General features: G+C 43.8%; 1 protein-coding gene and 1 long non-coding RNA gene across 2 annotated transcripts; one reads left to right on the top strand and one right to left on the bottom strand.

Annotated features, from left to right (window-relative positions):
* The first annotated feature begins 40307 nt into the window (after positions 1 to 40307).
* On the top strand, positions 40308 to 46966 carry LOC137210890 (uncharacterized). The gene is made up of 2 exons (XR_010936771.1): positions 40308 to 40574; positions 44930 to 46966. It is a non-coding gene; the product is annotated as an uncharacterized lncRNA (long non-coding RNA).
* An 8205-nt stretch (positions 46967 to 55171) lies between these two features.
* On the bottom strand, positions 55172 to 70717 carry CYSLTR2 (cysteinyl leukotriene receptor 2). The gene is made up of 2 exons (XM_067712942.1): positions 70647 to 70717; positions 55172 to 57924 (listed from the first exon to the last, which is right to left on the bottom strand). The coding sequence occupies exon 2, from the start codon at positions 57921 to 57923 to the stop codon at positions 56904 to 56906; it is 1020 nt and encodes a 339-aa protein (XP_067569043.1). The 5' UTR covers position 57924; positions 70647 to 70717; the 3' UTR covers positions 55172 to 56903.
* Between the last annotated feature and the right edge of the window lie 1372 nt (positions 70718 to 72089).

Here is a 72089-nt window from a genome sequence, read left to right as displayed (position 1 = left end):
AAATTTCTTATAAATCACAGTCCTCAAGGTGCTCAAGGAAGAGGCTGGAGACATAAATTCTGGAGATGGTATTTAAGGTCATGAGGTTGGGTGAAATTGCCTAGGGAATAATATAGATTGAAGAGTGGACCAAGCATAGAATCCTGCAGTACATCAACATTTAGAGGTTGAGGAGATGAGAAGGAACTAGAACAGGAGACTGAAAAGAGGGGTCAGTTAAGAAGACAGAGAATCAAGAGGGAGAATTATCTGGACGCCAACTGAAAAAATGTTTCAGGAGAGAGAGAGTGATGAATTGTTTCAGGTGCTGCTGGAAGAGCCCTCTAGTTCAGAGACACTATGATCCATCTAATCCAGAAAGCTTGTGTAGCATCTTCTCCAGGATCAAACCTCCAACCATTTGCAGGGTTGGAGGAAGGATAGTCTCCTGGTTGTGCAGAATAGGAGAGGATAATGGGAAACGGGATATCAAAGTGCTTCTTAGACTGTCAACCCTTGCCCCTTATTTTAGTTGCCCCCTCCCTTCATTCCACTTTTAAGTGGATGCCACCAATTTCTGAGCCTTTAAAGAAGCCTCCAATATAAATTAGATTGATTCATACTTTGACCCCACTGCCCGTTTACGAGTCCACTTTCTCTGATGTGCTAAGTCATTTACTTCTTGATAATCCACTACTTTCAGGCTTTGCAAATAAAATTGCTATTGTCTCCTCTTCTTTTACTCTTGTCCTTGTGGACTTAAGGCTCTTAAAAAGATCCTTTCACTGTCACTTAGGGAAGGAGTAATAGCAGATGCATATATTCAATCCATCTTCTTTATGTGGAAGACAAGACCACCATTTTTAATGGTGTGAGGTTGTCAACTATCTGGACATACATCAATTACTTAACTGTTCCCCAATGTTTGGACATTTGGGTTGCTTCCAGTGACATAAAATACTATGCAATAAATCTTCTTGCATATAACATTGTTCATGATTAGGACTTTTTTTTTTTTTTTTTTGCTCTGGATTGATTCCCAGAAATGTAATAACTGGGTAGAGAGATATTAGAATTTGATACAGTAGAAGGCAGTATAGTGAATAGTTCAGAGCACAGTCTCTGGAGTATGAGTCAGAGTGCTTTTGTTTAGATTCTTGATCTGCCATTTGCTAGCTGTGTGACTTTGGGCAAGTTTTTTAAGCTCTGTGTTCTACTTTCCTCATCTGTCAATAGGAATAATAACAGTAGTACTACTGAGGGGAGTGTGGTAGGTTAATACATGTAAATTACTTGCACAGTGATTAGTACACAATAAATCAACAGTCAATAAATATAATCACTACCATCATCATGATCACCATCATGACACTTGATAAGCATTGCCAAGCTGCTCTTCAAAAGGGGATCAACTTCAATGCCATCAGCAATGTATAAGGGTGTCCATGTAAACACTTCTTTGCCAACCAAACTCAGTAATTATTTTAAAAGACTCTTAAACACGACTCTATTAAATTTCTCTATAGTTTTTGTAATAAAAACATGGACTGAAGGACTTCATCGTTAATGTTCCAGCCCATAAAAGGAAAATCTCAGCAAATTCTGTGCAAATTCTGATAAAAAGGCTTCAGATAGGGGAAGTCATATCATACTTGGATTCGACTTGAGCAAAATCAATTATACCCCTGGACAGGAGGAGGAAAGAGAAAGAGAGAAAAAAATTTTAACCTATAGTGATTTTTTTCTGACCATTCCACTCAACGAATATATGTGAGTTTTAGATGAAAGTTGAACGTGCTTTTCCTCAGTTGATCTGAGTTTTCATGTGCCTCTTCTAGTGTGAGCATCTCATTCATGCAGATTGTGATTCTAGAGTTTTAGAGCGATTTTCATACCATGCGCCAAAAGCCAAGACAACACTGTTGGCCATTTTGAGAGTTGTTGTATCAGTGTATTCCTAAGTGATGTTAAACACTTTGATCATATGCGAGACAGCCTCCATATCCAAAAGTTTGTGCACAAAAAGGATCACATCATTTTTGGTCTGTGACTAAAATAAATGGTATCGTCCAACATTTTTTTCTGTCTGAGGCTTTTGATTTTGCCGCCAGCTAGGTGATTTTCACTAATGTTATGCATACTGCTCCTTTGGATTGGGACAAGCTTCCATTCTTTGTTTGCCTGCCAAATTTAGACCCATCCTTCAAGGCTTAGCTCAAGCTGGAAGACTTCCCAGGTTCCTGTTGGCGCCTCAGGCCACTGTGTCTAGACCACCATGAGTGGACCTCTAGTATGGCAGTTATCGTGTCGAGTCACATTTGTCTGTACGTCTCTCTCCCCACTGGTCTGTGAACTTCTCTAGAATAGAGACTGTGTATTAGTAATTTTTGTAATCCCAGTGCCTAGTAAAATGCCTGGTACATAGTAGACATTTAATAAATATTGTTGAATGAATGAATGAGAAATGGAAATTGAGATAGAAAGAGAACCATGGTATAGAGGTGCCACAATATCCAAGGGAAGAGTTTAAAATGAAAACTCGTCAACAAGGGCAGTAATAACTACTCATTATCAAAGACTATCTGTATTCCAGTAGCTCATATGTGCATAATAATCTTCCTTGTAAATCACCTTACTTATTTTACAGATGAAGAAAAGTTAGTCTCAGAAGTTAAGTAACTTGTCCAGAGTCCCAGGACTAGGAATGCAGGAGTAAGGATTTGAACCCAGTTTGTGTATTTCCATCACTCTCTCCCGCTTCCCTGATTCAATCCTGTCAGAGGTAGAAGAGGAATCAAGTGGGATGATTAGAAAGCACCTACTGAATTTGGTATTAGGAGGAAATGGGGACCTTTACTGATTTCAAGGGGTGCACGCCTACGTGTCCAACTTTATTTCTGAGCATGGTAATGAAGTTCCTGATCACAAAGCACGCTGTCAGAACACATCTCTTCATTAACAGAAGTGCCACTGAGTATCCTCCAAAAGACCATCATGTTCTCAAAAGGAAGCACAAGTTTACTATGGAGATATGGGTCATGATGCTGCTCAGGGGAACCAGACCTGGGACTCAGAGACCATTAGGAGACATGTCCTTGCATCAGGCTGGATGTGAGCCAGGGCCTGAACAGAACTTTCTGGAGAGGAGTGAGGGTGGGAGAGGAGTGTGTGTGTGTGTGTGTGTGTGTGTGTGTGTGTGTGTGTGTGTGTGTGTATTGGTGGAATGTGGGGCAGGGATGTGCGTCATCCTTGAGATGAGCTCCCAAGGATTGATGACAGCAGGAAAAGCTGATCTCTGAGCTAGTGAGAACACATCTATTTACGTAGCACTGGGACAATGACTAAAGTCCACTTGCTTACTGGGTTAAAATGCTGATGCACTGCTAAATGGAAGCTTGCTAAGTGTGAGTCATGATGACAAACCACTGTAACAAGATATATTGAAACTCTCACCCTCCCATACTCAAAGTCACTGTTGGCTATGATGCTTCCAGAATTTAAAATCTCCCCAGTTCCTTTATTTATAACTTTCCTAAATCGAATGTAGCAGGGTGGGCTTGGCCAAACCTGTGGGGAAGTTGGAACTGTGGAAACGAAGAGTGCCTCCCTCTGGACCCCTAGTCAGTCACAGGATATAGGGAGAAAGACTTCCTTTTGGCTGAAGGGAGAAAGGAGAGGTTGGGGGCATGGGCACAGAGTTTTGGATTCAGTAAGTATGGACGGGATCCAAGAATTTGCACTTCTAACTAATAACTTCCCAGGTTGTATTGATGCTACTGATCCAGGGGCACTCTGAGAACCAGTGATCTAATTGCTCTTGAATTCTGAGAACCAATACAGAGAAGCAGACTATAAAGTTACTACTTAATTTGTAAACCCCCCCTCCAAACTCCAAGAATTATGAATAAAGGCTTTACTTTAACCACCACAGAAGAGTCACTCTCTCCCACTCAATTCCCAGGTTGAGTCAGTTTACAGACAAGGGCCATGCAATCATCTGACACGCACTTTATTGTATATCTTCCTTCAGCTTCTCCAGAGGGTCCTGTGGTCACTTACTAGGAGAAGAAGAAATACCTAGTCTATTCCGGACATTAGACACTATCCTTAAGCAACATTAATTTCCAGGGACCCAGAATGCCACTGTCATCTACAGAGTGGAGGTTTATCAGGGTCATGCAATAGACGGAGATTTAACCTGAGTTCACTTCACAGTAGGCTCAGTGAGACCCCATAGTTATTGCCCTAGTTTCTTAGGTATTGATGGCATAGATTTACTTAGCAATCTTCAGAATCCTCTCGCTGGGCCCTGGACCCATGGAATAAAACTATTCTAGTTGAAAAGATCAATTAGAAACCCCTGACTCGGTAAATCAAAAGCACTGCCTCATCCTTGGTAAAATTGACGACATAAATGCCATTATTATGGACCTGAAAAGATACAGGAGTGGGATTATTTTCACATCCTTACTTGATTGCCCTTTTGACAGTATTAAAAATGATAGATTTGGGATAATGACAGCAATTTGTTGTAAGCTTAATCAGGAAATAATGACAATTGTAACTACTCTTCTAGATGTGGTCTCTTTACTAAAGCAAATATATATATCCCACGGTGTAGGAATGCAACTGTTGATCTCTATCCCCCCAAACAGAAAATACGTGAAGTAGTTTGCTTTCACCTAGTGAGGAGAGCAGTATAGCTTAAGTGTATTGCCCCAGGGACACATCAACTTCCTGTCCTTGTGTCACACAAGTCAACCTGCAGGGACCTCGATTATCTTATCATCTCACAGAAGATCATGCTGTTCCACTACATTGATGAGATAGATTCCTGGGAGCAAAAAGTTGCTGGAGCTCGATAAGCATCGCTATGACTTAGGATGCCAGATGTAGGGAGATAGACGCCCATGAAAATCCTAGGCTTGCTACATCAGGGAGGATTTTTGAGGCTCCAGCAGTCTGGAGCATGATGGGATAACATTAAAAGCTGAGAACTTGTTTCTACATCTTGTAACCCCTGCCACTAAAGAAAAAGAAAATGCTTAGTGGAAATGTTTCAATTTTATAGAAAACATATACTACATTTGGGTGTACTGTTTCTTTTGAAAGACAAGCAGCTTTGAGTAGAACCAGGAGCAAGAGAACTCTCTCCAGCTGGTCAAGGTTGCAGTGATAGAGCAACAAGCCTCCAAGGGTTTGTGGCAGATTATGATGTTGAATGAAGCCTGTAGAAGGTCTCAGTGGGATCGTCACAGAGGAGATCCCTAAGGCTTGAGAGCAAGTAAAGGCACTATTCACCTTTGAAAAATACCTCCTGCTTGCTGGTCGACCCTGCTAAATACTGATGGTGGGACAACAGGCAACCAGACAGTCTCGACTCTTCAGAGTTATATTTTCTTCCCTATAGTGTCATGTTCATATTTTTAACTATTTTTCCTCTTTCTCTCTCTTTCCCCCATTATTTTGTATAGAATGAATTGGTAGTAGTTTCCTTAACTACTACCATACCTTCATTCCTTTAATATCGAGTCCGTAGGATATTATAGGTAATACAGAATATCAGTACAGTTATTCCTCTTCTAGAAGTAGAAGAGTCCCACTCAGACTTCCAGGACATGAGCTGGATGCAGCCCGTGATGAGATTCGGTGTTGCTGTCTTTTTGAGGAAGGAGTGAGAAATTGTATGATTGTATGAGGGACGGTTACATTTTGTCAGGCAGGAGCATTTCGGATGAAGAAGAGTGTCTGTTAATGTTGGACAGCCAAAGGGGTGGATGGTGGTGGGCAGTTGTTATTCCCACTAACAATATCTCAAACTCTTAGTGCTTCTCAGTGCAAAGTGCAATACCTAACGCTCAGCGGCTGAAGAGGAATGTCTTCTCCTTACCCGTTCTGAGACATGATCTGGAGCCTTGCTCTTGCCTATGTACCTGAACTTGAGTCTATAGCCAATCACAATTCCAAATGTCCAATATAATTTTAATAAATTCCTGTTGTACTTACATCCATTTACATAGTTATTTTCTACCACATCTGAGAACCCTGTCCAATCTTCTCATTAAAACAACCTTCTGGCCATGATAACAAAGGAGGGGGATTCCTTGGCTAGTAGCTACAAACATTCCTGTCACTGTAAAGGGATATCTCCCATTGTATATTAAATAAATTGACATTGTAATTCAAATATTGATCTCTTGTAAGTCTGGTCTGCATGAGTCCATCCCTCTGAGCCTAGTCTCCGGATACACTGGGTATAAAATCCAGTAGCTTTGTGACAGTCGACTCTGAGGTTCTGTTTTAGTAGTTACCTCTGATGCCCTATGATCTCTATCTCTTTCACCCTCAACTCAAAAATCCTGCCATCATCTGCTTCCTGGAGCTCACATCTCTAGGGTATGTTCAAGTGCATTTCCTCACTTATTCCCCTACAACAAGGCAGGCAGGCACTTTTATCTACAACCTAGAAGCGAACAATTAAAGTTAAGCTTTCAACCAGCTAGAGATAAAAGAACTAAAGTTAAGAGAAGGTACATTCAACAAATTAATAAGAAGCAGATCAGAACCCAAACGTGGGTCTTTGGACTCATAGACTAGCCTACTGCAGAGGGTGCTTTGCTCCATTTATCTAATCCAAAGGGGGCATAGCAACGGAGGGACGCCTGTGTGTGGAGCCAGTGCCATCCGCCTCCATCAGCAAACACCTGTGGAGATTGTGGGCGAGACCTAGGTGAGCATGATTTATTTCCAGGTGGCTTGAGGGTTTCTACACCTTGTGTCCTCTGCTTGTTTTGTTTTGTTTCTGTTTCTGTTGCTCTGAGCTCCTAAGTTGTCTTTGCTCTGGTGTCTGGTACCTTTAATTCTCATTTTCATGTAACCTGAAGGTTGTCCTTGCTGTAGCCAGATTCATACAAAGTGAATGCCATGTTCACCAGTGCCCTGGGATTGACACACTGAGCCCATGTAAGATGTGGGAGATTTCACTCTTTCCAGAATATAGATTAGTGAAGCACAGAGGCAAACTGGTGCAAAGAGGTTCTGTGTCAGCTAGTGAGAGACTTTTTCATCTCTTCACAAATGATTTATTGCCAAGTAGATAGTAGCAAAGTCACCACAGGAACAAACGTCTCATGAAAATAAACCTCTCATTGGAAGGCTCCTTTTCTGAAAGTCCGCAGAAAGGGAGCCTAAACTTTCTAGGCTGTTCAGTTGCATGCTGTGAACGTACATGGTTTTATCCCTTTGAAGTTTGCTTTTAACTCCCACTGTATGACTTTATTCTAGTACCCACCTCAGTCTTCTAAACTGAAATTGCCACTTAATTTACATTGCCACCTAATCTGAAATTTACCAACAGACCATACTGCTTACATTACCCTTTCAGAAACTTAGAAGCCCCAAATATTTCTTTTCTTATTTTGCTCTTTGCGTAGCAAATCATTGCCAGAGTTTTTTTATATTGTTAATACTTTAAAACCAAAATCAGTAGGCTTCTATGGTGCATAAGCTATATTGTTCATCCTCTAAAGAGAACCAAGCAAGGTATTTTAGCAGCTCTTTACTCTTGCTGCTTCCTCTCAATGGCAGTGTTTTTCTTTCATTCATTCATTCATTCACTCTTTCAATCAACTGGCATATTTTAATCTGCTGTTAAGGATTCAACCCTATATAAACGCCATTAATTGTGTTTAAAAAGTAGGCAAAAATGATCCCTTCTAATCAGGAGCTTACCACCTACTTGGGTTACGAGACACAACTAGAGCTCACACAGAATATACTGTAATCATATAAACACGTCCCTATGTGTTCAGAGAATATAAATTGTCTGTGCATGCTGTTACATAATCTACAGGACACACCTTTTAATTTGGGGGAAGATGAAGAATTTCCTCACTTTGCAGAACGCTTGAAGATCTAGAACAGGCTCAGTTGTTCGAAGGGCTCACTAATCACTGACAACACTTGTTATCCTGTATTGGCTGTGAGTTCTCTGTCAACAACCTGGGGGGCCCAGGACTTCCTGACTCAGCTGGTGGTCTCCCTACATTCCTGAAAACTGCTCTGACTCTCTTCCTTTCAGCTAGCGCTAGGAAGGCAAACTTCCCAATCACGTGGCAGAAGATGGCAGAAGGTGAGCCAGCCACAGGAGCGCATCTCCATGAAACACAGTATGACCACATGCTGTCTCTTTTCCAATCAGAGGGAGTAACTTTCTTCTTTCCAAGGGGGAAGGAATCATCTTTGTGGGGGAATCTATTAAGGATCTTTTCGGGTTTTTTGGTATCTTCTGGATGAATTTTGTTTCTGGTTTTACTTTAAATACTAGCATTTCTCTTTGCAAAATTACAGCCTGCAATTTAAATAAACTTGCTTCTGGGCCACACTAATAATTTGAGTTCTCTGAAATTGATGTGGTGGAAGTGGAAAGATTATATATTCACATTTGAGGATTTTAACCACAAGCTGTAGACAGAAAACTTATTAGTTTAAATAAAGTTTTGGGGACTGTTCTGTGGTCCAGTGGTAAAGAATCCAACTTCCAAGGCAGGGGACGTGGGTTCGATCCCTGGTCAGGGAACTAAGATCCCACATACCGCGGGGCAATTAAGCCCATGTGCCACAACTACTGAGCTTACGCACCTCAACTAGAGAGCCCACGTGTAGCAAACTACAGAGCCCATGCGCTCTGGAACCCGGGCTCCACAACTGAAGAGAAGCCTGCATGCTACAATGAAGAGCCCAAGTGCCGCAACAAAAGATCCTGCATGCCTCAACAAAGATCCCACGTGCTGCAACTAAGACCTGATGCAGCCAAAAATAAATAAGTAAATCTTTAAAAAATAAATGAATAAATAGAGTTTTGATGGGCCCTCGTACAGTCTCCTCCAATATTACAGGTCATATGTTACTTTTATTTCTGACCTCATCAACCCATCTTCTTTCCTCTCCTCAAAGTTCAAGTCAAACCAAGGGGTGTGTAAATGGACTGTGGTTGACCACTTGAACCCGTGTTTCTTTCCTAGGGCTGACTCATCTAGCAAGACTAAATCATCTCAGATCTGGAATCTATTTTTTTTTCATACAAGAAAGTCTGTTCATTTCTATCGTCTCCCTGATAATGCCGATCAAATTCAGATAGGGCCCTCTGCTGTTAGGCTTCCCTTGCAAATGGCCCCAGCTGTTGGAGGCTGGCATATTCCACCTCAGAGAATCCACAGCACATGCCATAATTCCAATAAAGTTGCAGTCTGTCTTTCTATCTATCTAATGTATCTGTCCATCCTCTGCTCAAATATGTATCAATCACAAAGCCATGCCAAGCATAGTGCTGGGCATATAGATACACAGATGAATAACGTGAAAACAGAGGTACTAGTGTAGTAGGGGAGAGATATAGGAGAACAGACTGATTATAGTACAGTGTAGGCCTCTGTTTTTAACTATGATTTCTGGCTTATATTTTGGTTCTAAGACAGAGTAGGCACTCAAGTCCTTATTGACCAAATTGGATGATACATCACAGAAGCAAAGTGAGCGAGAGGGAGAGCTGTGGATGACAGCAGAGAGCATTCAGGGTGGGACTGGGTGGGTGGGGTGTGGACGGCGTGAGGCTCTGTAAGTACTATGTGGCTTTTACTCCGAGAAAGATGGGAAGCCATACACGTGTTTGGGCGGAGGAGTGTCACACTCTGACTTAAATTTGAAAAGGGTCCCTCTGGCTACTGTGGGGAGAACAGACTGCAGGGGCCATAGGCAGAAGCAGCGAGAACGATTAGGATGCTACGGCAATAATCCAGAGGAGACATGATGAGGCTTGAACCAGAGGTGCAGGCAGTCACTTAAATCTGGATGTATTTTGAAGGCATAGCCAATGGGATTTGCTGATGGATTTGATGTGGACTGTAGAGGAAGAGAAGAAAGAGTCAGGATGTCTCTAAGCTGTTTGGCCTGAGAACCCAGAAGGATGAAGTCCTCCGCCCCGAATATCTACCAGCTAGCTCTTACTTTCTTGAGTTTTCTGCCTAAGTGTCCCTTTATCATCAGAGAGGCCTTCCTCGACCACGTGTAGCAATCATTAGGGCTGTTCACACAAGCTCAGTTCTGTCTTCTTAGGAAGATGGTAGGATTGCCCTTCCACGTCCTGTTTAACTCAGGTGTGACCATGTGACTCATTTGGGCCAATGAAACGTGAGCAGATAGGACTTGCACCATTTTCAGGTGAAACCCTTAATGCTGGTGCATGCTTCCCCTCCTTTTCTCTAGCTTCTGTCAGAGCAATCAGAAATGTTTGCTTGGGAACTCTGCTCAATATTCTAAAATAACCTAAATGGGAAAAGAATTTGAAAAAGAATAGATACATGTACATGTATAACTGAATCATTTTGCTGTATACCTGGAACTGTCACAACGTTGTTAATCAACTATGCTCCAATATAAGATAAAAATTTTTAACAAAAGAAAAAAGAAACGTTCGCTTGGGCTTATCTTCAGAGTGAGGAACGTGGAGCTAAGTCCCAGCTGACCTTCTGTGATCATGTAGCATCAGCTGGAAGCAAATCTTTGTTATAAAACTAAGATTTTAGGGGGTTATTTGTTATTGCAACATAACCCAGCCTATCCTGACTGATACATCACCCTAAATACAATAGAATTCTCAAGCCCTTCCTCAGTGCCCCATCCCCCTCACTTTTACTACATGCTAACATAGTATACATTGATTTTCTTTCTTTCTTTTTTAATTTCCACCCCCCTCTTATTTGAATGAATGCTCCATGAGGACGGACACCTGGTCTGATGTGTTCACTGCTACGTCCAGCACTTAGAACAATATCTGGTTCACAGCAGGTTGTTAGGCTGCACCCTGCAGGCCTGCAATCCCTGTACTTGCCCAACCACAAGACCAAAGAAAGAGCCCAGAGTCAGTGACAGAGACATCAGTGGTTTAATGGATGGGGGATCTTACATGTCTGAAGCAAGGTCCTGGAGTGACATCCCACTGCGTGTGGCAGACGGTGGGCAGGACATGGCTGTGGTCTTTGCTACCAGGGGAAGAGGGAGATGACCAGTTACAGGGGGAACTGATGTCAGGTTGGCTCATGGGTTGCCAGGGAAACCAGCAGAGGGGTGCACCTCACTGCCTCTTTGATAAACTATCATAATGGAGATAGTTCTGATCTAAAGATTAGGACAATCACTAGCTGGGCCGGGGGCAAGTACATAGGCACTTACTGATTAGGCTCTGCGATTTAGAGGGAAGGTTGGTCAGGTGAGTAGGGTGTAGGTGAAGAAGATACTGGTCGAGTAGGGGATGTACAGAGAGCAAGAGAACAGCCATCTTGTGTGGCCTGCTCATACACAGATGCTAAGAAAACACTAGTTCTGTGAATGAATAAATGCCTGGGATATCAGGGATCACCTTCCAAAACAGAGAGCATTGAAGCTGTATCTCCGCGGGTGCATAGGAGTTTGCCAATGGGAGGAAATAGCCTATGCAAAGATCTGGCACGTCCAGGGAACCCTAAGGAGTTCAGCATTGTTAGCATGTCGGCTGAGTCAAGACAGCTGTGGAAGGAATTAGGATTTGGCGAGATGCAGCGATAGAAGGAAGATGAGGCTAGAGGGATAGGTTGGATCCAGTTTCGGAAGGACCTTCTATGCCCTCCTAATACGTTTGGACTTTGTTTTTTGAGCAGTGAAGAGCCAGTGAAGTTTTTAAATCAGGAAGTGACAAGATCAGTTTTGATTCTGCCTGAACAAATTACTTTCAGGGAGCAATCTCTGCCCAGCTAATATTTTCATTTCTCTTTGCCTACTGTAGCTATGTCACCCTTCATCAAATCATTCATTCACTATTTTTTCCCAACAAATGTTTACTGCTTGTTATGAGCAAAGTACTATGTAAGGGGCATGGAGAAGTAGCAGGAGCAAAAGACACTCCTTGCCTTAACTGAGCTTCCCCAATCTGGGGTTCAAAACTAACAAACGTAAAGGGTGACTATACAAGCCCATGTGAGCAAAATCCTGCATTGGGTTCTCTGGCTTCTGTGAACCTTTCTTTCCATCAATACATCCACTCCTGTTCCATGTATGGAATACTCGAAAGCTCACTTCGCCATTTCACATCCTCTTCCAAAAGAAACCATCATCGTGACCGTCATTGCTATCACCAGCCTCACAGTCATCATATCATCCTCACAAAAGAGCAAACGTTGACATTTATCTAACACTTCACAGTTTACAAATCACTTTGATATACATGACCTCATTTAACCCTTACAAGAACCCTATGAAGTCTTATTATCTCCACCTTACAAATGAGAAACCAAACCAAAACAAAGCACCAGATCTGAGAAGCTGTAACTTGTCCAAAGTCACAGACTCAGAAAGGCCTGGAATCCAGGTCCTGTGAACAGAGAGGAGTACGAAATGGGCCACCCTCCACGTGCAGATTTCCTAGCCTCTAGGTTCCCACTTTGTTTGTTTCTCCCTCTGGACAACAAATATTTTCTGAGCATCTATGATGTTTCAGACACAGCCTTGGGACTGCAGACGGAATGTGCTTTCTTGGAACTTAGCAGAGCTTACAGTCTGGCTTTCAGGGGGGGCTTTCCCTTGTACTGTCACTCCTGATAAATTGGTGAGGGAGACCTTCATCTCAGTTGGTCCAAGGACAGAACGGGCACCCTGCCACGGTTTCTCCACCTCTGCAGCGGCCCCCTCTTTAGCTGGTGTGTTTGTCTCCTCCCGATTCAACACAAACGTGTTGGGTCCTGCTGTCCCTGCCCTTGTCCTGCCTCACTAGCTACTAGACAGTAGCCCTGTCTCGCTGGCAGGGGACGTTAAGCTGCCTGACCCTCAGATGTCCTAACTGTCCTAAGTAACAGGCAGAAGTTCCTCAGAAAGTCTGTGTCACTTGTCCCTTTCCTCACCACACCTTCCTCTCGGTCGCCTGAGCTGCTGGAGTCTTGATCACCTCCCAGGGCTATTGCGCACGCACGCAGCCAAGGGGCAGAGCTCGGTCACCAAGGGGCGGAGCTCGGTCACCAAGGGGCGGAGCTTGGTCACCAAGGGGTGGAGCTCGGTCACCAAGGGGTGGAGTTCAGGCTGGAAGTACCACCGTCACTAGGCTTATCATTCTGCCCTGAAAGCATTTTGCAATTTTTTCCAGATGCCTCCTGGTCAGCAAGCCTAGTTCTCTGATCAGAAATGTCCCCATTTCTGACCCTGCTATCTCTTGGTCCTTAGTGCCTGTCCTCCTGCTTTTCCTTCAGGGCTGGGCTGCCCAGAGGGCACTACATTCTGTAGGTACCCAGTAATAATTCCTTATCACTGACATTCCTCATGCCCCTGGAGATGTCTGCAGGTGACAGCACAGCCTTCTGACTCCAGCCTGTAGGAGGCTTCCTCCCCTGCTATGAAGATACTATCTAAAACAGGAAAAAAGAATTTCTAGCCAGGGACTAGACCTTTGATCTGAAAGGTGAAATTAAGGATGGCCAATGAGGCCTGAATTACCAGACCGTGGTAGGTAATTAAATGACAATAGCAGAGGGGATCTGTGGGTGTTCTTCCTTGCAGGGTTCTCATAGTCATCACAGCTCATGCTATCTCACTTTCTGTTTGATCCATTTACTGACTTGGGTGGCTTCAGAAGCTGGGAACTGAGAACTCAACTGGATGGCACTGGACAGCTCCTGTCAGGGGAGGTGACACGGGCATCTGTGGGGTTCAGGTTGTGCCTCGGTGTAGTTCTGCACCAAATAGTCTCTCCCTTCACCTATCGGTGGCCTTTGCCAGTGGGATTAACCTTGAGCACCTGAAAATTCTCCATCCCTAAATCCTAAAAGCCTAATCTTCCCCTGGTGCAGGGGTGAGGAGTAGGAAGGGCGCTGCTCTCAACAGAAACAAAACGATTTCAGACATGGAAAGTGAGATGGAAGCAGGCAGAGCAGAGCATAACTTCTTGTCTGGAAAATGAACATGATGAAGAGATGAAACTCCATGCCACAGGCAGCAAGAGTGGTGGAAGATAGGACGGTTATATGTGTTTCTTTTTTAAAAATACAAATGACTGTATTTCTGATTATCATTACAAACTCACTGTGGAAAATTTGGAAAATAAAAAAAGAACTACAAAGAAAATACCCATGGGACTTCCCTGGTGGCGCAGTGGTTAAGAATCCGCCTGCCAATGCAGGGGACACAGGTTCGATCCCTGCTCCGGTAAGATCCCACATGCCGTGGAGCAACTAAGCCTATGTGCGACAACCACTGAGCCCGTGTGCCACAACTACTGAGCCGCATGCTGCAACTACTGAAGCCCACATGCCTAGAGCCCATGCTCTGCAACAGGAGAAGCCACTGCGATGAGAAGCCCGTGCACTGCAACAAAGAGTAGACTCCGCTCGCCGCAACTAGAGAAAAGCCCAACCACGCAGCCAAAAATAATAATAAAAATAAATAAATAAATAACACTAAAAAACAAAAAGAAAATACCCATAATAATTGTATGTAACATTTCGAAATGCTGCTTTTCACTTTTTCCTCAGTCCGTAAATACATAAATAAAACTACTCTCCTGTTTTTGAATATATAAAATATTTTCAGTTTTATCATGATAAGTAACTTGGTGATGAACATCTTTGTTCCTAAATATTTCTCTAAATTACTTCATCATGGTGCGTTTCTTCATAACAGAGAATGAAAACATCCCAAGAGGAGGTGAGAGTGGGTCTTTCAGGAAGTTGGGTGGAGGGGGGACCCCCTGGGAGGAGGGCAGAAATGTCAGGGTTCATAGAGGTCAAAAGTTTGTGTGCACTTCTTTCTCTTGTGTGCTTATACTATTACAGTTTCAGACTATAGTTGACTTTGTGGAATAAGAAATCATACAAAAATCCACGTGATTCACACTTCCATTCTTTTCTCTTTAGCTTGATTTTATTTGGCAATTGGCCGAAGGCTTCGTTGCCTGGAATATTACTGTGTGTATTGATAAGCTCCACAATCTGCCCGGCCCTTTTCTATCACAGCAGGGGAAGATGGGAAGCTAAAATCGACATTTCCCAGGCCTCCAAGTACTTAGGCTTCAGGATGTGGTTTGGAGGCTGCCAATCAGACGCGCTCCTGGTAGAACGGGGTTTGGAATGAACCAGGAGACAGAGGGAGAGAAAAGGAGGAAGCAGGCGTCCATTTTGCATTACAAATAAGGCTTAAGTTCCATCTGCCCCCCCTCCCCAATCCTGGTTCCCATCGCACCCCAACCCTGGAGGGAACCAGTGTTATCGGTCTGCTGTGCATCCTTCCCTCCCCATTTCCGTCCTTTTTCCAAATATACCTATATACATACATATACTCTACTTTTGTTTTGATTCTCCATTTTTTTAATGTGATAAAATATGCATATCATAACATTTACCATCGTTAACTATTTTTAAGTGTACTGTTCAGCGGCATTAAATACATGCATAGTGCGTATCCATCATCACCCTCCATCTCCAGAACTCTTTCCTTCTTCACAAACCGGAACTCCGTATCTATTAAACATTAACTCCCCACTCCCCAAGTCCCTGGCAACCACCATTCTACTCTCCATCTCTGTGATTTGGACTATTCTAAGTACCTCACGTAAGAGGAACCATACGGTGTTTGTCTTCTTTTAGCTGACTTATTTCACTTAGCATAATGTGCTGAAGGTTCATCCACGTTGTAGCACATGTCAGAATTTCCTTCCTTTTTTTTTCCTGATAAATTTATTTATTTATTTATTTTTGGCTGCGTTGGGTCTTCGTTGCTGTGCGAGCTTTCTCTAGTTGTGGCGAGCGGGGGCTACTCTTTGTTGTGGTGTGCAGGCTTCTCATTGCGGTGGCTTCTCTTATTGCAGAGCACGGGCTCTAGGTGCGTGGGCTTCAGTAGTTGTGGCACGTGAGCTCAGTAGTTGTGGCACACGGGCTTAGCTGCTCTGCGGCACGTGGGATCTTCCCAGACCAGGGCGCAAACCTGTGTCTCCTGCATTGGCAGGCGGATTCTTAACCATTCTGAGCCACCAGGGAAGCCCTCCTTCCTTTTTGAGGTTGAATAATATTCCTTTGTATTTATATACCACAGTTTGCTTCTCCATTGCTTGGGTTGCTTCCATGTTTTAGCTATTGTGAATAATGCCGCTAGGAACATGGGTGTACAAAACTCTTCAAGACCCTGCTTGCTGGTGTCAATGGGCTGAGGCCTGTAATGCTTATCACGGTCTCTGGCATATTGTCAGTAATGTATGGTGGCCCTTACTACTCCTACTCTACCACTCTAAGCTCATCTATAGATGGGGTCATTCCAGTACAGTCCTGTGGGATTGAGATCATTCTGTTACTACGGCACGTTGTGTCCGCGTTTCAGAGATGCCCACACACTCTGTGCTGCATTTCTAAATGGCCTTTTGAAAGAAGCCCATCGTACTGTGGGTTCCTATCTCATAAGACCACTTGAGGCTTTTAATTTAACATACTGAATATGTGCATGAGTCATGCTAAATGTTTCCTGAAAAAAACGCTTCTCCCTGTATCTGCAGATACCTACGCTTTTCAACGTTTTTGCATGTAAGAGAATAAAATTAAGTTAATATCGTCAAAATGGCCATTTTCAAATGAAGTGAATTGTGCTCGTCAGCATGTTCTGTTTAAGGAAAAGGAGTATCTGAAGGAATATCTGGTTCCGTTTTAAAAGAGGCTTTTTGAGGAACTCAGGCTATCATGGAATGGAGAGCAAATGTGACTGGGAGTCGGGAGCCCCACTCACCCTTGCCCATTATTAGCAGTGAAAGACCCTTAATATTTCTTATATTTATATTTACCTCAGAAGGTTGTGAAGAAGATTTAACAAGATGATGTACGGAAGTACTGCGCACACAGTCATCCTTAAATACTGTTCATTCTTGTCTTCCTTCTAGTGGTATTCTGAATTCACCATCCATTTCTTGAGTATCAGCTCTGCGATAGCGGGCACTTTTATAGGCTGCGGGGTAAAGGGACACATCAGAGAGCCAGTCCCATCTTCAGAGGGTTTTTATTTATTTATTTATTTATTGGCCTTGCCATGCAGCATACGGGATCTTAGTTCCCCAACCAGAGATCTAACCCATGCCTCCTGGACCACCAGGGAATTTTCCAGAGCGTTTTTAAACTAATGAGAAAGGCCATGGCTAAGTGAACTGAAGAGAATGATAAGTGCAATAATAATATTACAGCTAGGATCCACATGTCCCAGCAGAGGAAATAAGAGGGGCCTTCACAGAGGTGCTGCTTTAGCTGGGTCTCGAAGGATGAGAATGAGTTCATCAGGCAGGTAAGAAGGACAGGTGTTAAAAAAGCAAAGACAGAAAGAGCATGGAGTGTTCTAAAACTGCTGAGTACTTTTCTTTCTTCTAGAGAATGCCTGGCCCAGAATTCTCACAGTCTCCCCTTTGTCTGGCATCTGTTCAAATCCCTGGGCATTGCATTCAATAGAAAAGCCAAGAAATATTAATGCCCATCACAGGCTGGAGCTTGGAGCTCCATACATGAGCCCAGGCCTTCATGTCTACCTGGAAAAGGCTTAGCTCGTCCTTTTCTTTTACCTTTTCACGAAGAGAACTAAGTAAATCACCATGGTGGTGTCTGGCAGTCCTGCCTGTCACTAGTGATCATGAGATATTTTTCTCTCTGGAATCAGATCATTTAATCTCATTTCTAAAAGTGGTGTTCAGGTGTTGGATGGGTGGATGCTGCTAATAATAACAAATGATCAATGATTCTTCCAGCAAATATAGGAGGAAATCACTCAGTGGACAGAAAAGTCTGTTCCTCCAGGTCCATTTAATAAAGAAAATTCCAGAGCATGAATCAGGTTGTCATTCAAAGTGGCCATTCCCAAATATAGTTATGTCCCTAACTTATGTCCCTATACTCTTGTATAAACCTCTGGCATCTGCCAGCTGCTGCTACTGAGACAGGAATGTTTATATCCAGGCCGAAGGACAAAAACATGATAGAAAATGAACAGGCTGAAACCAGTAAGAAATACTGGAAGAAAAAAAAAGCACAATCAAGGTCTGCTGTATATTTTAAAAGAAATCCCAGTCCAGTTGTAGCTGAGAGATGACTCATCCTGTCCACAGAAGCACCAAGAGGAATGAAGCAGGAGGCATGAACAAAAACAAGATTCTGTTTTACATAATTCTCATTTTCATGCAAAGAGCTCTTCAAACAGCTCATGAAATTAGCAAGCAATTTAACTACCTCATTATTTAGAGTGTCAGGCAAAGTGCACGAGATTTTTCTAGATAAGGATTATGACAGCTGGTCAGTAAGAAGACTGTCATAGACCATATCCTGCTATCCAGAACACCAGGGAAGTGTCAAAGCTCCTTAAAAATATTGGGACGAGCGACGCATACAAATCCTTCGGCTGCAACAGACACCGTTCAAATGACCTCGGAGAAGGGGGACTAGGGAGTTATCAGTGATTCTCAAACTTGGCTACACGTTCACCTCACCTGAAGAGTTTTTAAAACTACTGAGATCTGGCTCTCACTCAAGTGATTTTCATTTATTCAGTGTGGGGTGTGACTTAGGCATCAGGATTTTTTAAACTCCCCAGGTAATTCTAATACACAGCAGTGTTTGAGAACCACTGATAGAAATATATAATAACCGGAACTGTAACAGAAATGCCAGGAAGCAAAACAATCAAGGCTACCGCATTGCACAGCTTCAGGGAGCATCAGTCACCAGGCGTTCTGTGTGAATGGCGCCCCCTAGAGCGCAACTCCAGATGCGTAAGCCTGCGGTGTATTGACAGTCCCTCCATCCCTTTCCTTGGGGGACAAACAGATTGTTACTCAAGTCTTGAACGCTGCCTCGTGCTCTTTCACTATAGCTATGTTCGTAATCACCCAAGTCTCTCCATTTCCCAATCTCAAATCCCTAAGAAAGGAATTTAATATATCCAGCTCAGTTTTTTTTTTTACATCTTTATTGGAGTATAATTGCTTTACAATGGTGTGTTAGTTTCTGCTTTATAACAAAGTGAATCAGTTATACATATACATATGTTCCCATATCTCTTCCCTCTTGTGTCTCCCTCCCTCCCACCCTCCCTATCCCACCCCTCCAGGCGGTCACAAAGCACCAAGCTGATCTCCCTGTCCTACGCGGCTGCTTCCCACTAGCTATCTACCTTACGTTTGGTAGTGTATATATGTCCATGCCTCTCTCGCTTTGTCACAGCTACCTTTCCCCTCCCCATATCCTCAAGTCCATTCACTAGTAAGTCTGTGTCTTTATTCCTGTCTTACCCCTAGGTTCTTCATGACATTTTTTTTTCTTAAATTCCATATATATATATGTTAGCATACGGCATATGTCTTTCTCTTTCTGACTTACTTCACTCTGTATGACAGACTCTAGGTCTATCCACCTCATTACAAATAGCTCTATTTAGTTTCTTTTTATGGCTGAGTAATAATCTTTTGTATATATGTGCCACATCTTCTTTATCCATTCATCCGATGATGAACACTTAGGTTGTTTCCATCTCCTGGCTATTGTAAATAGAGCTGCAATGAACATTTTGGTACATGACTCTTTTTGAATTATGGTTTTCTCAGGGTATATGCCCAGTAGTGGGATTGCTGGGTCATATGGCAGTTCTATTTGTAGTTTTTTAAGGAACCTCCATACTGTTCTCCATAGTGGCTGTACCAATTCACATTCCCACCAGCAGTGCAAGAGGGTTCCCTTTTCTCCACCCTCTCTCCAGCATTTATTGTTTCTAGATTTTTTGATGATGGCCATTCTGACTGGTGTGAGATGATACCTCATTGTAGTTTTGATTTGCATTTCTCTAATGATTAATGATGTTGAGCATTCTTTCATGTGTTTGTTGGCAGTCTGTATGTCTTCTTTGGAGAAATGTCTATTTAGGTCTTCTGCCCATTTTTGGATTGGGTTGTTTGTTTTTTTGTTATTGAGCTGCATGAGCTGCTTGTAAATTTTGGAGATTAATCCTTTGTCAGTTGCTTCATTTGCAAATATTTTCTCCCATTCTGAGGGTTGTCTTTTGGTCTTGTTCATGGTTTCCTTTGCTGTGCAAAAGCTTTGAAGTTTCATTAGGTCCCATTTGTTTATTTTTGTTTTTATTTCCATTTCTCTAGGAGGTGGGTCAAAAAGGATCTTGCTGTGATGTATGTCATAGAGTGTTCTGTCTACGTTTTCCTCTAAGAGTTTGATAGTTTCTGGCCTTACATTTAGGTCTTTAATCCATTTTGAGCTTATTTTTGTGTATGGTGTTAGGGAGTGATCTAATCTCATACTTTTACATGTACCTGTCCAGTTTTCCCAGCACCACTTATTGAAGAGGCTGCCCTTTCTCCACTGTACATTCCTGCCTTCTTTACAAAAGATAATGTGACCATATGTGCGTGGGTTTATCTCTGGGCTTTCTATCCTGTTCCATTGATCTATATTTCTGTTTCTGTTCCAGTACCATACTGACTTCATTACTGTAGCTCTGTAGTATAGTCTGAAGTCAGGAAGCCTGATTCCTCCAGCTCCATTTTTCGTTCTCAAGATTGCTTTGGCTATTCGGGGTCTTTTGTGTTTCCATACAAATTGTGAAATTTTTTGTTCTAGTTCTGTGAAAAATGCCAGTGGTATTTTGATAGGGATTGCACTGAATCTGTAGATTGCTTTGGGTAATAGAGTCATTTTCACAATGTTGATTCTTCCAATCCAAGAACATGATATATCTTTCCATCTATTCGTATCACCTTTAATTTCTTTCATCAGTGTCTTATAATTTTCTGCATACAGGTCTTTTGTCTTCATAGGTAGGTTTATTCCTAGATATTTTATTCTTTTTGTTGCAATGGTAAATGGGAGTGTTTTCTTGATTTCACTTTCAGATTTTTCATCATTAGTGTACAGGAATGCCAGAGATTTCTGTGTATTAATTTTGTATCCTGCTACTTTACCAAATTCATTGATTAGCCCTAGTAGTTTTCTGCTAGCATCTTTAGGATTCTCTATGTATAGTATCATGTCATCTGCAAACAGTGACAGCTTTACTTCTTCTTTTCCAATCTGGATTCCTTTTATTTCCTTTTGGATTCCTTTTATTTCCTTTTCTTCTCTGATTGCTGTGGCTAAAACTTCCAAAACTATGTTGAATAAGAGTGGTGAGAGTGGGCAACCTGTCTTGTTCCTGATCTTAGTGGAAATGCTTTCAGTTTTTCACCATTGACGACGATGTTGGCTGTGGGTTTGCCATATATGGCCTTTCTTATGTTGAGGAAAGTTCCCTCTATGCCTACTTTCTGCAGGGTTTTTATCATAAATTGGTGTTGAATTTTGTCAAAAGCTTTCTTTGCATCTATTGAGATGATCATATGGTTTTCCTCCTTCAATTAGTTAATATGGCTTATCACATTGATTGATTTGCATATATTGAAGAATCCTTGCATTCCTGGGATAAACCCTACTTGATCATGGTGTATGATCCTTTTAATGTGCTGTTGTATTCTGTTTGCTAGTATTTTGTTGAGGATTTTTGCATCTATGTTCAGCAGTGATATTGGCCTGTAGTTTTCTTTCTTTGTGACATCCTTGTCTGGTTTTGGTATCAAGGTGATGGTGGCCTCGTAGAATGAGTTTGGGAGCGTTCCTCCCTCTGCTATATTTTGGAAGAGTTTGAGAAGGACAGGTGTTAGCTCTTCTCTAAATGTTTGATAGAATTCGCCTGTGAAGCCATCTGGTCCTGGGCTTTTGTTTGTTGGAAGATTTTTAATCACAGTTTCAATTTCAGTGCTTGTGATTGGTCTGTTCATATTTTCCATTTCTTCCTGATTCAGTCTTGGCAGGTTGTGCATTTCTAAGAATTTGTCCATTTCTTCCAGGTTGTCCATTTTATTGGCATAGTGTTGCTTGTAGTAATCTCTCATGACCTTTTGTATTTCTGCAGTGTCAGTTGTTACTTCTCCTTTTTCATTTCTAATTCTATTGATTTGAGTCTTCTCCCTTTTTTTCTTGATGAGTCTGGCTAATGGTTTATCAATTTTGTTTATCTTCTCAAAGAACCAGCTTTTAGTTTTATTGATCTTTGCTGTCATTTCCTTCATTTCTTTTTCATTTATTTCTGATCTGATTTTTATGATTTCTTTCCTTTTGCTAACTTTGGAGTTTTTTTGTTCTTCTTTCTCTAATTGCTTTAGGTGCAAGGTTAGGTTGTTTATTCGAGATGTTTCCTGTTTCTTGAGGTAGGATTGTATTGCTATAAACTTCCCTCTTAGAACTGCTTTTGCTGCATCCCATAGGTTTTGGGTTGTCGTGTCTCCATTGTCATTTGTTTCTAGGTATATTTTGATTTCCTCTTTGATTTCTTCAGTGATTACTTCGTTATTAAGTAGTGTATTGTTTAGCCTCCATGTGTTTGTATTTTTTACAGATCTTTTCCTGTAATTGATATCTAGTCTCATAGCATTGTGGTCAGAAAAGATACTTGATACAATTTCATTTTTCTTAAATTTACCAAGGCTTGATTTGTGACCCAAGATATGATCTATCCTGGAGAATGTTCCATGAGCACTTGAGAAAAATGTGTATTCTGTTGTTTTTGTCTGGAATGTCCTATAAATATCAATTAAGTCCATCTTGTTTAATGTATCATTTAAAGCTTGTGTTTCCTTATTTATTTTCGTTTTGGATGATCTGTCCATTGGTGAAAATGGGGTGTTAAAGTCCCCTACTATGAATGTGTTACTGTTGACTTCCCCTTTTATGGCTGTTAGTATTTGCCTTAGGTATTGAGGTGCTCCTATATTGGGTGCATAAATATTTACAATTGTTATATCTTCTTCTTGGATCAATCCCTTGATCATTATGTAGTGCCCTTCTTTGTCTCTTCTAATAGTCTTTAAAGTCTATTTTGTCTGATATGAGAATTGCTACTCCAGCTTTCTTTTGGCTTCCATTTGCATGGAATATCTTTTTCCATCCTCTTACTTTCAATCTGTATGTGTCTCTAGGTCTGAAGTGGGTCTCTTGTAGACAGCATATATATGGGTCTTGTTTTTGCATCCATTCAGCCAATCTGTGTCTTTTGGTGGGAGCATTTAGTCCATTTACATTTAAGGTAATTATCGCTATGTATGTTCCTATTCCCATTTTCTTAATTGTTTTGGGTTCGTTATTGTAGGTCTTTTCCTTCTCTTGTGTTTCTTGCCTAGAGAAGTTCCTTTAGCATTTGCTGTAAAGCTGGTTTGGTGGTGCTGAACTCTCTCAGCTTTTGCTTGTCTGTAAAGGTTCTAATTTCTCCATCAAATCTGAATGAGATCCTTGCTGGGTAGAGTAATCTTGGTTGCAGGTTTTTCTCCTTTATCACTTTAAATATGTCCTGCCAGTCCCTTCTGGCTTGCAGAGTTTCTGCTGAAAGATCAGCTGTTAACCTTATGGGGATTCCCTTGTGTGTTATTTGTTGTTTTTCCCTTGCTGCTTTTAATATGTTTTCTTTGTTTTTAATTTTTGACAGTTTGATTAGTATGTGTCTTGGCGTATTTCTCCTTGGATTTATCCTGTATGGGACTCTCTGTGCTTCCTGGACTTGATTAACTATTTCCTTTCCCATATTAGGGAAGTTTTCAACTATAATCTCTTCAAATATTTTCTCAGTCCCTTTCTTTTTCTCTTCTTCTTCTGGAACCCCTATAATTCGAATGTTGGTGCGTTTAACGTTGTCCCAGAGGTCTCTGAGACTGTTCTGAGTTCTTTTCATTCTTTTTTCTTTATTCTGCTCTGCAGTAGTTATTTCCACCATTTTATCTTCCAGGTCACTTATCCATTCTTCTGCCTCAGTTAATCTGCTATTGATCCCATCTAGAGTATTTTTCATTTCATTTATTGTGTTGTTCATCATTGTTTGTTTCATCTTTAGTTCTTCTTGGTTCTTGTTAAATGTTTCTTGCATTTTGTCTATTCTGTTTCCAAGATTTTGGGTCATCTTTACTATCATTATTCTGAATTCTTTTTCAGGTAGACTGCCTATTTCCTCTTCATTTGTTAGGTCTGGTGGGTTTTTATCTTGCTCCTTCATCTGCTGTGTGTTTTTCTGTCTTCTCATTTTGCTTATCTTACTGTGTTTGGGGGTCTCCTTTTTGCAGGCTGCAGGTTCGTAGTTCCTGTTGTCTTTGGTGTCTGTCCCCAGTGGCTAAGGTTGGTTCAGTGGGTTGTGTAGGCTTCCTGGTGGAGGGGACTAGTGCCTGTGTTCTGGTGGATGAGGCTGGATCTTGTCTTTCTGGTGGGCAGGTCCACGTCTGGTGGGGCTTTTTGGGGTGTCTGTGGACTTATTATGATTTTAGGCAGCCTTTCTGCTAATGGGTGGGGTTGTGTTCCTGTCTTGCTAGTTGTTTGGCATAGGGTGTCCAGCACTGTAGCTTGCTGGTCGTTGAGTGAAGCTGGGTGCTGGTGTTGAGATGGAGATCTCCAGGAGATTTTCGCCATTTGATATTATGTGGAGCTGGGAGGTCTCTTGTGGACCAGTGTCCTGAAGTTGTCTCTCCCACCACAGAGGCACAGCACTGACGCCTGGCTGCAGCACCAAGAGCCTTTCATCCACATGGCTCAGAATAAAAGGGAGAAAAAGTAGAAAGAAAGAATTAGTAGAAGTAGAACGAATAAAGAAAGAAAGAAAGAAGGAAGGAAACAAGGAAAAAAGAAAGAACATAAAGTAAAATAAAATAAGATAAAATATAATAAACTTATTAAAATAAAAATTAATTATTAAGAAAAAAAATTTTTTTTAAAAATCGGACAGATAGAACCCTAGGACAAATGGTGGAAGCAAAGCTATACAGACAAAATCTCACACAGAAGCATACACATACACACTCACAAAAAGAGGAAAAGGGAAAAAATCATAAATCTTGCTCTCAAAGTCCACCTCCTCAATTTGGGATGATTCGTTGTCTATTCATGTATTCCACAGATGCAGGTACATCAAGTTGATTGTGGAGCTTTAATCCGCTGCTTCTGAGGCTGATGGGAGAGATTTCCCTTTCTCTTCTTTGTTCTCACAGCTCCCAAGGGCTCAGTTTTGGATTTGGCCCTGCCTCTGTGTGTCGGTCGCCGGAGGGCGTCTGTTCTTCACTCAGACAGGACGGGGTTAAAGGAGCCGCTGATTCGGGGGCTCTAGCTCACTCAGGCCGGGGGGAGGGAGGGGCACGGAGTGCGGGGCGAGTCTGCGGCGGCAGAGGCCGGCATGACGTTGCACCAGCCTGAGGCGCGCGGTGCGTTCTCCCGCAGAAGTTGTCCCTGGATCCTGGGACCCTGGCAGTGGCGGGCTGCACAGGCTCCCCGGCAGGGGGGTGTGGATAGTGACCTGTGCTCGCACACAGGCTTCTTGGTGGCGGCAGCAGCAGCCTTAGCGTCTCATGCCCGTCTCTGGGGTCCGCGCTGTTAGCCGCGGCTCGCGCCTGTCTCTGGAGCTCCTTTAAGCAGCGCTTTTAATCCCCTCTCCTCGCGCACCAGGAAACAAAGAGGGAAGAAAAAGTCTCTTGCCTCGGGGTTTCCTTGGTGCAGTGGTTGGGCCTCCCCCTGCTGATGCACAGAACGCGGGTTCGTGCCCCGGTCTGGAGGAGCCCACGTGCCGCGGAGCGGCTGGTCCAGTGAGCCATGGCTGCTGAGCCTGCGCGTCCGGAGCCTGTGCTCCGCGGCGGGAGAGGCCGCAACGGTGAGAGGGCCGCGTACCGCAAAATAAATAAATAAACATAAAAAATTAAAAAAAAAAAAACAGTCTCTTGCCTCTTAGGCAGGTCCAGACTTTCCCCCCGACTCCCTCCCTGCTAGCTGTGGCGCGCTAAAACCCTGCAGGCTATGTTCACGCCGCCAACCCCAGTCCTCTCCCGGCGCTCCAACCGAAGCCCGAGCCTCAGCTCCCAGCCCCGCCCACCCCGGCGGATGAGCAGACAAGCCTCTCGGGCTGGTGAGGGCCGGCCGATCCTCTGTGCGTGAATCTCCCCGCCTTGCCCTTCGCACCCCTGTTGCTGTGCTCTCCTCCGCGGCTCCGAAGCTTCCCCCCTCTGCCACCCGCAGTCTCCGCCCGCGAAGGGCCTTCCTAGTGTGTGGGAACCTTTCCTCCTTCACGGCTCCCTCCCACCGGTGCAGGTCCCGTCCCTATCCCTTTGTCTCTGTTTATTCTTTTTTCTTTTGCCCTACCCAGGTACGTGGGGAGTTTCTTGCCTTTTGGGAGGTCTGAGGTCTTCTGCCAGCGTTCAGTAGGTGCTCTGTAGGAGTTGTTCCACGTGTAGAAGTATTTCTGGTGTATCTGTGGGGATACACCACAGATACTCCGCATCTTACTCTTCCGCCATCTTCCCCTCGTCGTCTCCCGCTCAGCTTTTAAAGACACATGACAAAAATTAGGACACTGAGAGTGAAAGGGTGCTGTTAATAACACTGGACAGGAGGTATAAACTGGAACAGTTCCAGGCAGAGTGGCACATATGGCCACACTACTTTGATTTAAATTTTGATAGAAAAGGGGGGAAAAAGACCTAGATAAAATTTCAGGGTATGGATATGGAAAGTAATCTTGTGTTATAGATACAGTCGGAAGAACCATAGTGAAGACGAGGATGTGAATAAACATACTCAGGGAACTTCTCCTGTATAGGGTAGAAATTCCTGGAGATGAGGGTCCCCTCATTGTGGCAGTTCTGGATGTGCAAATTGCCCACCTAAAGTGTAGCAGTTTCCTAATTAACAAATTACCACAAACTTGATGGCTTAAAACAATAGGAATTGATCCTGTCACAGTTCTGGAGGCTTAGAAGCCCGAAATCAAAGTGCCCCTAGGCTCTAGTGATGAAGACTCCAGGGGAGAGTCCTTCCTTGCTTCTTGCAGCCTCTAGTGGTTCCAGGCAGTCATTGGCTTGTGGCTGCATCGCTCCAAAATTTGCTTCTGCCTTCACATGGCCTTCCCTTCTTTTCTGTCCATGTCGTGTCCTCTTCTGTCTCTTATAAAGACACTTGTCATTGGATTTAGGACCCACCCTGCTAATTCAGTATATCTCATTTTGACATCCTCAATTTAATTACATCGGCAAAGACCCTTTTTCCAAATAAGGTCACATTCACAGGCTCCAGATGGACATTTCTTTTGGGGAGCCACCATTCAATCCACCACAGCAAGTATGGACGTCAGAGTCAGCGTCACCTAAAACAATATGGCCTGAAGATGAGGGAGTGCTCAAGAATCCATTTTCAGGCACCATATGTCAGATTCTATGTTGCCAGTAGTAGGAAACCCATCTAAAATTGGCCTACACAATAAATCAAACTCACGGGCTCATGAAAAGTCAAGACAGAGGGCTAGCTTCAGGTGAGGCTTGAATCAGCAGCTCAATCATGTTTCATTCCAAGCCTCTAGTTTGCCCTCTGTAGAGTTGCTTCCTCACAAAGCTAGCTTTTTACTTGTGTTCCGACAGTGGCAGCCTGTAGCTCCTGGGGCGGCAAGTAGTCTTGTCCAGGATCTCCAGGAAAGGAGAGTCCACTTTTCAGTAATGCAAACTGAATCACTGGAATTAAACCTTTTTGGCTTTCATTGGTCTGACTTGGCTTAAGGTGATGGGATACTCTGACTGGCTTAAGTCAATTGGGACTCACCTCTAGAGTTGGGATGGGGTCAATCCAACTCAAACCTCAGGGCTGAGACTTAAGATACTAGTAACAAGAAGGAAAGTAATGAAGATTCTGTAGACAAAACCAGCCTCACAGAACCATTACAGGTATCAAAGAACGAAAATGAAAAACTAATATTTTCTGAGTGCTTATCACGCACCATGCACTACACGTGAATTAGATCATATGTTTGCAACAGCTATACGAGGTACTATAATGATCCCCATTTTACAGATCAGGAAACAAAGACATGAGGTGTTAAGTAGCTTACTCACAGTCACACAGCTAGTAAGTGTATCATTCTGAAGGCACCGAGGACTGTCACGATTAAAATTTATCTTAGAAATATCATTCTGGCAGTACCATGGAGAAAGAATCGGAAGGACAAGAGGGGCTGTTGGGAGCCCAGTAATCCACATAAGCAGCAATGAGGACCTGAACCAGCGCACGGCAGCAAGGAAAGGGAGAAGTAACCAGTGTGAGAAATACCAAGGAAGTAGCATCAGTGGACTTGGTAACTGCATGTGAAGGGACAGTATAGGACTCATTGATGAGCCCCAGGTCTCCAACTTGAGTGAGTCAGCTACTTCACTGACATTAACTGAAATTGAATAATATTATAGCTTATATTTATAGAGGGCTTACTTTGTACCAAGCACTTCAAAGTTCATTGTTCATTTCATCTTTGCAACATTCTTCTAATGCTAAATGACAACCACCCACAAAATCTCGGTAGCACTCATCAATAAGCATTTATTTAGCCAGTGTGTGTCTGTGAGTAGGAGACAGAGGTCAGCTAAGGCACAGCTGAGGAAGTTAGGCTCTGCCTCACCTGTCTCTCATCCTCCTCTTGGGACCAGCAGGTGAAACAGACCTCTTTTACCAGATAACAACACTTATTGCAAAGATGTAACCTAAACTAAGATAGTGTGATATTGGCTTAGGGACAGATAAGTAAAGCAAGGGAATTTTTCCCAAAAAAGGGTTGGTAAGGGCATGAAGAAATGGAAACTTTGTTATTGTGATTGGCACTGTAAATCAATACAGCCATTTTAGAGAATGATTTGGCAATATCTAGTAAAGTTAAAGGTGTCTATAACCTATGACCCACCAATTCCAATTATTCTTACAATTCAGTAGTTAGAGTGAAAGAGCTAGTCCTACACATATCAATATTTTAAAATCTCAAAAATAATATTATTGAGCGAAGAAAGCAATTTACAGAATGATCAGTGTCGTAGTATATCATTTTTATACTGCCAAAATAGTTCAAAACAGCACTAAGCCTTGATTATGGGTTCATACATATGTAGTCAATGTTTAAGAATACTGAAGATGATAAACATAAAAATTCAAGATAGTGAAGAGAGAGAGGAATGAGATTGTGGAGCCCCTGCCCCCAAGGAATCTTCAACCGTATCTGTAATTTACTTCTTAAGAAAAATGATTTGGGAACAATATAGCAAAATGTTAACATGTGACAAAGCCGGGTGACAGAGGACAGACGTTTGTTATATTAGTCCCTCTACTTTCCCGTAAGCGTAAAATAGTCACAGTGTATTTTTGAGATCTTTGGCAAGACAGGACCGGGAAATATGCATTTTATTCTGCCCTCATAGCAGGCACGCCAGAAACTTGCTCTAAACTCAGGAGATGGAGCTTTCAGGAGAGGGTGATTTCAGAAGGTATTTCTCGCGAGACAGCAAGCTCGCTGCGGTGCTTTTGTCCCCAGGGAGAGCACTAAATTGACACTCTGAGCAGTGAGTTGACACTGCATCTCTATAGTTTAAAAATGCACACAACTAAATCTGCAAGGGATTTAGGACAGTGGGTGAGGGCTCCAGCCCTGTAGTGCCACACGCCTAAAGGAAGACAAATGGCCTGAAGTTAATTGTGAGAAAAACCAACTTGGTGACAGCTGGGTTCCTCCCTGGAGGAACCCCCAGCTCTCATTGAGAACCAGAGGGCGCATCAAGATGGGGGCCAGAGGGACTGCCCCCCACTCCTTGCTACAAATGAGGGTCTTCTGTCAAGTACCCACAGGCTCCTGAAGAAGCCCCGTGGGGGACATTGCAAATGTCCCTTTAACAGCTTCAGCGATCTCCAGGGCGTCCCAGACTTGCGTTCCGTCTTGGAACGTAGCTGAGACTGGGGGCCAAGAACTGGGATTGCATAGAGCCCGCTCCTGCCCTTAAATATGGGCCAGTTGTATGGTTTAAGGCAGGCGTCCCCACTCCCGGGGCTACAGACCCCTACCGTCCGGGGCCTGTTAGGAGCTGGGCCACACAGCAGGAGGTGAGCAGAGGGCGAGCGAGTGAAGCTTCATCTGCCGCTCCCCATCGCTCGCATTACCGCCTGCACCATCCCCTCCCCACCTTACCTGAAAAATTGTCTTCCACGAAACTGGTCCCTGGTGCTGAAAAGGCTGGGGACCGCTGGAAACTTTAAGGTATTCCACTCTCCATCCTGAGAACAAACAGGATATTTAAGATTTCATTCATTCAGTAAAATTTGGAATGGTGAGCATCTCTTTTGTGCCAGGCACTGGGCTGGACTGCACAGCCAAGGATGAGCAAGTTGGGCCCTCAGGGAGCTCATCGTCCAGTGCGGGAGGCAAACAAATGGGTAAAATGCAGTAAGAGAAATGATCCGGTGGTAGCCGTGACAGAGTCCCCTGGGAGCAGAGCGTAAGAGCGCATGGAACACGGATGGTGGCCGTTGGGGTTCCGCAGAGGAAGCACCGTCTGAGATGATGACAAGTGGCTGGTAGGGCATGAGCAAAACATGGGCACGTGAGAGAGCAAGGTGAGCTGGGACCCTGCTGCCCTTGAAAGAAGAAAGATAGACAAGATGGATTCCCAAAGCTTTCGTGGCAAGCAGCACTGTACTCTAACAACCACGAGCTGAAGCCTGTTTGGGCTGGAGAGTTCTAACTGTGGAGGCTTCCATCTTGGAACAGTGAATGCCTTGGTTTGTACTCAGTCGTGGAGGGCCAGCGGCCAACACCTGTTCGATGGAATTGTTTATCCTTTAGTCCCTCCCCCTTCAGTGTAACCTCAGGAGACACCTTAGCTCCTGGAATGTCCAGCCAGGCAGTTTGTTCACAAAGCGGTCTGGATGTACCTGGGAGGAGAAGAGGCAGGAGAGAACCTTTCAGAGCATTCAGGAGTCCTGCCGGCCACCTCAGACTTCCTGTGCACTGTGGAGTTAGAATGCTGAGATCTGAATGCTGTCTCTGGCTTCTAGCTGTGTGCCTGGAGACAAATTATTTAACCTCTCTGAGCCTTAGTTCCCTTTTTGTCAAGTGGGACTATTAATAATTGGGTGGCTGTAAGGACTAAACGAAATAAAGCAGAGAAAAAGGCAGAGAGCACTGTGCATATTAAATACTTAATAAATGTTCATTATCATTATTGTTGTTAATATTGGGTCCATGCTTCTGATACCTTTTTTAAAAATTCCACGCCTTTTCAATGCTTTTTCACTCTGTCTTCTGCATACAGCCACTAGATAGAACCCATCCAGCTTTGCTTCCTGTGTTGGTATTATGAAAAAAGTAGGCATATTGGATATTCTTTCTCAAACCAGGGCTGCTCCCCTGGAGATCCTGATGCCAGTCTCCCACCTTCACCCCCACCACTGGTTGAGAAACCCCGATGGGGTCACTGTAGGCTTTTAAGCAGGGGAGACACACAACTAGATGAGGCTGCTTGCAGTATCACTTAATTATCTTGGGATCAGTATTGTAACATGTGTCTGAAATAGTTGATATGCTCTTGTGTCTTCATTGGTCAACTGCCTGAATTTTTTATTTCTGGGGAGATTACACTCAAGATTCCCGTGTCTGTTGTACTACTTTGGGTCCAGGGACGTTATATTTTACACGCTGTTGAAAGAAGCCCTTGTCGTTTTCTGGGCTAACACTCCCTGGATGAGTCAGATATTTGCTTCCAAGCACCGCGGCCTCTGCAAGCCCTCTAAGGGTCAGGCTGCTCTTCTCTCCGAGGGTCCCCGGCTCGGCTGCCACCTAATGGTGAGTTTTGGGAGTAAAAAATGGCTCTTGAGAAAACACTTCAAGTGCGCCCTTGGAAATAGACCCTCTGTGGCTGTGAGTCATTCCGGATGACGGCTCAAAAGATATTTACTCATCTTTTAAAAGATGACTAACCGGCTTCTGGCCGACTGGAGGCTGTCTTTGAAAAAAATCCGATTTTGTTTTCTTCAAATATGAATTTCAGGATTTTCTAAACAATTAATGATTTTTCTCTTCAAAATCCACCCTGGCAGAGAAAGGACTAGGCCAGCATTGGGGGAGGGGAGGGTGTATTGCTAATGTTTGTCAAGTCTTTAGAAAGTGCTGAGTTCTGTTGTAAGCACTAAGAACATCTCACTTAATCCTTATTTCAATCCTGAGGTAAGTACTGTAATAAAAACAAAGCTAATAATTATTACTGTCATTGTTGTGGTTGTTATTTTATAAATGAGGGAGTTAAGGTTTAGGGAGTTCTAACATCACTTAGCTAGTAAGTGGCAGGACTGGGATACTAACACAGGCCCATCAGGCACCAGTAGCTGCGTTCTTGACCATTCTACTCCTTAATGATGTCTTCACTTCTCTGCACCTGCCGGCTTCCAACATCAGCTCATCCTGCAAATATTTGTCAAGGCCCTAAATGTGCATTCTATTGAATATTGGTTATCAGCTATGATCCAGACACAGACTGTTCCCTCATGGAGAAAAGAGAAAATGTGATATAGATTGATAAATGCTGTAGTGAGGTAAGTACAGGGTGCTGGGAGCCAATATATGAGTAGCTTGTGGTATAACCTGGGGGCAATCAGGATAGACTTCCTGGAGGAAGTGACCAAGTTAATTCCTATTGGATGAATGGGAATTAGGCAGGCACAAGGAAGGAGGGAATTAGAGAAGGACGTTTCAGACAAAATAAGCAGAAAACATGAGTGACCAGAGGTCCCATGTGCTGAGCACTGGGGAAACACTCTTATAATTAGAGAGTTTCAGGGAGGGGCCAAGGAGGTGGCTCATTTGGGGGCTGACTTTTGTTTTCTGTGTCTGGCAGGATGCTGGCAGCCTCATTCTGAAAGGAACACCGCTTTGCAGAGGAAAAGCTCTGAGAGAGAGGTAAGAAGAAAGCCTTTTCTTCCCCCTTGTGGACTGAAATGGATGTGTAAATGCTGTCCTGGCCCTCACCAGAAGCTCTGAGAAGCCTGATAAAGATGCTCTGTGATAAAGCTCCAGGGTCAGCCACCGTGAACCTGGTGGACTGGCCCACTTTGTGTGGTCAAGATCCCATGTTACACCCTGGTGCAACCTCAAAGCCAAAGTTTGGGAGGATGAATCTTGTTTTCCTATTAAACATAACTGCAGAGAAGAAGGAAACCACTGTGATGGAATGGACGGAAGAGAGGGCTCCCTGTTGTTGCTGCTAGTACCTGCCACGGATGGTGAGAAAGAACTACAGGCTCTTCTCTAAAAGGTGAGACCTTGGGAAGACCACCTTCCCCGCTGTTTCTCCATGGTACTGCTCCCCACCCCCCAAGTGGTCTTCAGCACAGCTCTGTTAGTTGGATGCTTATTGGGCAAAGCCACATTGCCAAATTATGAGTAAACCATAAAGAAGGTAATTTACAGGTATGCAGTGTATTTTAGTCAACCAGATTTGGCTTCACACAATGATTGGGCTGTTGCCTGGTCAATTTGTCTCTCTTCAGCTTACTCCCTGCCTAGTTGGGTCACTTCACCTTGGTGACACTTTGGACCTTCTTGTTAGACATTCCAGACTTAACCCTTTGATTCAGGTTTAAATGGTTGTTCAATGGCCTCCTGAATCCCAGCCTCCTGTTTTTTCCGTATTTTGCTGTGTCTCTTAACCAAATCTCCCCTCCCAGGCCCTTTCTCTTCTCATGAAGAATTTCTCTCTCAGTGATTGCACTTCCTTCAAGTCTCTGTAGCAGCAATGGGAACCTTCCGGTCTTAATGGCAGTGACGGGGCCATAGTTGTAAGTCCAAAACAGGGGAATTTGCCACGGCAACTTGCTCTGAAATGGGAGGACTTGGCACCAATTTTTCTATTTGTGAATCATATTTAGCATCCTGTTAAACCACTTTCATAGTGTAGTGGTTAGGAACATTGAATAATCTTGGACAGTTTACTTAACCTCTTCATGCCTTACTTTCTTCATCTGTAAACTGTGCTGTGAACAGTGCCTGGCCCAGAGTAAGCACTACTGAGCCTTTTTTTGGGGGGGGGGGTGGGAGTGGGGCCCACGCCTCGCAGCATGTGGGATCTTAGTTCCCTGACCAGGGATCGAACCCATGCCCCCTGCAGTGGAAGCACGGAGACCACTGAGCCTTTGCCACTGGTCCCTTTTCTGATTACTTCCTGTGGTCCCTCCAACTCTGATCAAATCATCATTTAATTCCCCCGTGTCGTATTTAGACAACATTTGCCTACAGAAACAAGTAGCTGAGGAGTTCACAATGTTCATTCTGGAGTGACATTCCTCACAGTGACTCCCCCCAGCTCAAGAAAGCCCATATCACAGAAGGAAAGACTCTGTTCACACCAGCTCCCAGCTCACTCCTCCTACCCCTCAAAATCATGCTCTAGCTTTCTCTAGGGCCCCCTTCCAAATGCCCAGCTGTGGACTGTTCTACTCACTGTGCCCGTTTTCTCTTCTAGTATTAGTTCTGAACTCTCTCAAGTAATCTTGAGTAGCAGGTGTCACTAATTTCTATTAGATAGCTTTATATTAAAATTTGTAACATGCTCGTGGAGACCAATGTTCTATTGTGTGCTATTTTACACTTTTTGGTCTTGGAGTCTGCTCCATTCCTCTGTGGGTTTCTGTGTGGAGTTTGGATAGATGTCTACCTTGGTGTTTTCAATATATTCCATAAGCCTGAAGAAAAACCTGACAAGACACTGCACACCCATCATTTCCTTCTCTTCAGGAATTGCTCTGTGCAATAATAAAATGCTATTCCTTTTAGTGATTTGTTTGTGACAAAAGAGCCAAAAATTATATCCTGCTGGAGAAAGATCATACTTGCCTTTAAAAACAAAATTCTATTTCTTTCAGATATAATATAATTTGACTTGTCATTTTCTTCATGGATTTACATTTTCTTTGTTTTTCTGAATTCCATCATGTTTTATCGTGGAGGAGATGAGACTTCAAGGCAAAAACTCTCAATATTTGAAGTCAGTTTTACTTTTATCTTTACAAAAGTGTAAGGGAAAAAATGACCTTTCCTGGTGTTAGCTCCTCTGCCCTGTGGTAGAGACCACAATAGACTTAACTGGAAGCTGTGTCTTAGTGGCTTTGCAGTTGGGAAATGTTAAGGGTGAGTTTACTGCCACCACTGTTGGCAATAAGGAGAAATACTGAGCTATTAAGAAGAGTACATTAGCACAGTGGATGTGACATCTGAGCAAGCTGCCATAGTGTACTTTCTAGGACTGAGTCCCCTGGTCATTGAGCAATTTCAAATTCATATACACTACCTTACCATAGTTGGATGGGAAACTGGGAATCTCATATAGGGCTTCCTCAGTAAAAAGGCTCATGTGTCTCCTGCTTGTGAGATCCCAGGCCTCCACGTCTCACTCTGAGCTGGTAGTGGCCCTGGGTACTCCTTGATAACACTGTGAAGTAGGGTAGACGCCATCTGGGGTACCTCTGCACATTCCTCTCAGGGACGCTTTGCCCCATTCTGGGCTTGCTTCTCCTGCGGTATCGCTAACTGCCTGGAGCCCTTTGCTGTTGGGTCTTGCCCTTGGCAGCTCTTACTTCTTTCCCTTCTTTCTTGCTGCTGTGGAGAGAAAAGATAAATACATAACATTTGCTTTTGACACCTAATTCCATTTCAAAACCCTGTGTCTCTGTACTTATCATCTGTACCAATGATTTTAAAATTACGTTATTGGATTTTTTCCAATAAAATTAAACATCTGTATGGCTTGTATGCTGAAAACTACAAAATACTGATGAAAGAAATGAAGGAAGATCTAAATAAATGGAGAGACATACCATGTTCATGGATTGGAAGACTTGGTATAATTAAAATGTCAGTTCTCCTCACGCTGATTTATAGGTTTAATGCAATTCCTATCAAAATCCCAGCAAGATTTTTCTTGTAGATAGAGGCAAGTTGATTTTAAAATTGATATGGAAAGACAAAAGAATTAGAATAGCTAAAACAGTTTTGAAAAAGAATAAAGTGACTATATACTCAACTTCAGCTATCCCTTCCACACAAATGCCACCCAAATCATGTTTGCAGCCTGGAATTCATTCTCAGTCACTTTCTCAAATCTCCAGTGTCTTGCTGGCCATTTCACCTCTCACTTGGGGTGTCTCACCAGACCTCAAATTTAACTTGTTTAAGCCAACAATACAAACAAGCTCCAGATTTTCCACCTTCACCGTATGATGTCATTGCTTCTCCTGCTGTTTCTTTAAGCACACTATCTGCTTGCTCTCCAACTTGTATTTATTTGTTGCTTATTCTTCTTTCCCTCTGGGGTCATCCTAGTTTGGGTTCTTATGATTTCATATCAGCTCTTTGTAATAGTCCCCAAACTACTCCCCCACCTTGTATCTCTTCTTTTCCTCCTTAATGACAACCCCCTCCAAACACCACCATCAATATAACTCTTAAAACACCACTTTCACTATGCCATTTGCCTGCTCAAAAATTTTCAGTGACTTCACTATCAAAAGGAATAAGCCCAAACTCCTCAACTTAGAACACATAACTTGTATAGACGTGTAATAATAAGTTGAACGATGCTATCCATTTGATTATGCATCACAGAAATCCAGCAATAATTTGTCCTTTGCTTTACTTTTTTTTTTTTTTTTTTTTTTTTTTTTTTTGCGGCACGCGGGCTTCTCACTGTTGTGGCCTCTCCCGTTGCGGAGCACAGGCTCCGGACGCGCAGGCGCAGCGGCCGTGGCTCACGGGCCCAGCCGCTCCGCGGATGTGGGATCTTCCCGGACCGGGGCACGAACCCGTGTCCCCTGCATCGGCAGGTGGACTCTCAACCACTGCGCCACCACAGAAGCCCTGTCCTTTTCTTTTGAAGCACTTTCTAGCACCACCCTCAGGCCTGTCTAAGTGCTGCTATACATGTTGACTCACAAAAATAAAACATGGCCCTGCAAGCTGGGCCACCAGACACCCGGGTGGAGCCCTGAGGACATAGTCGGCTCTGAAGGCAGTGCGTCCCTGAGCAGGAGATCTGAAATGGCCAGGATGGGCGTGAAAGCATTCGCAGACCTGGGCTTCCTCTGAGGCAACCGGAAGCCAAATCTGAAAAAGCCCTTGGAAAGCTTCCCCAGACAAGGAAGGTCAGGAATAGGCTGCACAGAATGGGAAATGCCTCTGAAGCTGTCTGCGGGTAGATGCTGGGGGCCACCGCTTCTGCTCTAGTCCCCCAGCTCCACCTTCCGGATCCTCACGGAGTCGAAAGGAAAAGCACTGTCTCTCTTCTACCCTCTCCCATCCACTAAAGCAACGCTCTTAGTGTTCATCTGTTTGCCACATATTCTTGAGCTGCGTTCTACTAGCGGATCCTCTTCCCTCCAGAGAATTTGCCAGTCTGGCTTGGCATCCCGAGCAGTTTTACGAGAAGTATGTATAGCCTTTTAGGATGCAAACAAGTGCAAGAGGGAAAAACACAGATTGCTTTATGGAGTGATTGGCCAAGTGGATATAGTTAGCAGCTATCAAGCCCTTGAAATATGAAAATTAATTAAATTCGGCTTTATGAATGAGAATAATCACTTCAACAGGCTAATGCGATAAATAACCCCTTACATAAGGAAAACAAACATTTCAGTGCTGCGGGTGCCATATTTTGAGAATTGCTGAAATGCAAAAAAATCCAAGTTTTGAAGTGAGTGGCACTGATGATAATGAAGTGAGCCCTGAAGTTCCCACCAGCAGTGGGAGTACTCTGATCCCCAGAGGTATGTACTTCTCCCAGTATTCATTTCCTCTTGCTGCTGAAACAAATTACCATGAACCTAGTGGCTTCAAGTGATACACATCTTTGTTGTCTTTCAGGTCTGTAGATCAGAAGTCCGATATGGGTCTCATTGGGCTAAAATCAAGGTGTTGACAGGGCGGTGTTCCTTTTGGAGATTCGAGGAGAGAATCCATTCCCTTGCCTTTTCCAGCTTCTAGAAGCCACCTACATTCCGTGGCGAATGGCCCCCTCCTCCATCTTCAGAGCCAGCATCGGAATAGCTTCAAATCTCTCTCTTCCTCTGACCCTTGCTTTCAGTTTAGCACACATGCATTTCTCTTACATATTTGTCAAAACCCATAGAACGTGCAGCACCAAGAGTGAACCCTCAGGTAAACCATGGACTTGGGATGGTAATGATGTGTTGATGTAGATTCATCGATTGTAACAAGTGTACCATCTGGTGGGAGGTGTTGATGGTGGGAAGGCTGTGGATATCTGGGGAAAGGGAGTATATAGGATATTTCTGTACTTTCTGCTCAGTATTGCTCTGAACCCCACAACAGCCAAAACAAAAATAAAATCTTGGGCATTCCCTGGTCGTCCAGTGGTTAGGACTCCGAGCTTCCACTGCAGGGTGCATGGCCTCAATCCCTGCTCAGGGAACTAAGATCCCACAAGCCATGCGGCACGGCTAAAAATATGCATATATATATAATTATATATATATATAATTTATATATATAAATATATATAATTTTTAAAAAAGTCTTTTAAGGGAAGAATGAGCTGTGTAATGTTTGTGAAAAGGTTAGGAACTACTGCATTAAACCTACCTTATTTCAACCTTACGTCCTGAGAGCTGCACACATTCCTGCCCCTGATGGGAGGAAACCAGGGTGTGGTGACATTTCATGCAGCTCAGTGTCACCTTCAGCATCAGCGTAGAGCAGAAGTGGGCAACCAGAAACCAGCACTGTTTAGCCCTGTGCCAATTACTTCTGCACTGTGCCACTTCAAGCTCACAGTAACCCTACAAGAGAAATATTAACATTTCCATTTTTAAAGTGAGAAAAGTGGGGCTCAGAAAGGTTAAGTAATTTGCCAAGCTACAGGTTGAAGGGCCTGGATTCAAAGCTAGGTTTGTGTGGGCTCAAAGCTCATGCCAGGCTTCCTCCTCAAGTCACAAGAGAGGAAAAGGTGGTTCTTTGTGTGTGTTCTGAGCTCTGGATGTGGAAAACAGGCAGAAAAATGGACCTGCAAACCAGGAGTGGTCCCAAGGGCTAGTTCACTGGTGAAGGTAACCTCTCATATTCATATAAAAGCCTGGTTGCCACTGGAGGAATTCCCAACCCTTGGAAGATGCCACTGGTCCCCGTGGGCTCTCACAGGAAAGAGGAACCTGGTCTAAGGCCACCAGACCTGACCAAGCCATGCTGGAGCGGAGAGGGGCCGGCAGAGGGCGCTGTGCAGACATGGTGGGCTCAAGTCTTACCATAGAACTCTGCCTGGCGAAGGCCGAGCAAGTGCTGAGGGCCAGGAATGGAGAGGTCATTTTTTTTTTTTTTTTTAACATCTTTATTGGGGTATAATTACTTTACAATGGTGTGTTAGTTTCTGCTTTATAACAAAGTGAATCAGTTATACATATACATATGTTCCCATATCTCTTCCCTCTTGCGTCTCCCTCCCTCCCACCCTCCCTATCCCACCCCTCCAGGCTGTCACAAAGCACCGAGCCAATATCCCTGTGCCATGCGGCTGCTTCCCACTAGCTATCTACCTTACTACGTTTGTTAGTGTGTATATGTCCATGACTCTCTCTCGCCCCGTCACAGCTCACCCTTCCCCCTCCCCATAACCTCAAGTCCGTTCTCTAGGAGTCTGCGTCTTTATTCCTGCCTTACCCCTAGGTTCTTCATGACATTTTTTTTTTTCTTAAATTCCATATATATGTGTTAGCATACGGTATTTGTCTTTTTCTTTCTGACTTACTTCACTGTGTATGACAGACTCTAGGTCTATCCACCTCATTACAAATAGCTCAATTTCCTTTCTTTTTATGGCTGAGTAATATTCCATTGTATATATGTGCCACATCTTCTTTATCCTTTCATCCGATGATGGGCACTTAGGTTGTTTCCATCTCCGGGCTATTGTAAATAGAGCTGCGATGAACATTTTGGTACATGACTCTTTTTGAATTTCGGTTTTCTCAGGGTATATGCCCAGTAGTGGGATTGCTGGGTCATATGGTAGTTCTATTTGTAGTTTTTTAAGGAACCTCCATACTGTTCTCCATAGTGGCTGAACCAATTCACATTCCCACCAGCAGTGCAAGAGGGTTCCCTTTTCTCCACACCCTCTCCAGCATTTATTGTTTCTAGATTTTTTGATGATGGCCATTCTGACTGGTGTGAGATGATACCTCAATGTAGTTTTGATTTGCATTTCTCTAATGATTAATGATGTTGAGCATTCTTTCATGTGTTTGTTGGCAGTCTGTATATCTTCTTTGGAGAAATGTCTATTTAGGTCTTCTGCCCATTTTTGGATTGGGTTGTTTGGAGAGGTCATTTTGAGCTAAATTTGTTTCTTTCCCTTGAGACAAAGTAACACAGCATACTTTTCAGAAAGCTTTGGAGAGTGAATTTTGCCTCTTGCAAAATCACTAATTGTTGTGGGTTTCTTTCTCTTACATAAGACTTCCTTTTGCCGCAATGGATGTCGAGGAGACACTGTAGAAAAGCGGGTAGAATAAAGTGGGCATGCCCCATCCCAGATCTGCCTCTTGTTAGAGGTGTGGGTTTTCTCTGAAACTCGTTTGTGTTTTTGGATGCTGGAGATCGAAGGCTTTATCTTACAGGTTTGTTCTGAAGACTAAAGAAAAGACACAGTAAAGGTAAGTACACAGTCTCACTCAGCTTGCAATCATTTTGGTCTTATGATCTATTTACAGTCTTAAAAATTATTGAAGACTCAAAGAGCTTTTTTTTTTTTTTGGCCATGCAGCTTGCAGGGATCTTAGTTCCCTGACCAGGGGCTGAAACCAGGCCCACAGCAATGAAAGTGCCGAGTTCTAACGACTGGACCGCCAGGGAATTCCCTCAAAGAGCTTTTGTTTAAGTGGGTTCTATCATATTTACTACATTAAAAACTAAGATTTACTTTTCAATTAAATTTCTCATTAAAATATCTATTTCGTTAGGAAAAAAATATTAATTAGCAAGAAAAGTTGTAAAGCAACTATACTGCAATTTAAAAAAGAGTAACCAAAAATATGTATCAATTAGCCCATCACAGGCTAACTTAAAAACATGTTTTTATGAAAAATAACTGTATTGTCAAAATAAAAAGTATTTAGTTAGAAGAGTGACAGTGCATTTTTGCAAACCTCTTTAATGTCTGACATTCGCGCATATGTTCTACATGCAAACTGTTGTGATATCACACATCAGTAGCCTCTAGAAAACTCTATTGTACACCATGGAAGAATGGGAGTGAAAAATGCAAATAACATCCTTGCGTTCTATGGAAATAGTTTTGATCCAGGCATTCAATAAGTGAGAGTGATTACACTGTTCCCCAAGGGAGTTCATACCAATTTTGGGTGGCTACTCCAGCCTGTAACATAGGACGCTCTGTGTGCACAGGAGGTAAGCTGGTCCTTGGAGAAACCCGTGAGGGTTATGAGAGGTTTTACTCAGCATGCAAAGAGTCTGATGAGGAATCAAGTCATTGACGAGATGACTCAGACCTTGCACAGTTAGAACAAGTCTGAGCTCATGGTGTTTCCAGTGAGTGCCGAGTTGATATCTATTTTGAACATACAAAATCCAGAAGTCATAAAAAAGAATGAAATTCTGCCGTTTGCAGCAATGTGTTTGGACCTAGAGAATATTAAATTTAGTGAAATAAGTCAGAAAAAGACAAATACTAAAAACAGAACTACCATATGATTCAGCAATTCTACTCCTGGGTATATATCTGGGAAAAAATGAGAACACTAATTTCAAAAGATACACCTCAGGGCTTCCCTGGTGGCGCAGTGGTTGAGAGTCTGCCTGCCGATGCAGGGGACACGGGTTCGTGCCCCGGTCCGGGAGGATCCCACATGCTGCGGGGAGGCTGGGCCCGTGAGCCATGGCCACTGAGCCTGCGCGTCCAGAGCCTGTGCTCCGCAACGGGAGAGGCCACAACAGTGAGAGGCCCGCGTACCACACACACACACACAAAATACACCTCAATGTTCATAGCAGCACTATTTACAATAGCCAAGACATGGAAGCAACACAAGTGCCCATCAACAGATGATTGGATTAAGAAGATGTGTGTGTGTGTGTGTGTGTGTGTACATATATATACACACACAATGAAATATTACTCAGCCATTAAAAAAGAATGAAATACTACCATTTGCAGCAATGTGGATGGATCTACAGAATATTATACTTAGTGAAATAAGTCAGACAGTGTTTACTATATGATATCACTTACATGTGGAATCTAAAAAATATTACAAAAGAATATATATATGCAAAACAGAAACAGACTCAGATATAGAAAACTAACTAGTGGTTACCAAAGGAGAGAGGAAGAGTGGAAGGGAAAAATTAGGGGTATGGAATTAAGAGATACAAAACTACTACGTATAAAGTAGATAAGCAACAAGGATACATTGTACAGCACAAGGAATTATAGCCATTATCGTGTCATGGTTTTGAATGGAGCATAATCCGTAAAAATACTGAATCGCTAGGCTGTATACCTGAAATTAATATAGTATTGTGAACCAACTCCACTTCAACTAAAAACAAAAGTCATGGAAGCCACTCAGAGAGCAACTGGTTAACCAAACATTTTATTTCAAATGCACATAAAATCTGTCTTTCAATGACTTCTAAAATGTCTCATTTCCTTCCTGCTTGGGATGATGAGATGCATTTACTGCGCTTCTGTCTCCTCCCCAGCAGGCATCTGAGCCTGATGAGTCCTGCGTTAATGAGCCTCTGCCTCCTGCTGAGACTTGTGTGACTTCCTTGGGCCCTAACTGCCCTGCATCTGCCCAGGCGGGCATGAAGTCCCCCAGGCTGCCTTCAGCAGAGGGAGAACCAGAGCCAGTGCTTCAGCGGCTGTGCGGGTCGCGGTGTCCCTGGGTCTCTGTCAAAGTCTCGGTTACCTCAGTCACCAGATTCCTCTTCCTTCCCTCCTCCCCGTCCCCTGTTCCTCCTCACTCCTGTCCATCCCATTACAAAGCTCCCTCGCCTTGATCCTTTGGACTCTCTTAGTCCTCTCTGCAACCCTCATTTCTCCCCCTAGGTTCCTCTGTCAGCCTGAATCCTCTTCACTGACTCACGGCTCTCTCCCTGTCCTGTCCCACCTCTCCATTTGGGCCCTTCTTCCTCCCTCTTCTCTCTTCCGTGCCTTTGAGTAGAACTCCCTTCACGTGCCAGGGCCATGCTGGGCTCTTGTACATAATTAAGATGCAGTTGGGAATTTCCTGGCAGTCCAGTGGTTAGGACTTGTTGCTTTCACTGCTGTGGGCCTGGGCTCAACCCCTGGTCGGGGAATGAAGATCCCACAAGCCCTGCAGAGCAGCCAAAAAAAACCCAAAAACATGCAGTCTACAAAGTAAGTAGCATTTGTACCCATTTTCCGGACCAGAAAACTAAGGCACAAAGGAATTAAGTAACTTGCCCCTGAGACCAGCCTGTGACCCTTCCTCTCCAGACTCTCCATCTCATCACTGTTGCCTCTTTAAGTAGCTTCTTCATTTGGACACTGTCCATCTTCACTGTCTTTCCCATGTGCTACCTTTGATAGGTCTCACCACACACACCCCTACCACGTGCCCTCTAAGTGCATCTTCCAAAAGACTGCAAATTGATGGAGTCCCTGCGATGTGCCAGGAACTGCTCTAGGGCCCGGGAGAGAGCAGTGAGCAGGGCTTCTCTCACGGAGCTTCCAGTCTCTTCCTTTTTTGCACTGACATTCAGACTCGTTCGGACCCTTTTGCTTCATCGGCTGGCTTCTGCCTTTGTTCCAGAAACACTTTTATCTTGGGCAGATATGGACTGGACAATGCTTTGCTTTGTGTTGTGTCTTTAGCAAACCTCTTCCAGCCTCTCCTCTCTCAAGGTTACTCTGCTGGCCATTCCCGGGTTTGTCCCCAGCGTTTAAGGTGTCAGCTGGCTCTGAGCCCTCAGCTTTTCCATATCCGCACCCCACCCCCATCCGGCCCTACCCCATACCGCTTCATGAGAAAGCCGCCATTTCAGGGAAGCTGGCCTTTCTAGAACCTCACACACACTCCCGGCAGCCCATCCCCCACTGCTTGCTGAAAGCAGGAAGCTGGTGCAGCTGTAGAAGCTGAAGGGCGATGGCAGGTCAGGGCCTGCCTGGGATGCTAGAGCTTAGTGAGGCCAAGGGCAAGCCAGAGGCCCCTGAGAGCTAGACCTAAGTGAGGAAGAGCCAGGTTAGAGAAGAGGAAACAGGTTAAGTGCTTCATTCATTCATTCATTCATTCATTCAGAATATGTATTCAGTACCTTTTTTGTTTCAGGCATTATTCTAGGCCTGGGCTACAGCTATGAACAGAACCAACGAATCTGCCCTTGTGAAGTTTGCAATATATTGGGAAAGACAAACCATAAACAAATAAATATATACAAGTGTCAGATGGTGATAAATATTATAAGGAGAAATAAAGCAGCGTCTGGGGACAGAGCTGATGGAAGTGGGGAAAGGGTGCTCTTTTAGATAGTGTCGTCAGAGAAGAGCTCTTCTAGGAGGGGTGGCATTTAAGTGAAGTAATAAAATGAAGTAAGAGAATGGTCCAAGTGAATGCCAGATAGAGAGTACTGCGGGCAGAGGAAATAGCTGTTGCAAAACCCCTGAGGTGGGAGTGTGCTTGTTGGCTTTGAGTGGAAGGAAGCAGGAGGACAGCATTGCTGGAGGGAAAGAGAGAAGGGGGGTCAGGGGTGAGGGTGGGGAGGGGCAGGGGAGCCTGAGCCCCAGTCACTAGGGCGCTAGGTCCCAGATACAGTGCTGTTTATACTGCACCATGCTGCCTCTTTAAGGAGTTATCATGAGAGGGAGTCTGGTTTTGAAGATCAGCAAAAATGATGCTTTGGGCTCTCTTGACATTTTCTTTCCTTCAGTTCATTTGCAAACCAACCAACAATCAGAGTGAAGGTTATACACGAGATCAAGAATACAAAGAACAAAGCTTCCTAATACCTCCCTTATTCTTTGCAGAGGCGTACCCCAAGTTCTGAGTTCACGTAGCCCATGTGGAGAGTGGAATCTGCCATCAAGAGGAGCCCAGAACCCTTGGGCTGAGGAGGGTCATGTTGCCTTCGGGGGCTCTGCCTCTAATTTATTGGTACATTCTCCTATAGACTGAACTGTGTCAGCCCCCAAATTCATATGTTCAAGCCCTAACCACAATGTGACTATATTTGGAGATAGGACCTTAAGGAGGTAATTAAGATCATAAGCGTGGGGCCCTAAAGTGATATGACTGGTGTCCTTATAAGAAGAGGAAGAGATACAAGAGGCTCTCTCCCTCTCTGTGCAAACAGAGAAAAGGCCATGTGAGGACATAGTGAGAAGGTAGTGGTCTACAAGTCAGAAGGTGAGGCCTCACCAGAGTGAAAGGTGAAATAAGATGGGGTCGCTCATGTCAAGGGGTTTTCAATGGAGCTGGGGGGACATATAGGAGGTGGGCCTTATGCAGGCCCTCACTCCGGTGGAACTGTGAACTTTTGAACTGGGCCAAGTAGCAAATATTCGGAGAACTCTGCAAGAACACCTGCAACTTGCTCCAGCAATGGGCTTCTGCCTAGTGACAGCCTTAGCAACCAAAGCATGTGTAGCCAAGGCAAGCTTTCGGCTGTCGACACCAATCAAAATTCTTTGTAAACAGCTTACGCAAGCATTTCCTTTTGTCTTTAAAACCTCCCGACTTTCACTCCCTAAAGGGACACTATTTTGGTTGCTACTCAAATCTGTGTACCCTGAATTGCAGTTCTTCGATCCTGAATAAACACTTTGATTGATTGCCTACTGAGAACTTAAAGTTGACACCGGGAACCAACCCGGATGGCACCTTGATCTTGGGTTTCTAGCCTCTGAAACTGTAAGAAAATGTCTGTAGTTTAAGCCACCCAGTCTGTGGAATTTTGTTATAGCAGCCTGAGCTCACTAAAACACATTCCAATGAGTTACTTCTGTATTCTGTTTATTATGCATCACGGGACCTCTGGCAGGCCTGGCGATGGCCTACCTCACCATCAAATCAGAAAGGAAGGCTCCCTCTGACTTCTAGGAAGGGCAGTTTTGCTTGCAGGAGGGGTGAGCAAGAGGTAATTTGGAATCCGAGATGCACTTGTTTATGCCTCTATTTCTTCACCTATAAAGTGGGGAAGATAATACCAGTGCTTTGGGGGAAGTTCTAAATATAAAATTCAGTTGAATAAACAGCTGTTGACATCATTTATGCATAAGGCGTTGTACTGGGAAGGATGTAAGGGTAAATATGTATGCTTCCCTTATGGGAAAATTTTTTCAATCATAAGGTTTATGTGTTTAATAACTGTGAAAGTATTTTGCGACATTTTTAAATGAGGTTTTTTTCATAATGTTAACAATCTTGTTACTTGTTTAATGTAAACCTACTGATTTTGTAATCATTATAATAGTCTAAGTACTGTCTCTTAAGGTGTTAAAACATTTACAAGACTAATAGATTTGTGAATTGAATTTAACATTTGGAAGTATTGGATTAGGTTTGCAATGTTTAAATATTTGGGACAATTCACTCTTAAATTTATATATTTTGATTTACTAGTTATGTAAGTAGTCTGAGAGTATTTAGAGGATTGTTGATTATTTAATGTTCAAAGAAATGCTAATCATTTAATAAAAGTGTGTGTAAGATTACTACATTATGCATCACCCCTAGGTAACAAAAAGTTGGGGAGAAGTGGAGGGTATTAAGAATGCAGCGTAAGGACTTGCCTGGTGGTCCATTGTTAAGACTCTGTGCTTCTACTGCAGGGGGCACGGGTTCGATCCCTGGTGGGGGAACTAAGGTCCCACATGCCGAGCTGCGCAGCCAGAAAAAAAAAAAAAAAGAACGCATGGGGGGGTGTAGAGGGACTCTAGAGCAGCTGCCTGATGTTTGAGAGATAATGACAGAGAGGAGAGTGGAGGAAAACTGCTATATGCTAAGAAAACAAATCCTCTTGGGCATTTTCTGGAAGGGTTATAATAAAGATTCTAAGTGCTTAATTACTCTTCGGTTGCCAGGCTGTGTTTCTTTAAATACGACCCCATGCTATGATTGGACCAAAAAAAATACCTGGCTTTACACAAGTCACAGGAGTAAATGTGCAAGGTTAATGCACAGAATGATTTAAATGAAGCAGCTTTCTCTGCAGTATCATCCAAATGGACCCAAAGACTTTCCTTCAGAAAACTACAAATGGACTAAACTTAAAATTCCTGCAAAATGACTGTGTCCAAGTTGGTGTATAGATAGAGGATGATGTTATTTAGATCAGAGTATCTCAGAAAACCCACAAGGCTGGAACTTACATCCAATGCTTGAAATGTTTCCCTTTTGACCTACAAATGACCTCACAGACAGATGCGCGTGCACACACACACACACACACACACACACACACACACACTGAGCCGGGATTCTGTTTTGGTTCTCTCTTTCATGACTATTTCGCACGACTGTAATAGTTCAAATTTTCTGACCCTGTGGTGTGGTGGAATTCAGGACACACCATCTCAAAATATGGCACCTTGGCGTATTGAATATTTGGGGCTGAGGGAATTTGAAAGAACAGCAGAAGCAGGAAGGTCACTCTGACCCTTCCCACCACCCCTCTTCCCAGAAAACAGGTCATAAAACCTTCATGTGAGGCGTGCCCTCCCTATACCCAGAGGAAGAGAGTATCCTTGTCTCAGAAGACCAAGGGACTCCAAGCAGAATCTGAACAGGCCTTGCCAGGTTTTCCCCAGTTTACTCCACTCACCTTATATTCCTTAAGCTGTCATATTTCTACCTGACTGCCCACTCTTTATCAAGCCTAGCATAAAAACACTCAGGTCTAACTCTGTCTTCCAGGTCTTCATTTCCTTATTAAGGCTCCTGTGTCATGTAAAATTTATATTCAATAAATGTGTATGTTCCTTTCTTGTTCATCTGTTCCAGTGCGTGTTTTTCCAACGCCACCAAGCAGTTAACTCAGTTCTGACACTATCTACCTGGAGAGAGCATCAGATTTCACAGGTTAAGTGTCCAGTCCCGTCGACTGCCCACCCGCTCCTTCACGTTAGATGCCAATTGCAACTCCAGGTTGTTACCTGTGCTTCTGACCAACTGGCTATACATTGGAAGGTCCCCTGACCTCCTCCTTGGGTGTGGTTAATTTGCTAGAGTGGCTCACAGGACGGAGAAAAACATTTACTTACGTTTACCAGTTTATTATAAAGGATATTAGGGAATCCCCTGGCGCTCCAGTGGTTAGGATTCGGTGCTCTCACTTCTGGGGCCCGGGTTTGGTCACGAACTAAGATCCCACAAGCCATGAGGAGCAGACAAAAAAGAAAAAGTAATGAACAGATTTTTGATCATTAAAAAAAATATAGTAAAGGCTATGATGAACAGCCAGATGAAGAGGTACATAAGGGGTCCGGAAGGGTCCCAAGGGCAGAGCTTCTGTCCCCTTGGAACTGTGTGCACTACCATCCCAGCATGTGGCTGCTTCATCAACCCAGAATCTCATGAACTCTTGAAGCTCAAGGGTTTTACAGAGCTTCATCTGTAGCCCCCGCCTCCCCTTCCCAGAGTTCAGTGGATGGTGCTGAAAGTTCCAACCCTCTAATCACTTGGTCTTTCTAATGACCCACCCCACCCTGAGGCTATCGAGGGGTCCCACCCTAAGGCACCTCATTAGATAAACTCGGTGTTCTTGAAGGGGAAATCTTCTGAGAAACGAGAGAGACACTCTTATCACTCAGGAAACGCCAACGGTTTTAGGAGCTCTAAGATAGGATCCGGGGACAAAGCCCAAACAGATTTCTTATTTGACTACATCTATATTTGTCAGTTTCATTTTCAGACACTGCCAGGGACCCTAAAAAAAAAGAATCTCCTTCCTCTCCTACAGGTTCTCCCTACAAAATAAGCAAGATTTATTGAGTGCCTACTCTGTACCCAGTACTTTCCTGGCTGCCGTTACATACTTTATCCTGTATTATCTTCACAACACTGTGAGATAGATTTCACTACCTTCATCTTTACAGATTAGAAAATCAGAGCTTCTGGAGATTGCCTTCCTTGCCTGAGAATTCAGAGCCAGAGTTCAGATGCTGGTCTCCCAGACTGTGAGTCCACGACCTCCCCACTGCACTCAACTGCTTTCTAGAAACTTAGCCTCGAGTCTTGTATGTGACCTGTAACCTAGTCCTCACTGTTCCGTGGCTTTCTCTTTTTTGCAGCCTTGTGGCAACATGGAAACAAACCAACACAAAATAAACCCCATAACCTCTGGTTTAAGGTCGTGCATTTCAAGATTCCCTAGAGAACAGATGGTCAGGACTGAATTCAACCATGTTTGGATTACTCTTGATTTCTAGCACACAGCTTTGAGAGTCTAACCTTTCTTGTTTGAGGTGATGGCTTTATTCCTGTATTTCTGGAAGTGACTATGTGACCGAGTCCGAGCTCGCTCTGCTTGCCGCATGACAGACCAACGAATCAGAGACGAGGTGTTCTGGCAAGGAACGTGAGTTTATTCAGAAAGCCGGCAGATCGAGAAGATGGCAGACTAGTGTCTCTGAAAAACCATCTTATTGGGGTTTGGATGCCAGTTTCTTTTAGAGGGGGAGGAGATGAGGAAGTTAAGTAAAAAGGCCATAAGTTTTGCAAATGTCCCCTGGAATGGCCAGCCTCGGGGAGGGGATGTGTTCATTTCCTCTTTCTTGCAGCCATCCGTAGGCGGACAGGATCAGAGTATCTCAGAAAACCCACAAGGCTGGACTTTGTACAAAGGGACTTTGGTTTAACATTCAGGCCGAGGGGCAGGGTTCCCTGAGACAGGCCATTATGTATGATTATAATAACAAAAGCAACGAAGGTTAAAGTCAAAGAAACAGATCTGATTTAGCTCTTCCCTGTTACAACTATATTTAGGAAAGAAGTTGTTTATAGATGTCAGCATTTGAGAGGCAGTTAAGGAGACCCAGAGTGCCTTTGAGTCATAATAAATTAGGCTTCTGTGACATCAGTTCTTATGTAAAGAAGACTGAAGTCATTTGTTCCGGGAGCCCTTGGGGGGCATGTGGAGGTATTCCAGGAGGCTTGCTTCTCCCTCATCACATGAGCGACTGCCAGCATCTGAACTCCCTCTGTCCAGTGCTGCATTCTGCTCAGCATAATCATTGCAATCTTTTAAGTAAGGACACAAGTACACCCTATTTTCAGAACAGTCAAAATAGCAAAATTCAAATACAAAGAATGGACAAATAAGGGACCAACTCATCCCCAAATACTTATTTGCTTTAAGTAAACATTCACTGCATGATTTCATTTGCAGGGCAGACCCCCCAAAGGCATTTAACTCGTAAGGTAATTAATATGAACTCTATTTATGCAAAAATCTAGTAGCATAGAATAGCTGGCATTTCTGTGGGGTTTCATCGATTTCAAAAGGATTTGACGTATGTTTTCATATTTTATTTTGTCCTCAGGACCGCTTTGCAAGATGGGGTGAGTATTGTCATTCCCGTGTTACAGATGAGAAAACTAAGGCAAAGACAAGCTAAGTCCTTGGCCAGAGGTCACATAGCTGGAAAGTATCTGAGCTGAGGCAAGATCCCAGCTCATGTGACTCTCTGTTAAAACACTCCCCTTTATAAGCATACTTCTTTTTTAGATTTATTTTTTCCTTTGAAGCAGGACTCAGATACTTAGGAGTTATTTTGGAGTATATTCAAATTTGAAATGGAGAACTGTTTGTAAAAAATGACTTTTCTTCCAAAGAGGGTAGCTGGATATCTGTATGATTCTGAAAAGAGGATCTAAAAATATACCTCATCAGGATCACCAGTGAAGCTTTAAAAAAAACACAGATGATCACGCTGGACTACAAATATACTCAGTAAGACTTTCCAGGTGTGGGTTTATTTGTTTTTCTTTAAAGCTAAAGAGTCGACTCAGCCAAAGCTAAAAAGCACAAGTTCAAATGTGGCCAGAGTGAGGCAATCTGAGGACTGCTAATGAGGATCATAGATTTTCAGAGTGAATGGCTCCTATGCGCAAAGATTTATCCCATCTCCTTGCAGGCAAACCTAATAAAATTAATTCGTACTTAACTCCTCTAGCAGAGAAGAGAGAATGAATCATTTGTAATCGAAGGTAATCAAGAATAAGTTCTGTTTAGCTTTAGAACATGTTTCTATATTTATGTTGAAGATCTAGCCTATAAGCTCTTTCTAGAGTAACGTTCTTCATACATGGATGATTCTAGTCATTATATTACTCTGCTCAGAAGTCTTCCATGGTCTCCCACTGCCGCCCCCCTGAATACCTGTAAGTCCACCAGTCCACATCAGAGTGCTTACAATTTTCAAAAAGCACTAGATTTTGTTTGGGTCTTTATCCATGTCCCTCAACTTGAAATTCCCTTTACTTTTCTCTTCCACAATGTCTGCCTGCTAAATTCTGCCCATGGTTTGACTGGGTTCAGCTAGGAAGTTCTCACTTGGGGAGTTTCCTGGGGTGGGAGCTAGAGGGAAGCTGGGGCTGGAGTCGTCTGAAACCCTAGCTGTCCACCCAGGGGGGCTTACTCACATGGCTGGCTGTTGATGCTGGCTGTCGGCTAGGAACTTGGCTGTTAACCAAAACATCTTCACGTTCTCTCTCCAGGTAGCTTGGTCTTCTCATAGAACAGCAGTCACATTCTAAGAGGGAGCATCTCAAGAGCAAAGGTCCAAAACACTCAGGCAGAAGCCTCAAGGCCTGTTGTAACTGAAAGTCCCAGAATGTCCCTTCTGCTGTATCCTGTTGTCCAAACAGGTCATTAAGCCCAGCCCAGATTCAAGAGGAGGGGAATTACATTCTACTTTTTTTTTTTTGCAGTACGCAGGCCTCTCACTGTTGTGGCCTCTCCCTCCCGTCGCGGAGCACAGGCTCCGGACGCGCAGACTCAGCGGCCATGGCTCACGGGCCCAGGCGCCCCGCAGCCTGTGGGATCCTCCCGGACTGGGGCACGAACCCGTGTCCCCTGTATCGGCAGGCGGACTCCCAACCACTGCGCCACCAGGGAAGCCCTGTTTTTCTTTTTGCTGTCCTGATTGGGTGATTTATATTATTCTATCTTCCAGCTGACCTATACATTCCTTCTTCTGTATCACCTAGTCTGCTCTTAATTCCTTCTAGTGTGTTTTTCATTTCAATTATTGTATTCTTCAGTTCTGACTGGTTCTGTTTTATATTTCCTGTTTCCGTGTTAAAATTCTCACTGGTTTCATCTATTCTCTTCCCTAATTCAGTTAGCATTCTTATTACTAACGCTTTGAAGCCTTTATCTGGTAAATTGTTTATTTCTGTTTCATTAGTTGTTTTCTTCAGGGGTTTTCACTTGCTCTTTCAATTGAAACAAATTCCTCTCTCTTTTCATTTTGCTTAACTTTCTCTGTCTCTATGAAATTAGATGTAACAGTTACCTATTGTGGTCTTAAGGGGGTGTCCTTGTGTTGGAGCATCCCTGTACATACTGCATGTACCAGTGGCTTTGGTGGGAGAGCTGGATCTGAACACAAGTCCCATCTTTCCTCAGGTTATGCTGGCAGCTATCATCTTGGAAGGAGGTGGAGCTGGAGATGGAGGGGGGGAGAGCTGGAGCCAGGTGTGAGCAGGGGGTGGGGGTGGGTCCCAAGTTGCTGGAGCAGAAGACCTGAGGGTCGGATCCAAGCGGGCTCTCTTCCCTGTAAGGGTGTGCTCTCCCCCTTCCCAGCACCAGCACCCCGCCCCAGCGGGAAGCAGTGCTGGAGCAAGAGGGGTGGTGTGAGCATTCAGAATGGCTTGCAGCGTGGGCTGTGGCATCTGGCTGGGGTCAGAGACCCAGACTGCTTCTGATGGGCTGTCTGTGTAAGCCCCAGTAGTAGCTGCCTCCCCACACTGCTCAGATACCGCTTGGGGTCTCAGCCTCCTTTGTCCCTCACAGCTGAGCTCTCCCTTGGCCTTTGCCACACTTACCCTGGTGTGGAGCTGTACTGCAGGTCAGGTGGGATCAGTGTGGGTGCTTTGCATGGGTCAGGGCATGGATTGTGGAGGTCCAGACCCAGACAGAGATCAGGACTGCTTCTGACATGCTGCCTGTACATGCACCAGTAATGATTGCCCCAGCGTTGCTCAGACGCCATCTTCGGTTTGAGCTCCTTTTGTGTCTCATAGCCGAGCTTTCTCCTTGGCCGCAGCAGCCCTTGCCCCAAAGTAGAGTTGCGTCTTGAAGCAAGAGGGGCTGGAGCAGTTGCCTGGTTCAGGCTGGGACACGTGCTGGGGCGGTCGCGGAAAACCGGCCACTCTCTCCACCTTGTTTTGGAAGTAAGTAACTGTGTCCATGATCCCCACGAGTGGAGTCCCGGCTTCCCATAGCCCTCCTTTTAGTCCCAATGGCCCTCCAACCAGCCAAGGGGACTCGTCTTCCTGGTGTCAAACCCCAGGTAAGGGTGCCCAATGTGTGGCTTTAACTGCTCACTCCCCAGGGAGGGTCTCTACCTATGTAATCTCCCTTCTCTGCTGAGTCCCTTCCCAGGGGCACAGGTTCTGACCCAATAGCTTCTCTTCCCTTCCTACCTGATTCCATGTGGAGCTTTCTTACAGCCTTGGTCGTGCAGGAGTCTTCCTGCCACTCCCCTTTGTTTTCAACAAGAATTGTTCCACATGTAGATGTATTTTTGATGTGTTTGTGGGGGGAAGTGAGTTTTGCGTCTTCCCACCCGCCATTTTGATCTTCTACCCACAGCTCCCACTTTAGGTGTAGACTCTGACCATCCTCATTCAGTCAGAGTAATCCCTTCTTCCTTGGTTTCTTAGGAGCTGGTATGCAACCTGAGTAGGTCTGATCAAAAGGAACCCTGTGACTTTTGTTAGATGACTTGGGCAGGAGATACCCTGTTTCTTCTCCTGGATTCAAGTAAGGAAACATATAGCCTCAGGCTGCTTGCAATCAGCTTGTTTCCATGAGGTGATTCAGCCAGGGGACCAAGACAACACTTGGAGAGAAAGGCTTGCAGAAATCCTGGTTGAATAGGGCCTGAAGTCCAACTTCCCTTTGTATGGTTCAGTTATGCAGTATAGTGGTTGTTTAAGCCCCTTGGAGTTGGGTATTCTGTTACTTACAGCTAAAAAATCCTGACATACCAAATCACCCCTCACCTCAGAAGGTGACTCCCCTCACCCCAGAAGGGAGCTCCCTTTCCATGGCAGGGCTGGGTGGGCTTCCCTCATGGGCCCAAATCCAAATGTAGTCCTTTTCTGCTTTCCTTTCTTCTCTCAGTGCACAATTTCCATTTCTGGTCTCCTTTCTTTTCTTCCTCGTCTTTTTTTTTTTTTTTTTTTAAGGCAGAATTAATTTGAATTTTCAACTTAATTTTTATTTTATTTCAGCAATACATATTCACAAGTTAGACAGTTAAATACTTATTAAGAGGAAAAAAGAAATCCCCACCTTATCCTCCCACACCCAACTTCTCTCCAAAGGCAATCCCTGTCAATGTTTTTCACTGTTTCTTCTGGGCTTTATCCTCTATTGTTAAATAACATTTTTATACAGATATTTGCCATTCTTTAGCTTTAGTTATTACAAATTTTCTGTGATAAAATATAGGAACATAGATTTATTATACCCCTCCCCCCTCATACACATCCTCTCCCCCTCATTTCCTGAAAAAAGTTATATCACCGTATTTTGCTATTTACACTCTCTATGTAAATATTGTTCACAGCTGAGCCATGTAGTGTACTATGGTTATATTTCCTTGCTTAAACAACAATTTCTTTTTCCTTAGCATTTAATAATTGCATTGTCTTTTCACTTGTTTATTTTCCTATGTATTTTTACTAGTTCATCCCACGCTATCCAAGAAAAATATAAATCCCTCCAACGTATGCAGATCAGTTAGTTTCTTGTTTTTCTGCTATGCACAAACGTGCTGGGAGTTTTCTTCATCTTACTCCTTGTTTGCTAGATGTCAGGTTTTCCTTTATCCTGGTTAATCTCTTATTTTAGAGAAGCAAATTCTCCAGTAGGTTTCTAATAAAAAGTGTGAGGGTGATAAAAACGTTGAGACTTTTCATACTGAAAACGTCTCTATCTACCCTCTCATTTATTGTTGATTTCTCATGTTCAGGCCCTTTCCTCTGATGTGTGGTCGTCATAATAAGAGTGAGGCTCTAACAGTGAGGCTCTGCTCATAATAAGAGTGAGGCTCTAACAGGTTGATTAGATGCTCTTGATGAGTAGAAGGGATTAGTTGCAGTGTGGGCTTCCTGTCCGGTAAGTAATAGGGCCGGCAGCAGCTTTTGTGTTGGGAGAATCCCCAAAAGTCTGTGTCTGTTGGTCTTTTTCCTTGAGTCGGGCAGTTTCTCCATAGGAGGAGCCTCCAGGCTTCTGTCTTGACAAGGTATGAGTCTGTCGGCATTCTTGCAGCTGAGTGAGGGAATGGCTCCGGGGCTCTTGTTCTCTAAAAGACTTTCCTTCAGTCCTTTGCTAGCTTCAGACCACCACCCTCCCACCCTCCACTCTGTCTTGGGGTCAACAACTCCAAAGAGAAAACTTCAGCCTCCAGTCTTCTCATGAGAGTGAGAAGCGGTATGTACCTGATGGGGGCGGAGAACTCTAACTCAGACTTTCAACTAATCCTTATGGAGGTTTGCAAGGGGAATGGGAGGGAAAGCACCCAGCCAACCTCTCTGCACAGAGGTTTTTAAAACTCTTACGAAGTTGTGTGAACTTGAACAAGTTCCTTGATTTCATCTGTAAAATGAAGATGAAGGGCTTTGGTATGAGGGTTAAATGGAATTAACGGATGGGAAGTGCCTTGTGCAGTCTGCCCAGTACAGAGAGGGTACTCAATTGTTGGCAGTACAATGGTCATGGTGGTAGCAGTAGGTAGTCTCCTTAGCCTTGTTTCACTGCACAGAAAGGATCTCCCTCTGACAATCCAGTGCTTTGCTACACTCTCTCAGAAGAAAGCCACCCTACTCATGTTCTGCCAAAATGTTAATAGAATTTCAGGGGTACCACAATCTTTGCAACTTGCCTTCTACCCCACCCTCTCTCTGAGTGCCCAGCCAAACCCTTAGCACCACCTCCTCTGCTCTGGCTCCCATCCAAGTGGATTAACCTGCAGGATGGGAACTGCAGTGAACAGCCCGGGCCCAAATCTCAGGAGTCAAATGGATCCTCTTCTCTCCTATTCCACACATAATCCCTCCACCTGCTAGGGCAATGCCCCGGGTCTTCCTCCTACTCTTCTTGTTTTCCTCACCCCCTGACAAGAGAGAGGCATGCCCTTTGCCTTCAGTGTGCTAGAGACCCTCTCCTAGTGCAAAATGAAATTCTTTTTTCCCCTTTCTCTCTTCTCCCTGTTTCTGTCCCTCTGTGCTTGTTGGGGACCTTGACTCTGCTTTGTTAGAGGACAGCCTTCCTCTTCACAGTCTTAAGTCTTTCTCCTGAGTTCTAAGGATGCTTTTCTTATCTGCTCTGGGGCCTCCAGTAGCTTTGTTAACTGGCTATGTCTCAGGGGATTGAAGAGGGAAGAGGAGAAGCTAGGAATGTTGGGGTGGCCTTAAAATTAAGAATTTAGAATGCCTAGTGGGCCAGAGATCTGGTACAGGATCCGATGAGAAGCAGCAGTCACCGTGCTCAGCATTTTTTCCCAGTCTGACATTTCAAGTTGCAAGACTCTGATAGGGATTTTTCCTGCTATACTCTCTATTTAGACTCAAACACTGAAGATACACTGAATGAAAATTCTGAAGTAGGTCTTATGAACAAAAGTCATGGTCAGTTCAATCTTGGGAATCGACCTTTGTTGGAAATGGTATAAATACACAGTCATTTGCAGACTACGTGTGAATGAAGGTGGACACAAGGACATAGGGACAGCCTCACCTAATAACCCCTCACACTCGTTTCCTTTTTTAACCACACACACACACAGGAAAGCTGCACTTTCTTTGCTGTGAATGACATTTCCTGAGTGTAGACTTTAGTCTGTCCTTAAAATTCTCGCCAGCAAAGTAATAGAGCAAAGGGTTGAAGCAGCTGTTGGCCGCTGCCAAAGCCAGTGTGACGGCCACAGCTTTATGCAGACTCTCTTTGCATTTATCCACTTTCCACTCGACTAAGTGGAGGGTTCTCAGTATATGATAGGGCAGGTAGCACAGGAGGAAGATGATCAAGGCAATGATGATGGTGGTTAGCGCTTTCCTGTGAGAAGGACGCAGCCCTAATTCTGGGACCTCCACCTTTAACAAAGCTCGAATGATCAGCAGGTAACAGATGCTGAGCGTGCAGAATGGCAGCAGAAAGCCCACCACCAAGGCAATGTGGTTCATGGTCTTCAGCTTAGTGGCTTTATTGGGATTCAGCTCCAAGCACGAGGTGACATTGCCCTTCAGCTCAGAGCCATTTTTCAGCAGCAGTGTTGAGGAGGCCATGATAAAGATCCATATGGCCCCACATAAAATCCAGGCATTCCTGACGCTAGTGGCATGAAGGAGCCGCAGCGGGTGAACCGTTGCCAGGAAACGCACAACACTCAACACAGTCAGGAAATAAATGCTGCTGTACATGTTGACATACATAGAAAAAGACATAATTCTGCAGGTTAGGTCCCCGAATATCCAGTTGGAGCCTCTGAGATAATAGTCAACCCTGAAGGGCAGTGTGGCTGTGAACAAGAGATCGGAAATGGCCAGATTTAGCATGAAAACGTTCACAGATGTGGACTTCTTATGAGGTTGCAGGAAAACATATATAGAAAAGCCATTCCCCAAGGCTCCCCAGATAAATATTGCCAGGTACACGATGGGGTAAAATTCTCTCTTGAAGGTTTCAATCGTACAGTTCCTGTTGCTATTGTGATTGCTGAAGTTGCCGTTGGGTTCCATTTCTGATATGGAGATGGACGGAGCTAAGGACACAGGTTTTCTCTCCATGCTGAATTAAAAAGAAACAGATACAGAAAGTTACTTCCTGCTGACATTTTCCCAGGTTTTAATGAAACAGAGAGAAATACTAGCTTCTCTTTGAAACGTGAGTCAAAAAATATTGGCTATATTTTACTATATGCTTACACTTTTACTGTATGCTTATACTTTTACTATATGTCTTTACTGTATGCTTCATTACATTTCATGATAAATTTCTGGAATGCAGAATAAACATTAATTTATTTGGTTGAAGCTGAATCCTCAAACTGGGGGGACTTTTGCCCAGTGCCCAAATGAGAATCCTCCAAAGCTTGTCTCTGACCCTGGAGAAGGTCATCAATTACACAGCTTCTGCTCTGGAAGCTGACAAAGATTCTCTTCTTGATCAAACTCTAGCCAAGCTCTTCTGAGTCCTCTTCTCAACCAGGTGTCAACCTTGGCCTACATAGACTTGAATAACAGCTAACATAAAAGTGCTAATATGGTTTTTAACAGCTCAAGGCTGCATCTCTAGGATGACCATACCCTCCCATTCTTACATAGCCTGAGAAAACTCAAGCCTGCTGAAAGAATTTTCTGTTTGTTCCAGCCCATACCTGGACACAGGGCCTCTGCCTCCAGCCTCTGTGGAAAGAGGTTAGAGCCTAACTTCTATAAGCTCCAGTTAGCAAACCCAGATGCTTTTCACCTGGATCAACCTTCCCTTCCTACTTTCTGTAATTTTTTAAAAAATTTATTTATTCTATTAATTTATTTTTGGCTGCGTTGGGTCTTGGTTGCTGTGCGCGGGCTTTCTCTAGTTGCGGCGAGCAGGGGCTACTCTTCATTGTGGTGCGTGGGCTTCTCATTGCGGTGGCTTCTCTTGTTGCGGAGCATGGGCTCTAGAGCGCAGGCTCAGTAGTTGTGGCACGTGGGCTTAGTTGCTCTGCAGCATGTGGGATTTTCCTGGACTCAGGCTCGAACCCGTGCCCCTGCACTGGCAGGCGGATTCTTAACCACTGCACCACCAAGCTCTACTTTCCGTAATTTTTTAATTCCCTGGCTCTACTGAGCCCCTGCTCACTCCCCTCTCCTTTCCTTCATTCTCTCCCTTTAAAACATCCAGTTAGCTCTGAGTTCAGTTCATGTTGGACTCTTTTCCCTATTGCAATAGTATGTCACTGAATAAAACCTGTCTTACCACTTTAAGTAGTGTGCAGCTTTGTGTATCTTTGACCAAGCCTTGGTTTAAATGTAAATTCATTAGGCAGAGTTGTCATGGATAATCACATGGCTCTTAATTTCTTCTTTGCTGGCCAAAGAGAAATTTATACTCAACATTTCTTGCCTCACCTAGATAAACACTACAGAACAGCCCATGACTGCAGAGGTAGGGGGAACCTTCTGGATGTCTAGGAAAAAACAGGTAGATTGTGTGGGGGGGCGTATTTTCTTTGTCTGGGTATGATAGTCTGGACCCCTGTTTTTCAGAGTCTAAGAACTAATAACCATTTTCATTGCTTCAAAATCCTGCCTTTTTGAATCTAAGCCCCAAATTACACAAGCACAGATCCTATAATAATTCCTTCCTAACACTCTCTTTCTGAGATGTCCTAATTTCCCATGGTGTGCATTCTGCATTGATACCACAAATCAATAAACCCAACTGTGTTCAACTACAGGTTTGTTCCTATAGGCCTTTGACTAGAAGACACTGACTCTGAGAATTCACATAATGATCTAAAAACTAAAAGAAGTATGGTAAAACATTAGTTAAATTAACCTACCCAAAATATATGGTTTGTAAATATACTTCTGATGCAGTAAGTATGTTTTTCAATTCTCCTTCAGAGACCCGTGTGGAGGTGCAACTCAGAAAACACGGTTGGCATGTAAATAATGTAAAAAAAAAAAGTTTTTTCTTTAACTCAGCACTTCCCAAATTATCTTCCATAAACTACAAATTCCACGAGATGCTTTGTGTAAGAAAAGGCTTCTGTGTTCAGATCAGCCTGAGAAACACAGCAAGCTTTAGTGTCCCTCTCTTGGAGATTCATAACTCATGTTAAAGGCTCTAAGAGGTCCTAGAAGAAAAAAAAAGTCTTCTTAATAACAGAGTATGCCTCCTTTTTCTGACTCTGAAAACTTTTTTGCACACTAACACAATCTAATATCCCACAAATGTTCTACAAAATCTTCCCTGTGAAATGCTGATGTTATTATGTAATTTATCTAGAAAATGGTTTTGACAGAAAAAGAAGAGGATCCCTACTTAATGGGCCAGATCAGTCAACAAGGGTTCAAGTATCTGAAGTCAAGGGGTTCTAAGCATTTCCTACTGGGGAAATGAGCATTTCTGGGCATCCGTTATGTTGTTTGTAAAAAATGGAGATTGTATTAGTTTTCTAGGGCTGCCTTAACAAAGTACCACACACTGGGGGGCATAAAGCAACATAAATGTATTTTCTCAAGTTCTGGAGGCCATAAGTCTGAAATCAAGGTGTCAGCAGGGCCATGCTTCTTTTGAAGGCTCTAGGGAAGAATTCTTTGCCTCTTCCAGCCTCTGGCGGTTACCCCCAGTCCATGGTATTCCTTGGCTTGTAGACGCATACGCCACGTGACTCTGTCACATGGTATTTTCCTTCTGTATCTTTCCATCATCTTCCTACTGTGTGTCCGTGTCTGTATCTTCTCCTCTTCTTATAAGAACACCAGTCATGCTGGGCCTAGGACCTACCTTAATCCAATATGACCTCATCTTAACTAATCATACCTGCAAAGATCCTATTTCCAAATAAGACGACAGTGCTTATTTGGAACCTGGGGTGAGAACTTGCACGTATCTTTCAGGGGACATAATTCAACCCACAGTAGGGATATGTAACATATGTTTCATAGAGCTGCTGTCAGGATTACATGAGAGATAGAGAGAGTCTTACAGGGCACTTGGCACCGAGTAAGTGCTCCCTAGCTGCTCCACTCACATGAATCAGCGCAGGAATGATCTAGCTTCAACGTTTGTTATCCCACTGACCGCAGGGAAGAGTTGATGACCTCAATTCTCACATTCATATGGAAAGTAAAAAGTACACTCCTCTTGGTGTTTACTACAAAGGAATACTCTACAGAAACACTGATTACTCTCAGATTATTCTGACCTTTTTATTGTGAAACTATCTGAAGCCTTCTCCACTCCTTTGCTCTCAGTCTACCAGAGAACCTTCTGATGACCCCTCAGCTTAGTCAGGCCTCTCCGGAAGTGTGGACTGTGGCTCGTGAATGGAAGATTCCAGTAAAGTGAAATCGCCCATTGTAAATATACAAATCAGAATTCTGGGTAAAGGACTTCCCTGGTGGCGCAGTGGTTAAGAATCCACCTGCCAATGCAGGGGACACAGGTTCGAGCCCTGGTCCAGGAAGATCCCACATGCCGCGGAGCAACTAAGCCCATGTACCACAACTACTGAGCCTGTGCTCTACAGCCCACGAGCTACAACTACTGAGCCCGCGTGCCACAACTATTGAAGCCTACGTGCCTGGAGTCCATGCTCCACAACAAAAGAGAAGCCACCGCACTGAGAAGCCTGCACACCACGATGCAGAATAGCCCCCACTCACCGCAACTAGAGAAAGCCCAAGCGCAGCAACGAAGACCCAACTCAGCCAAAAATAAATAAATTAAAAAAAAAAAAAGAATTGTGGGTGAAAATTTAGACCCCTGTGAGTCTGGTTTGCGTAAATTGATTTTTTTGAGGCCTAGGAGTAGACTGACCGGATGCAATTTCTCCTATGCGAAGCTGATATGTCACATCCTATTTCTGAGATGACTCCAGGGCCTTAGCTCTGATTGCACGGATGATGGCTCTCCCTCCCCTTCTGATCTGTCTCACCAGCAAGTCTGAAGTTTCTAGCTTGGGTTGCAGGGAGAATGGTGAGGCCATTAGCTGGGCTTGGAGAAATGAGTTCAAGTTGGGGCATTTTGAATTTGAAGCATTTATGAAACGGTCAACTACAAATTAGCACTTGCCATCTACCTCTACAAGGATTAAATCAGGTGCCACTGCAGCTGCTGACCTTCAACACGCCCTGAAAGGAATTCAGGGTGGAGATCAGGAATGAGGCACTCGGTGCTCTGAGAAAAATTGGCCGAACAGGTCTTCAGATAGTTAGATATTTTCAGTAGCTGATTTTACGAGCCCAATTCTTGCATGTCCTCGTATCCAGAAAAGCACTAAATTCCTTCATGGTGACGTCTGCTCCTCGTGACTAGCAGAAACCCTGATGAGAACTTCTGCAAAAATATGTGCTTGATTGCATGTATTCCCCCTTCACCAAAATCACATATATATTGACCTCTTCCCCCCACCACCTCTTTGGAGCAGTTTCTCAAGAGCTATCTGAAGTGCTGTCTCCCGGGCTGCAGTCCACATTTTGCCCCAACTAAAACTTAACTTGCAACTCTTGCATTGTACTTTTTTTTTTTTTAAGTCGACAAAACACACGCAAGAACTGTCCCATTACAGTCTACAGCCTGATGAATTTAGGGGCCATCAGCACTTGGTACCTGAAGCCAGAAGAGTGGAGGAGCTCCTGCAGGGGTTTAAAAGCAGAGAAGGAAAGAGGGTCAAGAACAGAATCTCGGGGAACGTCAACAATTAAGGGACAGGCAGAGAGAATGGGAGCCTGGAAAGACGATTCAGAAAGACTGGCCGAACAATAAGACACGAATCAAGAAGGCAACTTCTGGGAATTCCCTGGTGGTCCAGTGGTTAGGGCTCCACGCTTTCACTGCTGAGGGCCCAGGTTAAAAAAAAAAAAAAAGAATGCAACTTCAAGGAGGGGGGAGTGGTCAGTGGGGTTAAAAAGTGTCAAGTGTCAGGAGATTTAGCAATAAGCTTATCAGCATTCAGAGGGGGTGGGGCGGGACCCAAGGCCAGGAAGCTGATAAAGGAGCAGGGGTTGAGAAGGTGAACACTTTCTCAGAGGAGAGAGAGAACATCTCAGCTCAGCTTCTGTGAAGGGCTTGTTTTTGGAGGAAGTCAGGGAGGGAAGATGCATTCTCTTCTCTTGAGACACCTTCTTACTCTCAGCCCGTCTCCTACAAATGACTTCAATGCCTTCTTCTGTTCATTTCTTGTCCTATCTTTTCAACATCAGACACCTGAACAGGGCTAGAGTAGAATGTACACCGAACCTGAAGTCCAGTAGATGTGATTTGACTCCCAACCGTCCCACTTTCTAGCTCTAAGACTTTGCACCCCTTGTCCCAGCAATACCTGTATTTTCGTAAATGAGATTCAGCTAGTGGAGCCTGCCACAAAGTGACAGATGGTGGGAAAAGCACAGAAGTCTGGGTCCTGGTCTGCCAGTTTCTAGGTACACATGGCCTTGACTAACACATCACTTAGCTTCTTTGGGGAAGTGTGTCTGTAAAATGAGGGTAATGCTGCCCCTGGACTCCATATCAGAAAAGAGCTCTGAGAGGAGCAAATGCAATAATGGATGTAAAAGCACTTTGAAAACCGTAAAGCTGACATTATTGCTATTATTTTGCTGCTTCTTAACGTCGGGCAGCAGAAACCTGGATCTGCACTTCTTCGGGCACGTACCTGTGCCATTCACTCTGCTCTCTTTTATCTCTGCCTTTCCCCTCTTCTCTATCCCCCTCGTCCCCGATCTGCAGGGTGCCCAACTCTAGTCAAGCCAAGTCCTCTTCTTCAACACCTGTATCACCTTCTGCATGTCACCTTACCCAACTGACACTTCTCACGGGTCTCTCTCTTTTTTATCACTCCTGCAGCACTTGTAAATCAACTACAGCAGCCTGAAATTAATTCTTCATGTGCTTTGATAGATACATCTCAGGCAGACATTACACTGGCCTCTCCAGATTATGAGACTTGCAAGAGGAAGAGACAGTCCTCTACTGATTTTGCATACCTTATTATGCCAAACACATATTTGAGGGAACTTGGTAAACTCCTAATCACTAGACAAATGAGTTGCCATAGCAGGCTCATAAAGTGCATGTGTTAGACACAGATTACAGAATCTGATGGTCCAGGTGAATTCACAGCCCCATTAGTCTTCTTCTCCTCCTCACTTATGTCTACGTCCAACCGCCATGTCCTTGTGGGTTTGAAGTTCTCCATAGTGGGAAGCTTCTGTTTTAATAACCCAACCTGCAAATCACAACTCTCTCCACAATAATGCTCTGTATCTTCCCTAATAACTTTAGAGCATAACTTGGATTTTAGCTCCCAGAGCTACTGCATATTGTGCAATGGCAAATAGAACATTCTTTTTGAAGTTCAGAGAAATGTTGGTGTAAGGTCATAGAGCCAAATCTGCCACTTTCAAGCTTGGGAATCTTGCACAAATAACTTATCTTCTCAGAGTCTCAGTTTCCTTATCTGTAAACAGCATAAAGAACGTGAAGTATTTTGCACAGGGTGAGCACACAATGACGTTTACTACTATGATTAAATCTCAAAGTGTGGGCTTAGGCATATGATTAAAGAGGCGAAGAGGACCTCAGAGCATTTGTAAAAATATAAAAGCAAAGGCTGAGAGATGATTTAATGATTCAAATGGTGAAAGGAATGACAAGGTTTCCTCTCTGCTGCAGGGAAGAAGTAGTAGAGCAGAAGGTAAGAACACAAACTCTGGTTTGAATCCTGGTTCTTTCACTCACCAGCCCTCTGTGACCTTGGACAGCCACCTTTATCTCCCGGCCTCAGATCCTTATCAGTAAAATAGAGATAATGAAGACAATAGTCCTTACTTCTCTGAGTTGTTGTGAGGATTAAGCAAGAAAACATGTGAGTGGCACTGAGGTCAGAGCCTGAACCAGAGGAGAAAGCAGCACATGTTAGTGAAACCTGGCACAGAAGCCTTTCTGTCCCCCTTTTCTTATAGGGAACAGACTCCAACCTCCATGACCTTCCCTGAGATCCAAAGGGCAGATTCAAACAGTTGCTAATCCGGGAAAGTGAGGGATGCAGAGACAAGGGAGGGGCAGCCAAGAAACAAGAGTGCAGCCTTGGGACAGGGTCCTGGTTCTGCCTCAAGGGATACACATAACAATGTCTTTAAGCTCTTCATAGAATTAAAACCCAACAAATGGAAGATGTCAGCATTCTTCATACCAGAGAAGACCACCTGAGGCCAGGTTAAAGAAACCAGAGAAGCTCATTGAGAAGATTACCTGAGAGACCTGCCTGGAAGTCCAGTGGTTAAGACTCCGTGCTCCCAACGCAGGGGGCACGGTTTGATCCCTGGTCGGGGGAATCTAAGAGACCACATGCCACATTGGTATGGCCAAAAAGAAAGAAGAAGCAGATCACCTGAGACCAGATTAGGAGTGTAGGCGCTGCACACACGCTAATCTTGTTCAGCAGCCCCATCCTTGAATCGTTTGCTCTAAAACTCATCCAATCCTCCTGGGTTGGGACACACAGTTTCAATGGCAGAAGTCCACTGTGTCCCCCACTGCCTGGCAAAGCAATAAAGCTATTCTTTTCTACTTCACCCAAAACTCTGTCTCCGAGATGTGATGCGGCACCAGTGCACAGAGGCTGAGCTTTCAGCATCATTAGCTGTCATTATTGCAAAGGCTCACAGACTTAGCTCCCTGAAGTTGTGCAGAGAGGATTCGACCCTCTGGATTGGAAGATTCTACAACCTCAAAATCCCAGAGGCCCTGGAGTACAAAACTAATATGCCCCACAAAACAGAGAAGTATCAGTGAGTGCCTCGTTTTTGAAATCCAACACTGCTGGCTCAGCCCTCAGTTGTAACTGGCTCCAAATGTCCTGGTGGAAGCGTAAAGCTTCGGAGACTTCTTTAGCCTCCCAGGAACAGTCTTGCACTTTTAGAATTTTTTCAAGGGATAAAGTGAATTAAATGCTTGGAGACCAAAACAGAAATACAAATGAAAAGATCTGAGATTACAACATCTTTTGAATGAGGAACTGAGCTGGTCTCCAGGCCTCCAGAATAAATAGGGAGCAGGGGTGTGAACAACCTGGGGCCCCGTTTCCATGCAGTCAGCACCTCAGAGCATTCTGCTACTGATCCCCCACCCTGTCTCTCCCCAAATGCCTCAAAGTGCAAGTCACGTCTCACACCACCAGCCTAATGCTCCTTTGCCTTCTGAATGCCGTTTACTTCCCCACACCTCATAGCTGTGAAGTCAGCCCATCGTTGAAAGGGGTGCTTGCAGATCTGCTGTAAACCAGTAGGTGTTAAATAGCATTTATGACTTTGGAAGTCCCCCAGGAGCAAATTCCCTAATTTACTTTCTCTGTGCTGCAAAGATCTCTTTAACAGCTCTGGGCCCCAGAGGGACTCCTCAGCCAGGGTCCTGGGCCTGATAATTCTCCCTGCAGGATGACCATGAAGTTTCCCCTCCAGGGCCTATGGCCTAAGTAGAGTTTCATTGTCTCATATCTGTCCTCTGGCTAGGAGTCCACATTTGGAAGATGCAAAGCTCGTAGGGCCCAACCTCTCCTCCCAGATCCCAACCAAACTGTGCCAGACTTGCCCCAGAGCTCCGCAGACAGAAAAGTCAATGTGTTCTTCCCAAGATTTCTGGGGGTTCCTGGAGAGCTTGAAGCCCTGAGGAGCAGTCTTTGGACCTGATCTGTTTTCCATCAAGGGGAAGAGCTGAGTGAGTCCTTGCAGCAAGGGTGGGAATAGTCCCACCAGGCAGAGGATCATTTGGGGGACCGAGTGCTCTGCGCAGTTTCCCGCTTGTAACCGCCTCCTCTCACTGGCTTCTATCACAAGGAAACTGTCCAGCCCCCCTTCACCATTCCTCCCCAGATTCCTCAGGAACCCACCAGGATTGGGCCAGTAGGAAGGGGGATATTGGTGATTAATCAGTCTTTCAGCCCGGCTTCCTGACTAAATTCTAGAAAGTTCAGATGAAGTTCAGAACCCTCCCAAATAACTCCTGAATTTCATTATCTTGGTTTTCTATTTTATTTCTAAAGACCAGACACACTCTATGGTATTAAGTTTCCTAATTAGAATCTTGTCTTGAAATCACAGGTATTGGGTTGTCAGCTTCTTAGCGATTCCTAACTGCTGCCGATCTACATGGGCCCTTTAGCTGACACCTGCCTCTCTCTCCTTCTAGCACTTTCCCTGATGCCTGAGAACCCACCAAAGCCTTCCTTGCCTGGACTCTGCCTCAGGCTGCTGGGCCCTCTTGAAATACTGCCTGTCAGGCCCCGTTTGGGGGGAGGCTGGACATGCAGTGCACAGTAGCTGTGGCCTTCTCCCTCTAAAAGGAGAACTTTTGCTCAGACCACAGAGTGTGTGGTGAAATGACATCCATCACCCCAAATGCACATGGGCAGATAGAGGAAGAAGCACCTCAAGAAGAAGTGTATTGCCAGAGCTGCCATCAGGACAAAGACAGCATGGGTGAACACTGATAATCTGGAGAGTGCTGGTATGGTCAAGATATCAGATCTTTTAAGTAGCAGCGTCTTGCTGACGGTTTAGCAACAGCTGCCTTTTTTCTCTCTTTTGCTGACAAGCTTTTCCCCTCTATTTACCTGATCGGTCAGTTTGCGTGTTCTCTTCTGAAATTCTGTTCTTGAGAATTTCCCTGTGCAAAAAGGTGCCTGTGGGTTAGGGACACTTTTGGGGATAACTACACCTTAAAATTGGAGTCTTTTCACAATGTCATTGTTTGTTGTTCTCCCAGAGAACAACTTATCCCAGGGATATGGCAGGGCCTGAACCCTATAGCAGAAGGTTGGCATCCCAGCCCATGAGGGGCCTCTCGCCTCTGAGAGCGACACGCGTGGCAGTATCTCGACATCCTTCTTCCCACCTCCATCCTTGTTGAATCGCCTTATTTCATTCTCTAATATTCTCCCAAAGCTAGCATTTCTTTCATGTTCATCCGAACCACTAACACTCAGGCCCCACAATAACCAAACAACCACAAATTCAACACAGAGAAAACTTACCATGTAAGGAGAGCTCTGGGCTCCTTGGAGATATGGCTTCATTTTTTTTTTTTAAAGCATTATTTTGACTTAGTGCTGTCTTCTCTCTGGCTCTCATATCGTCTCGGTTCTTCTACGTTAATAGAATATATAAGCCTATAAAGCTGATTGTGGATTTAATTTTATAAAAATACCTGAGCTTTTTAAAAAATTATTTATTTAGGCTGCTGCGGGTCTTTGTTGCAGCACGCGGGATCACCACTGTGGCACGCGGACTCTTAGTTGCAGCACGCATGTGGGATCTAGTTCCCTGACCAGGGATCGAACCTGGGCTCCCTGCGTTGGGAGCACAGAGTCCTAACCACTGGACCACAAGGGAAGTCCCAAGCATTTTAAAAATCATTTTCGAATGCACTTCATCAGTGTATCAAGGAAGATGGGAGGTATCTGTTATTAACCCAATTTCTGATCCAAGAAAGGCCACAGAATCATTCTGCAGCTGAGTCTCTGATTTCCAAGTCTTCTGATTCCAAAGATAGAAAATCAGCAAGTATTATCTCAGAGGCCACTGCCCTACTCATTCCAATAATTTCCAAGGGATTGTGTCAGCATTAGGACTCTCCCCGTCCACAATCAAAGTGACTAAGTGACATGACTCAGGGGCTCCCCCAAAGCCCACTCACCCAAATGAAAACTCACTCTCTGCCTTTCCCCTTGGCATTTCATATCCCATCATTAAATTCACTTCTTGGAGCAAAGGAATTATTTACCAAGGTAGTTAGTTAAACAGCACAGGATTCCTGGAAGGATTCAGAGGTGTTAAGAAGTCATAGGAAAATTTGGGGAGTAGATCCCAACAGGCTCCAAATCCTAGCTCTAGCCCTTACTGGTGGTGTGGGCATTAGCAAGTACTCAGCCTTTCGGTGTATTGAGGGGACCAGGCAGGCAGCACACTGAAATCCATGCCCCCCCAGCTGCACCGAGCCTGGCACATGGTACACTTTCAATACATTAGCAAGCCTACGCGAGCCTGGCGGCTGCCAGGGGAAAAAAAGCCTAAGCACTTTTCAGTATGCCAGGTGCAGGATGCCTGTAAAGGACAGTAAGAAACTGATGAGAAGAAAATGTTTTCCTATGTCTCCAAAAATTGAAAACTAGGGGAATTGCCCAGGAAAGAGCCCTAGCCAGCTGCCAGTAGCCTGGGGACAGTGGGCTTGTGTGACCTAAAAAGGAGAGAGCAAGGGGCAAAGCTCACTGCCGGCTCCCCACTCCCCCAGACCACCCTGCCGCCCAGTGTCTCCTCTGAGGCAGACATGCCCTTATTACCGAAGGTTTCCACCAGCCCCTCCTTCCGTCACAGGGGCCAGCTCAGGGCCCTCCAATACGGACTGTCACCTCGCCACCACTCTCCTCAGTAAAATCCACTCCAGCTTCGTGGAACTTATTTCACTGCTCCGAACATAGCAGGTTCTGTTCGCCATTAATAAAATTTAATGGCAGTGGCCAGCTATTAAATGCCCACCTTGTCATTCATTGATCCTTGAAGAGTTTGCAAATGAAAGGAAGGCTGGCACCTTGGCGGAACACTAACAGACGCTGGACTTAATTCTGATACTTTTAGAACATTCTGGAGCCTCCACCTCTCTAACTTCTAACCACCAGTGCACTGGAAACAGACCCATCTCTTTAAAGCATTAGTAAATTGGAACTCTCAAGTAGATTCTCGTCTCAAGGGTTTATGGGATTGAGGTGGAGAACAGAAATTGCTAGAAGTTTGACGTTTCACCCAAATTACTTTTGCATTATTTATACAGTATTGAAAGGAAGATTTGGGCGGCTTGCCTGATAGTGTATCTCCCTTTCCCTTAAAGTGTATTACTCTCAGGTATGGATCAGAGACAGGAAAATATTTCAAATAACCTAGGTCGGCTGTTATCACGCTTGCCACCCATTAGAACCACCTGAGAAATTTTTGAAAGTTAAAAACAAACAAACAAAAACCAAACCAAACCAAACTAAAAAAACCTACAGATGACTGGCTCATCACCAGAGGTTAATTTTCAATTATTCTAAAGGTAATTTTCTAATCTCCCCAGGTGATTAGAATCAGGTGATTCTGACGGAATGTACAGCCAGAGTTGAGAACCACCGACTATGGTCCCAAAGGTTATAAGCAGATTATAAACACACACACAAACTCTTTCCCTCTCATTGTGCCTCTCAGTAAAACTGCTAAAATCTACATTCTCAAATCTAACTTCCTCTCCTCAAAAACCAAGACTCTGAATGGAAAAAATATTTATCTTACATAATCAAATGACCCACTCTATAAAAATAGGAAAAATGCTTTATGGCCCCAAATAGGGGAATGCTTGGGTAAAGTAGAGTAAATCTCCTCAATGCAATACTATGTAGCAATTTTAAATTATGATTATGAAGTATTTACAGCAATGTGGGCAAACGTATGCTCTAATGGATAAAAGGAATATAAATGTGTCCATTGTGTACAAACACAACTATGAAAATCAACTAAAATCATAAGCAGACACCCAAAAAAGAATGGAAAGAAATGCCCTGAATATATCAATAGAAGCTGTGGTTTTTGCTTCCTTCTACTTCTTTGTACTTTCCCAATATTTTTTAAAATATCATGTATCTGGTAGAAAAAAGTTTATAGTAGAACAAAATAAACTTACTTTTTAAAAATTATTCTTCTTACTATGAAGCGATAAGCAAAGCATAATTCTTAAAAATGAGTTAACAAAGCAAAGATTAAAATGCTCACGAGTTTTCTTTCTTTCAGCTGCGTTGGCTCTGTCTCCTCTACCTTGTCTTCCTCCTCCAAGTAATTCAGCTTGCTCATTTCAAAGAAAAGTGAAACAGCAAACTGTATTTTATGAACAGTGTCAGCCAATAGCAAGAGAATAAGGAACTCTGGTCAGAAAGTCATCTGTGCTCTATAGAACTTTGGTGTGAGTGTGAAGAGGATAAGATTTCCACTTAGGGACTACATCTAAAGGGAGAAACCTGCATTAGCCCTGCCCCTCTAATGACTGTTTTTATCAGCATCTTTCACAACAGATCAAGGGGATGTGATGGGCTAGACTCAGGGGTTTTAAGTGGCTTTTAGTTCTCCTAAATGTTTTTGTTTGCACACAGCAGTAACATCAGCACCACCTTATAAGTACAGCACTTCTGAGCTATTTAGAGCAATTTCCATCTCCCTCTTGCTTTTTCAACTTACTTGCACATGGGTGGAGGCCTTACCCATTCTGCTGAAAATGCTGTCAAAAGTTATCAATGGCATCCTCATTGCTCACATTAAAGGTCCTTTCTCAATCCTCATCTTCCTTCCTCAATTTGTTCTGCGCAGTTAACCACTGCCAGTTCTCCTCGTCTCTCCGGCTCTCTCGGTTCTTATTCTATCCCTTGGATTGTTTCCTCTTTGCTTCCCTTTCTTTTTTTCTCTCTTTTTTTTCCCTTCCCTTTCTGATTCTCTTCTATCCTTTCTCTAAATGTGAGCTTGCCCCAAAAGTCTGTCTTCTGACCTCTTCTCATCATATTTTCTTGTTTTAACTATATTATCCACATCTATGGCCAAAATACAGCTTTTCTAGTCCCCATCCAAGTGCATGCTCTCCCATTTACCCCATCTAATCAAAAAGCACTACAATGATTCAGCCAGTTGATCTGACCATAAACCTAGAGATCATCCTTAACTTCTCTCTCTCTCCCACAGCCAACATCCAAGCCAACAATTTCATTGGTTCTACCTGCAAAATATGTTCTAAGCCTAACCATTTCTCACCTTCACAATTTCATTAAAATCCTCAGCATGTCTTGAATGTTGCAGTAACATTAGGCAAGAAATAAAAGGTATCCAAATTGGAAAGAAAGAAGTAAAATTACGTCTGTTCACAGATGATATAATCCTATATGTAGAAAACGCTAAAGATTACACACGTGCACACGCATGTGCGTGCACACACACAGAGACCTGCTAGAACTAATAAACAAATTTGGCAAAATGGCAGGATACACAAAAATCAATTGCATTTCTATACACTAACAATGAACAATCCAAAAAGGAAATTTCATTTATAATAGCATCAAAAACAATAAAATACTTAGGAATTAACTTAACCAGGGAGGTAAAAGACTCGTACACTGAAAATAAAACATGGTTGAAAGATATGAAAGACATAAATAAATGGAAAGATATCTCATG

The sequence above is a fragment of the Pseudorca crassidens genome, chromosome 18 (assembly GCF_039906515.1).
Source record: "Pseudorca crassidens isolate mPseCra1 chromosome 18, mPseCra1.hap1, whole genome shotgun sequence".
NCBI classification, from domain to species: domain Eukaryota; kingdom Metazoa; phylum Chordata; class Mammalia; order Artiodactyla; family Delphinidae; genus Pseudorca; species Pseudorca crassidens.
The sequence above is the reverse complement of the archived record's forward strand: the minus strand, read 5'-3'. Positions and strand labels throughout refer to the sequence as shown.

Excerpts from the sequence above, each read along its gene's own strand:
- CYSLTR2 (XM_067712942.1), bottom strand. The coding sequence starts at position 57,923 with ATGGAGAGAAAACCTGTGTCCTTAGCTCCGTCCATCTCCATATCAGAA.